The 72,089-nt window shown below is 41.9% G+C and overlaps 2 protein-coding genes across 3 annotated transcripts; both read left to right on the top strand.

Annotated features, from left to right (window-relative positions):
• Positions 1 to 39,422: 39,422 nt before the first annotated feature.
• kctd9a (potassium channel tetramerization domain containing 9a) lies at positions 39,423 to 65,163 on the top strand. 2 transcript variants are annotated; one of them, XM_079827754.1, is made up of 13 exons: positions 39,423 to 39,622; positions 40,281 to 40,402; positions 44,706 to 44,749; positions 44,954 to 45,050; positions 47,659 to 47,717; positions 47,846 to 47,974; positions 48,284 to 48,351; positions 57,048 to 57,143; positions 57,621 to 57,770; positions 57,870 to 57,975; positions 58,076 to 58,209; positions 61,042 to 61,149; positions 63,415 to 65,163. In XM_079827754.1, exons 1-13 carry the CDS (start codon positions 39,575 to 39,577, stop codon positions 63,526 to 63,528), a joined length of 1,275 nt encoding a protein of 424 aa, XP_079683880.1. In that variant the 5' UTR covers positions 39,423 to 39,574; the 3' UTR covers positions 63,529 to 65,163. The 2 variants fall into 2 exon arrangements, with proteins under 2 accessions (XP_079683880.1, XP_079683881.1); XM_079827755.1 differs by lacking the exon at positions 63,415 to 65,163 and having other exon boundaries at positions 61,042 to 62,303.
• A 2,416-nt stretch (positions 65,164 to 67,579) lies between these two features.
• On the top strand, positions 67,580 to 71,702 carry ankrd39 (ankyrin repeat domain 39). The gene is made up of 5 exons (XM_079827758.1): positions 67,580 to 67,713; positions 68,167 to 68,258; positions 68,336 to 68,439; positions 69,215 to 69,418; positions 70,267 to 71,702. The coding sequence occupies exons 1-5, from the start codon at positions 67,607 to 67,609 to the stop codon at positions 70,414 to 70,416; spliced, it is 657 nt and encodes a 218-aa protein (XP_079683884.1). The 5' UTR covers positions 67,580 to 67,606; the 3' UTR covers positions 70,417 to 71,702.
• The last annotated feature ends 387 nt before the right edge of the window (positions 71,703 to 72,089 follow it).

Below are 72,089 nucleotides of genomic sequence, written 5' to 3'. Positions count from 1 at the left end.
GATAATACCGGAAAATTAAGGAACTGAAACAGAGGGCATATACTAACAGGATAACGAACTAAATACAAACACGTGGGATCTAATTAATGAGTAACAAAGGAGACCGGTGACTGATGGGAATAAAGGAACACAGGAAACAGGTAACAACAGACGAGCCTTGTAAAGTCCTTGAAAATGAATCTGAATGTAATTGTGATAGCTAAAGTATAGGCTACTTGTTTTTCACAAGGACCTTGTTGCTTTTTTTTTAACAAAGCAACTTTCGCATAAAATCTATTTACTCAGACTTACTTAAAAAATCATGCAAACCGATTCAAGTAAATTCAAGTAAAGTGAAATAAAAATAGTATGTTGTACTGACAAATGCTTAGTTAGTATAGTTCAATTACACACTAAAAAAAACGTCTCGGTTACGTATGGTAACCCTCGTTCCCTGAAGGAGGGAACGGAGACGTACGTCGGTAATAACCGACGAATTGGGATCACTTCAGAGAGCCCCTATCAGCTTCGAGAACTTAAGAACAGGCCAGTGAACAATTGGCATGCGAGATTTGCATCTCGCGCTCCGCCCCGCGCCGCGGGTATAAACAGGAAGCGAGAGCACCGCACTGACGTTTTTCACTGAGGAGCCGAACCAGTGACTCGGCCAAGCAGTGATGGAAGGAACTGTGGCGACGGGACGTACGTCTCCGTTCCCTCCTTCAGGGAACGAGGGTTACCATACGTAACCGAGACGTTCCCTTTCAGTCGGTCACTACGACGTACGTCGGTAATAACCGACGAATTGGGATCCCTATGGAAAACGCCACAGTTACTACCACTTCCAGTGCCCAGCGAGAGCCCCTCAGACCCCGTTCTGAAGCGGGCGGGAAGATTCACGCCAGAAGAGTCATACTGCTGTTCCGCAAGACCCATTCAGCAGACTTGATTGGATAACGCTGGGAAAGCGTGCCCGAAGGACGCTGCGGTAGCCACATCATGCCCGAAGGGAGTTACCATGTGGAGAACATGTATGGGCTGGCCGTGGGCAGCACAACATACGGAGTCCCAGGGGAGGCCCCGGCCTAATGCAGGCGGGGGACGACACCGTACTGAGACGGCAGAGAACTCTGCCAAGGGAAAGACACGAGCTCGCCGTAGGGAGCTGTACCGTGGAAATACACGTAAGGGACCGCCGTAGGGGTCACGACATACGGAACCCAGCCTGACACAAGTTCCACCAATGCATACGAGTGCCAGACCTGGCGTCGGACGCTCCGCAACATCCGACTGCCGAGGGGTGCGGAGGACTCAACAGGGTTCGCCTATCCTGGGGAACTCGACTGGAGAAAATAAGCGCACGTATCCGTTCCAGGGGAAGGGAATGGCGCAGCAAGCCGACACTAGAACGGGCACTTCAGTGAAGCTGACTATGGGAAGCGAGCACACGAGAAGCCACCGGCTCTACACGCAGGCTATAAAATCTAGCGAACGTGTTGGGTGTCGCCCAGCCCGCAGCTCTACAAATGTCTGTCAGCGAGGCGCCACGAGCCAGCGCCCAGGAAGAAGCAACACCCCTGGTGGAGTGCGCTCTAACCCCGAGCGGGCAGGGCACGTCTTGGGATTCATACGCCAAGACGATGGCATCCACTATCCAGTGGGCCATCCTCTGCTTGGAGACAGCCTTTCCCTTCTGCTGTCCTCCGTAACAGACGAAGAGCTGCTCTGAGGTCCTGAAGCTTTGCGTTCTGTCCACGTAAGTCCGGAGAGCACGGACGGGACAGAGCAAAGCTAGGGCTGGGTCTGCCTCCTCCGAAGGCAGTGCTTGCAGGCTCACCACTTGGTCCCGGAAGGGAGTAGTGGGAACCTTGGGCACATATCCAGGCCGGGGTCTCAGGATCACCTGAGAATCACCCGGCCCGAATTCCAGGCACGATTCGTCGACCGAAAATGCCTGCAGGTCCCCTACCCTCTTAACCGAGGCCAATGCAATCAGGAGTATTGTCTTTAGAGACAAGATCTTAAGCTCTACTGACTGTAAAGGCTCGAAGGGCGCCCTCTGAAGTGCGGTCAGTACCAGAGTCAAGTCCCAAGAGGGTATAGAAGATCCTAATATTCCCCTTAGGAACCTGACGATCAGATCATGCTTGCCTAAGGACTCACCATTAATGAGGTCATGGCTTGCGGCGATGGCGGCAACATATACCTTGAGGGTGGAGGGAGACAGCCTTCTCTCCAACCCGTCTTGAAGAAAAGATAGCACAGATCCGATCGAACACTTCCGGGGGTCTTCTCGGCGAGAAGAGCACCAGTCGACGAACAGGTTCCACTTCAACGCATATAGCAGTCTCGTAGAGGGGGCTCTGGCGGAAGCGATGGTGTCGACTACCGCTTGCGGTAGGTCACCTAGAACCTCCGTGTCCCGTCCAGGGACCAGACATGGAGTTTCCAGAGGTCTGGACGCGGGGGCCATAGGGTGCCCCGTCTCTGAGACAGAAGGTCCTGCCTCAGAGGAATGGGCCAAGGAGGTGCTGTCGCGAGGAGCACTAGTTCCGGGAACCACGTCCTGTTGGGCCAGTACGGAGCTACCAAGAGGAGTTGCTCCTCGTCCTCCCTGACCTTGCACAGAGTCTGTGCAAGAAGGCTCACTGGGGGAAACGCATATTTGCGCAGAGCCCGGGGCCAGCTGTGTGCCAGTGCATCCGTGCCGAGGGTCCCCTCGGACAGGGAATAGAACAACTGGCAGTGGGTCGTGTCGTGGGCGGCAAACAGATCGATCTGTGCGGCCCCAAAGCGACTCCAAATCAGCTGGACCACCTGGGGGTGGAGTCGCCACTCTCCGGGAAGCACTGGCAACCGCGACAGCTCGTCGGCCACACGGTTGAGCAGGCCCGGAATGTGGATAGCACGAAGGGACCTCAGATGCTTCTGACTCCACAGGAGGAGATGACGGGCGAGTTGGGACAAACGGCGGGAGCGTAGACCACCTTGTTTGTTGATGTACGCAACGGCCGTCGTGCTGTCCGTCCGGACCAGAACGTGCTTGTCTTTGAGCGACCCTTTGAGGCGGCTGAGAGCAAGACGAACTGCCAGCAACTCTAGGCAATTGATATGCCATTGCAGTTGGGGCCCCGTCCACAGACCCGATACTGCAAGCCCGTTGTACGTGGCACCCCAACCCGTGGGTGAGGCATCCGTGGAGACAACATGATGCCTGGACACTTGTTTTAGAGGCACTCCTGCCCGTAGAAACGAAGGGTCCGACCACGGGGTGAGGGTTTGGCGGCATCTCGGCGTCACTTGGACACGGAGGGACCCGCTGTGCCACGCCCATCTCGGGACTCGGTCGTGTAGCCAGTGCTGAAGCGGTCTCATATGGAGCAGCCCTAGCGGCGTTACTGCGGCTGCTGCTGCCATATGCCCCAGGAGCCTCTGAAAATGTTTCAGTGGAACCGCTGTACTGCGTTTGAGCGTACTCAAGCAGCTCAGCACCGACTGGACGCGCTCCTCTGTGAGGCGCGCAGTCATGGCGACCGAGTCGATCTCCATCCCGAGAAAAGAGATCCTCTGTACGGGACAGAGTTTGCTCTTTTCCCAGTTGACCCGAAGACCCAACTGGCTGAGGTGCCGGAGCACCATGTCCCTGTGTTCGCACAACTGCTCCCACGACTGGGCAAGAATCAGCCAGTCGTCGAGATAGTTGAGGATGCGAACACCACGCTCTCTCATGGGAGCAATGGCCGCCTCCGCGACTTTCGTGAAGACACGGGGCGACAGGGACAACCCGAAGGGTAGGACTTTGTACTGGTATGCCCGTCCGTCGAAAGCAAAGCGTAGAAACGGTCTGTGTCGAGGGAGAATCGAGACATGAAAGTACGCGTCCTTCAGGTCGATCGCTGCAAACCAATCCTGGGGACGGATGCATCTGAAGATGCGTTTCTGGGTTAACATTCGGAACGGCATCCTGTGGAGGGAGCGGTTCAGGTAACGCAGGTCCAGGATCGGTCGTAACCCGCCACCTTTCTTGGGTACAATGAAGTACGGGCTGTAGAACCCGGACTTCATATCGGCTGGAGGGACCGGCTCTATCGCGTCCTTCGCCAATAGGACAGCGATCTCCGCCTGAAGCACGGGGGCGCCCTCCTTCGGTATAGAAGTGAAGTGGACACCCCTGAACTTCGGGGGACGCCGGGCGAACTGAATCGCATAGCCGAGTCTGATGGTGCGGATGATCCAGCGAGACGGGCTGGGGAGCGCTAGCCAGGCCCCCAGAGACCGAGCAAGCGGGATCATCGGCACCACGGACGTACCCGGAGCGGGGCAGCGCAGCGGAACGCAGGGGCCCCAGGACGACATGGGAGTGGTCCGTGCAGGGGTCTGGGTCTGACACACGACCTGCATCCGCTGAGGGGACGGGCGAGCGTGGGGAGGCACTTTGTGTGCGTCCGCACAACCGACGCCCCCTGTTGGCGAGGAGAGAGGTGTCTGAGGGGTACGAGGCATGGTAGCGTCGCATACCGCCAGACGCGCTCTCTTGGCACCCAGAGATGTTAGAAACTGCTCTTTTATTGAGAATTTGGGTGCCACTGGCACTGGGGCCAGTGGCGGAACAGAAAGAAAAATGGGGTTCCCCCGGCCCTCCACCGGGGGAAGGAGTGGTGCTGCAGCCATCTCCTGAAGAGCAGTTTCCTCCATCTCTGGGCGGCCCGTCTCAGGGTCTCTTCCGACGGCGCTTGCCACCTGGCTTGGCAGCGGCCTGAGCGGGCTGGACGTTCTTCCCGCGACTGGCTCCACGCCCACGGCCGGTGGAAGGCTGCTGCTGGGCTGGGGCGGGAGCGGGGGCGGCCGCAGGAGGACGTCCTCGGCGACGGGCAGGCGGAGGTGCTGCAGCCGGCGGCTGGGTGGAGGCAGCAGCGGGCCGCCAGTGCAGGATGTGTTTGATGGCCTCCGTCTGCTTCTGGGCGGCCGAGAATTGCTGGGCGAAATTCTCGACCGCGTCGCCGAACAACCCGGCCGACGATATGGGGGAGTCCAGGAACCGGTTCTTGTCAGTCTCCCTCATGTCGGCCAGGTTGAGCCAGAGATGCCGTTCCTGGACCACTAAGGTGGACATCGCCTGACCCACGGAACGGGCGGTAACTTTCGTCGCCCGGAGGGCGAGGTCCGTCGCCGTCCTGAGCTCCCGGAGGAGCTCTGGGTCAGACCTACCCTCGTGCATGTCCATGAGTGCCTGGGCTTGGTGCACCTGAAGCAACGCCATGGCATGCAAGGCAGACGCGGCCTGTCCGCAGGACCTGTAGGCCTTCGCAGTTAGACTGGACGAAAACCTACAGGCTTTGGACGGGAGACGAGGATCACCACGCCACTCGGAGGCGGTCGCCGGACGCAGCTGCATCGCGACGGCGCGTTCGACCGGCGGGATCCTCTCGTAACCCTTGGCCTGTCCACCGTCAAGGGTAGTGAGGAGGGAGGAGCCTCCAGGTCTGTTTCTGGCACTGAAGGGTGTCGTCCACGACCTGGAAAGCTCCTCATGCACCTCCGGGAAGAATGGCACTGGGGCGGGACGCTGAGAACCAGCGCGACCCCCCCCCCAGGAACCAATCATCCAACCTAGAAGGTTCGGGACGTGGTGGAGGGTTCCACACAAGCCCGACCTTTTCGGCGGCCCGGGAAAGCATAGCCGTCAACTCAGGGTCCGACTCAGCCGTTGCCACTCTCCCAGAGGGAGGCAGTACAGCTGAATCCTCATCCTCTGAGGACTGGAACTCCCCCTCCGATGCTGCGATCGACATCTGCTCGTCCGCGGGCGCTCCGAAAGAGATGACTGGGCGCCCGTGGGCGGGACCAGCGATCTCTTCCGGTGGCGCCACCGGCAGCGGTGCTTGAGAGGGTTCAGGGACCTGCGTAGGAACACTAGGTGGGTTTGGCCTGAACGTAATCCTCAGATCACCCCGGCCATCCGTCGAAGTAGGTCTATCCTGGTTAGGGATAGCTCTAGATCGAGGTATGGGGAGGGGGACTACGCCTTCCCGGAGGTAGGTGAGTCTCGACCTAAGCACCGCAATAGTCATGTTCCCGCAGTGAGAACACGAGCTATTCACAAACGCTGCCTCAGCGTGCTGTAAGCCCAGGCACGTGATGCAGTGAGTGTGGCCGTCAGCGGGCGAGAGGGAACGACCGCATCCAGAAACGCACGGGTGGAATGACATCTTGAAAAAGACGCAATGTCACACCCGTGTTGCTCTTTTTGTGAGGAAACGTTCTTTTAAGAGAGTGCTGAAGCACCCAGGGAAACCGCGGCAACACACAGGGAATAGTGCAGCCTGTGTTTGCACTCAATTTGGGAAACGCCCACCGAAACCAACAGGTTTGCTGTGATAACAGCAGTTGTTTCACTTGCAGCTGAGTTCGCGGTCCCACTGGAGAATGCCGTCACACCAACACAACGTTCCTCTTCCTCTCTTAGAATTCTCTTGAATCGCTGAATGAATCAGGAAACAGTCTGCTTACTTCAAACGCCGTTCGGCTCCGAAGTGAATGACGTCCGTGCGGTGCTCTCGCTTCCTGTTTATACCCGCGGCGCGGGGCGGAGCGCGAGATGCAAATCTCGCAGGCCAATTGTTCATTGGCCTGTTCTTAAGTTCTCGAAGCTGATAGGGGCTCTCTGAAGTGATCCCAATTCGTCGGTTATTACCGACGTACGTCGTAGTGACCGACTGAAAGGGAACTGTAGAGAGTACTTGATAATGTACTAGTAGAGCTATCATTGTTGTTACCATTGTTGTGTTTTGATGCTGAATGTTGAAGTGTGACTCAAACATGATCAATTACAAAATATTGCCACAAATATAGAGGGAATAAAAGTTTCACAAGGTGTGTATGACATAAGTCTTAGCAATAAAATTGTAAAAGATCATTGTTCAGCATGCAAAATAGACTATTTAATGATTTAGTTAGAAGTTAGGTCACCTTTTAAAAACAACTTATGTATTACTGCCCTTCCCTTAAAAAAACAGATAACTTTTGTTTCGTGTTGCATTGCTGCATCAATAGGAGCACTGATCACCATAATGGTGAGTTCAAAAAAAGTTCCAAAATTGTTCAGTTGTATTGACAATTCAAAATGACTTTGGGGAACGAGTGAATCCAGCTAGAGAAAGATAACTTCAGAAGTGGAGGAAATTAGTGAAAGCCTATTAATGACATTGCTTCAAAACCTTGACAAAATGACACTCCATTAATCTTAACTTGGGTTGTCTGAGTAAACAAGGCATTGTATGTGAATAGATTTTGACTAGAAGTCAAGACATTAAGTAAAGTTAACTAAAAAGTGTTAGTTAGAACAACTGTTGGATTTTACAGTATAGTTACTCTGGATAATCTCAGTTGTCCACCGTGTGCAATGCTGTACCGATGTTTAAGCTCATTGGTATTTATGTTATCTGGCTTCAGTTTTTCTGCTTCTTCTGCCGTACAGTCTCCCGTTGTCTCCCCTTGTAAAGCACGATAATGTGTACGCATGTTTTGTTGTTTTCGCTCTCCACAGAGGTGGCATGCTGTCAATGAGCACAAGGATTCTCTTTGACGTTTAGTGAAACAATGCGGGTCAACATGGCAAAAACCTGCTCCATGCGTAATAAAAATACTGTTTGTTATAGAAATCTTTAATGATAGAGACTTTATTTCTTAATGTGTAAAACATTTTAAGTGAACGCCAAACTACTGAATGCACTTTTAATACGTGTTCGTGACTAGGAAAAGTAATGTAATTTTTGTTTATTCCACATTTCTCTTTGGTTTGCATGGTTTATATGGTCATTTTGTGGAGGGCCATTAGCAATAACAGCTGCTAAAAAAGGCAACATAGAGCAAGTGATTTTATCCACATCCTTTCAGTATGAATAATGCAGCCTCATTCCATCAACGAGCACCTTTGACCACTGCTACTCCTCTGTAGATGTGGACAAATTGTGGAAAACAAGCTCAGACTCATTATGCATCAGCTGGAAACCGATAAACATGAAAATAAGGCATGATAAATGAGGGTGGCTATTAACTTGGAAATGAGCTTCATTTATTATAGGGGTTCTGGGAGGAGGCCAACAGAATGTCCTGATCATTTAGCTTCATTCCGCCTTGATGAATCCGTATCCTGACTGCTTACTCACTGCTGATCCGTGGCCTTATGTGTTGACAGATGGATGAAGTCTTATAAGAAAAGATGACAACTGGCTGATCCTTGAACGAATCCAGCTGCAGCCCATTCCAGCTTAGCATGACATATGTGGACATTACTTTCATTAGCTGCAGATAGACTGTATATTTTGAATTCTTATATTTAAAGACAACATTATGGCATCAAGAAAGCAGTCATCTTTTTTCTTGTGGTGACATTTTCTACTGAAACAGGAGAGGTATCAAAGAGCTTGTCCTTTTATAGCCTCTTGTACATTAGCCATGTAGTCTTTAGTTTCCATCATAGTCATGACCTATTATTTGCTTTCTTGGCCGCGGGAACAGACCTTTATTTCTGCTGACATAACATAATCAAAATAATATGAACTAGTAAAGTTTGTTGGGACAAACTTTGATGTTGGCTTGAAAAAGCCTTATGAAAGTTTTATAAGTTTTACATTTTATGAAGTGGAAAGAGAAAGAAAGATATTGCTAGCATTAACACATTGCTAGCATGATTTAACATTTTTGTTAGCATGTTTTCATAGGTTGTTAGCGTGAATTAGCAACATGTTCTAAAGATTTGACATATTGCTAAAATGATTAAAAACATTGCTAACATGAATTAGCATTATGTTAGCCTGTCCTAGTTGCTTTGCTAGTGATAGATCCATAGTGGATGAAGCTTAAAGGGGGGTAACACACACCGTTTCAGCCAATCTCATGTTAATCTTGAGTACCTATAGTATCCTATTGCATCCTTAATAGCTCAAAAAGTCTTTAGTTTTATTAGATTTATAAAAGAAAGATACGCTGTACCGACTCTTTCCAAAAAAAAGAGAGTACCGGGAGGCGTGCCGTGCGGGGAGCTAAAGAATCACGTGTGCACACACACACACACACACACACACACACACACACACACACACACACACACACACACACACACACACACACACACACACACACACACACACACACACACACACACACACACACACACACACACACACACACACAACACGTCATCGCATCATAGACTCTCTATTCGTTCTGGTTAAATCACAAAATAAAATGTACACAAACGTGTCCCTGCTCTTGATACAGAATCACATGAGAAAAAAAAATACACAATGGTGGATTCAAACCCAGAACCAAACCTCTGACACGCTCACTAGACAAACACTCTACCACTGAACTGCTAATCTATGTGAAGAATCGCGGGACTGACAATATTGTATTATGCTATAGTTAGGAGATGTACATTAAGGATGAAACTATCACGTTAAACATGACTTCTCATGACACTCACCTACTTTTTAAAACAAAGTTATGCCACTGCATCGCATTATCCATGGATAACTTTCGATTACGTACGTGTTGTTTACATTGCATAAACTTACACACCGATTGCCAACAAAAGACAGACATTTGATGTATTTTACTCACCGCCGGCAACAATCTGTAATTCCAACAGGCCTTGCTTATAAAACATTTGTCACCGAAAATGCCAGGAACACACTTGAAAAACAAACTGCATCCACTGTTCCCTTAATGCTGGGTTATTTGGGAAGCTAAACATGATTATATTTCCCTCACAACCAGAAGCATTGTTAAAAAATCCTTCTTGACTTGCGTTACCCAAATGATGGACGTGCTCTCACTCCTACTCGGATGTGCACACACTTTTCTGGGAGAAGTGTCCATACAAGGATTTTCCGCCCTTTATGACATCATACAAGGCCATACTCGAAAAAACCTTTCCAAAACTTGTGAGAAACTGGAATTTTTGCCACAGAAATACTCTGTCATACGTCCAACTCCTTTTTTGAAACTTTGGCCAAGTTTTGCAGGGGATCCAACTCTTTAACAGTGTAAATAAGGCAAATGTATAAAATAGCACCCCCCCCCCATACTCTATTTATTATTGTATTAAAGTTTTGACCCCCTCAATGAAGGCATATGGGAATTTTATGATTTTTAATCTTCATTTTTAGGAAATCCATAAGTCAGATCAGTTTGGAAAAGACATAGTCAGTACAGTCTGGAGGTCTGACCTGAGTTTGGTGATTGTAGCTTGAAAGCCTTAAGGCTTGTACACACCGGGACGAATATCGCATGCGCTTTTCGCCAGCGTTTTTCGTGACGTTTTTCGGCGCGTCTTCAGTGTTCACACCCAAGCGATTTCCACTGGCGATGCGCCGAGTGAACGTGCACATTAAGTAGATGCGCTCCCCGTACACAAGGTGGTGCTGCGGCACTTTGCGCTTCTGACACTCACTTGTCACACAGAAGAAGAAGAGAGATAGTATTTACGTGCTTGCCAAAACCACAGATATATTATGTCTATGGCCAAGACCATTCACACACGTTTTACTAACTGGCAAGCAGCATTAGCAGCTCAACTTCTTCTTGGTCTACTTACTACTTCTTCGTCGTATCAATGTGTGCTCGGCAAGACCGATTTTGTGCTTGAGCACCACCGAGTCGTGTTTTACTGTCACTTCAGCAGCTCCAGCCACGTGAACAAAAGCGCTGATCTCATTGGTCGGCCAGTTTTTAACGCGCCGCGTCAAAATAAAAAAACGAACCGGAGGCATTTTTTTTTAAATGACGCTTTTACGCCTGGCGTTTTGCGCGTCGGTGTGCACACTCACACTGGCGCCCATTGTTTAGTTACGAGGCGTTAAACGTCGGCGATAAACGCGTGTGAAAATCGTCCCGGTGTGAACAGGCCTTTAGGTGGAGATACTGTTAAAATTTTGTCTCAGAATAAAAGGAAGTCAAGCCAACATAATAATATTACTCAAATATTCAGTAATATCCAAATCACAATGGCAATTACAAAACCCCTGCCTAAAGGCCCTTTCACACTGAACGCAGAACGAAAAAACTAATATTTGGCCGTAACCATGTCTTGAACATTGGGGGGACCAATTTGTTTTGTAATTTTTATAAAGCATAAAGAAACAGAACAGTGAACGAAATTCTAGGTCTAATTCTAGATGGAAAATAATCCTTTTGGGACTATTTGCAAACAATATTTGCATTAATTTGCATCAAATATATTATATATTATATTCTTCTTCATTAAAATCAAAGATGTTCATCAATGATTGTATTTTAAGAGCAGGGACACGTTTGTGTATTTTGTTTTGTGATTTAACCGGAAAGAATAGAGTCTCTCTCCGCAACGACATTAAGCGATAGATTGACGTGCTCATCTGTGTGTGAAGACTACTTGACTACCGCCTACTTTGATTTGATTGGCCATCTCAGTAAGTCATTTTGACATTGCCGAACGCTGTTACCACTGAGGCAAACCAGACTAAAATGTAACTTTTAAACCTTTTTGTCATCCTAACAGCAGCATACAGAGCGCTGTATAATGACGTGTAGCAGAGCAGTGCAAGAATTTCAAATATATTCAATTTGGCCATTTTCTGTCGCCGCAAAAGTAAAGAAAAATCGACATTGAAGCAAAAAAAATAAACATTGTTTTTCCGCCGCAGCACGTTCGCGTTTGGTGTGGAAGCACTCATTACACAAACAGCTGATCAAAAAAATAAAACCATCGCACAAATTATTTGCGCATCAAAATCGTGTCCAGTGTGAAAGGACCTTACATTTCATGCTGAAGATCCTATTTCACTCAGAAATATATCACTTGCTAGAGCTGATAGACAAAGTAGAGAAACAACAAAATATGAAATAAATAAATAAATAAATGATGACAAATTTTTCATTTTAGAGGCATCCATTTTTTAAAGGCAGATGCCCTGTCACCATAACTGTTCATGATGAAGTTCAATTGTGGCGAAGTATTTTTCTTTTCAATGGAAATTTAGATTTCATGTCACTTTTATGTATGAGAGCGGCATCATGAATATCAGGATTTGACACACAGAAGCATCATACATCATCTGACAACTGAGCCACTACAAGAAATAAATATGATTTATATGCTTTCTGGGATACATAAGCTTCCAAATTGGTTTTATATCAATCATATAAAACCAGCTTGATTGATAACAACCCAATGTGAAAAGAAAAGAAAAGAAAAGAAAAGAAAAGAAAAGAAAAGAAAAGAAAAGAAAAGAAAAGAAGCATATGAAGCATGTGAAAAGAAGGCTTTTTTTTCAGGCCATGTATAGGTTGAGAAAAATATTTAAATACTTAAAATTGAATCATGAGTTGTCAAAATTGTCACAAAATGGTTAAAATGTTAAATGCAGTTATTACATTTTTGAGGATATTATATAGTCGAATGGTCACAGCCCAGACGGCAACATAGTATCAGCCCAGAACCGGCCCACATCTGGTACAGGTGGAATCTATGTGTACCAGATGTGGGGTGGATCTAAGCAGACACTATGTTGCTGTCTGGGAGTCCTTTTGTACACCGATCAGGCATAACATTATGACCAAATATTGTGTTGGTCTCCCTTTTGCTGCCAAAACAGCCCTGACCCGTCGAGGCATGGACTCCACTAGACCCCTGAAGGTGTCCTGTGGTATCTGGCACCAAGATGTTAGCAGCAGATCATGTAAGTCCTGTAAGTTGCGAGGTGGGGCCTTCATGGATCGGACTTGTTTGTTCAGCACATCCCACGGATGCTCGATTGGATTGAGATCTGAGGAATTTAAAAGCCTCTGGACTTGATCCGTTGTGGAGCAACTATACCCAACAGGAGCTGTTCGGACCAACGAAATTGTCAGGGCGGGCTTAATACGATGATGGACAGATGATCAACAGTAACCTAATCATGCACGTCACCAAAGAGCCCTTGGGTTGAATTTGTTCTAATCCTAAACGGAGAACTTGTTTGTATGCGTTCACCTTCACTATTTCTCTCAGAAATGATGATCGTGTTGGTAAGTACTCTGTGTATCCTTAAATTATTTTTTACAACACCGGCAAAGATCGTTTACACTCAACTTCTTCTTTTACTTCTTCCAGCGTGTGTGCAGACAGGGTTGCCAAGTTTTCACAACAGAACCTGCCCAAATGCTACTCAAAACTATCCCAAAACAAGCCCAATAGCTTTCCGAGGGGGGTTCTCCGGAAAAAATGGCATTTGGGGGGTGAAATTTAGTTTTTTTTGGAAGGTTTGCCTGCTAAAATTCGCATTCCTGGGTCTAAATATCACATAATTGGGGTCGCTTCAACCCGCGGACATAGAAAAACAGCCCGCGGGAATTCCGCGGACTTGGCAACACTGTGTGCAGTTGAGTTCTGTTGACCTTTGACAACTAACGTTATGCGTCGCTCCGTTGCTCTGATTGGTTGTAGGTCTATCTTGGAGGTTTTTCCTGGTTAAGTTGAAACACGCCCCATAATTACAGCCCAGCGGAGCAGTATCAGACTCATATTCTGACTAGAATTGAGTATGAAAACGTCAGGACTAATAATACATTGTTCCCTTTCAAAAGCTACACTCAATGCTGCATAAGCTTATGCAAATGGGAAATGTCTTTGACATAACCAGCTGTGAAAATAGTGTGAAAACACGTCAATGAAATTGACCCGGAGGTATTTATAGCCTCGGACGGTGACGTCATAGGCACACCTGCTGCACGAGGCTATAAATAGATGAGCTTCAGCTGGAGCAAACCAGGTCTTTTTGTTTTCAGACCAACTCTGTGTTATGGTGTGTTACAAAGTCTCTGAAAAAAAAAAAAAAAAAATCTCTCTCTCTCTTTCAAGACTCAACTTGAGATCTTTAGGAGTTAGTTTTCAACATGGCAGTGTGCAGATTTTTCTCTCTCTCTCATCTCTGTTACAAAGAAACATTAGTGGAAAGAGTTCTAGTTAAATCTAATCAGTTGGAAACGAGTCAGCAGAGTAAAACGCTGTATATACACGGGTTTCCTGTTTACAAACATTACAGGGTGCATGCGCATCCTGGAGGCAGAAAGACAGATCGCTGGTCCGCTACTGCAACAACATTGAAGCTTTCCTTATTGTTTGTATATAACTGCTGACTCAATAAAACGTGATTTTAGTTGGATCTGTTTGTCTGTCTTTAATTTTGCAGTGTTGCTGTGATACATGTATGAATGATCATGTTAGGTAATAATTTTTTGGTAAACGCATGCTTCCCCCTAGGTATGTTAAACATCAGGCACCCAACACTGGCTCTGTTGGTACAATTAACCACGCAGCAACTCCTTGGCATTTTGACTTACAGACACGCCGCTACTAACCTACAACACGAGAGGTTTCTTCTTTCTGCCTCTCGGGTGCGTGCGCAAGCAGTGATGACGTCGCCGAGAAATCCATGTATCCATGTTCTCTTTCAAATAGAACTGGATGTGCACGTTTATTGTTGTGTGTGTTTGGGGAAGAGCATGCGGTCGCTGCATTGAGTCAGACGAGTGCGAGCATTGCAAGCCTTTACAGTTAGAATGCTTTATGCTTGTCTGGGCTACTTTCAGTCCGCACCAGTTTTCGGAGCTCTCGAATGGGTTTGTTGACGAGCAAGAGACGGGTCCGTCCCTTTCGCTTGCTCGCTCACCAAATGCATGTTCCCCGCGTGATCCCGAAGCGCGCTCCGGCGTTTCTTCGGCTCGCGCGGGGAATGATGATGAATCTGTGGGTCCGCGGACCTCGAGCAGCCGCCTGCGATCGTTCCTCACATGATGGTGAATCCATACGAGGAATTTATCGAGGTGGTTGTTCGCGCAGTGGCCACGGCAGTTTGTCTGGTACCGTGAATGAGAGATCCCCGAACGCAGTGAGCTTGAGGTTTCTGTCTAGAAAGCATTTACTTCACGTGTTTTTGTACCCTTGACTTCGACATTTTCGACTATCATGGGTGCGAAATCGCGTGGATATGTGAGAATACCCCAGGTGGGAGACGCTCACGAGCTATCTCTCGCCTGGGTCTGCATTTTCATTTAAGAGACATACCTCCCCACAAAGCCATGTAGAAAATAAACGTTGGCTGTCATGGGCAAAGCTTATATATATGAATTATATATTGTATATTATTTTATATGGAATATATATATATATAATATATTCTTTTATATGGAATATATATTGTATATGATTTATATAAGAATAATAAATATAAAGGGACAGGCTGGTGCTGCGCTGCACACTATGGCTGTCTTGCAGGCATATCAGGCTGACCTTCTGAAGGATTTGAGTGGTTCATTTGGTGACTCAGTTAACTCTGTAGTGGCCAGATTTAAAGGAGTGGAAGAAACATGAAGTGTTCACTCAGTTTCTTCCTCAATGCACTCAAGGGGAGGGGCTATCAGCCACACAACCTCTCTTCAGTCCTTCAAGATTTAGGGGGGTAATAAGCAGAGTGTGGCGAGTCGCGCTCTCCCTCGTAAAGACTGGAGACCGGCTCGTCATCCTCAACAACCTCCCAGGGCAGACCTCGGGACTGTCATCAATATAAGAAGTCCGGTGGTCTGGTGCCCAGTCTGCCCCCACGGGACAGGGCGTGTTAAACATTTGCTCGCCCCACCCCGTTATCCTCAAAACTACTCCATCCCCGCCGCCTCTGGTGATTCGGGGGGGCAGTGGTTTCCAGTGAAATGTTAGACGTTCAGTGTTTAAATCCTGCTATCATCCAGGACATAGAACGTCTAACATCCCCTCAACAGGAAGTGTTAAAATTGTCACTCTCAGAGTCTCAGGCAGCGTGTGAACTTCTTCCAGGCGTTTCTGCATGGGTGTTAAGCACGGTAAAAATTAGTAAACTAATTTATTTGTCATCCTCCTTGTTTGAACGGCGTGGTCTCCACTTCCGTGAAGGCGGAGTTGGCATTCGTACTGTCACAAGTGACAGCAGTTACTTCCTGGTCCCCAGTAGGGTGGGGGGGTGTCCAATCTCAGATCTTCGAGTCTTAAACCGTGAAGCAGTTAAAGTACTCAAGGTCAAGATGTTACAGTGAAGGCGGTCGTGTCGCATATTCAACATTGTGATTGGATTCGGCACGATTGATCCGAAGGACGCATGTATTCGCATATAAAGTCTGCCACAACACAGGAAGTTCCTGAGGTTCGCTCTTGGGGGCAAAAGCTTACCAATTTCGGGTCTTCCATTTGGCTAGCCTTGTAACCGCACGTATACAAAATGTATGGATGTATTACCGGCTCCATTGGGATTCCGGGGCATTCAAATTTTGAATTACAAAGGCGATTGCTTAAATTAGCACAATCACATGAGATGGTGCTTCAACACAGTGTGTTGGCTCATCTAGTTTCTCTAGGGTTGAGACTCAATACCAAGAAAAGTGTTCTTTCTCCTGCCCAGAGAACGACTTATCTAGGGTTTGTTCGGTTTTTGGTCACAAGGTGGGCACAATGGTTTCCCGCTTGAATCAAGACCATTCAGTATTCCCTGAGCAAAGTCAGGCTAGACCAAGATCTTACTGATCATCAGCACCAGAGTGTTAGGTCTAATGGCATCAGCATCCACGGGTTTCCCTTTGGGGTTGTTGCACATAAGACCGTTTCAGTTGTGGCTCAAAGCCAGAGGACTTAGGGCCAATCCTCAGGCAAATAAAGTGGCGCGCCATGTGGCTTCGTACACTAACTATGTGGTTCAGACCCCAGTTTTTGCCTTGGGTCCCACTCTAGGCGTACCTTGTCGTCGCAAGTTGCTAACGACGGACGCTTCCCTGACGGGCTGGGGTGCGGCCTTAAGTGGTCGTCCAGCCCAACGGGAATGGGAGGGTCATCAACTCAGTTGGCACATCAACTGCCTCGAGTTGACGGCTGTATTTCTGGCCCTGAAATACTTTCTCCCCCAATTGAGGGGCTGTCATGTCCTAGTGCGGGTGGACAGTACCGCTAAATATCTCGTATATAATCACCAGGGGGGTCTGTGCTCACGCTATCAGAATAGCGAGACAGATTTTTCTCTGGGCTCAGAACAAGTTCCTGTCACTCGAGCAGTGTACATTCAAGGGGCGGTTGAATGTGGGAGCAGATATACTGTCCAGACAGAGTTACAGATGGGGGGGTGGAAACTCCACCCAGAAGTAGTCAAGCAGATCTGGATCAGATTTTACAGAGCTGACCACAGGGAGTGGACCTCTTCGCCTCTTCTCAGACAGCGCAATGTCCCTGCTTCTCTCTGTCACCCAGCCCCGCTGGGTCTGGATGTGATGGTTCATACATGGCCCAAAATGTGTCTGTATGCCCTCCTTCCAGTCGCTCTGCTCCTGGGAGTTCTAGCCGGGGTTCGCCAACAAGGGTCTTGCTTCTTATCGATAGCGCTGCGTTGGTCGAACAGGGTTTGGTTCTCGGAGATAGTGTCTCTCCTCAACGGCTCGCCTTGGGCGATTCCGGCGAGGAGGGACCTTCTGTCTCAGGCAGAGGGCACAATATTCCATTCCAGGCCCGACCTGTGGAACCTTCATGTTTGGCCCCTGAAGGGCACCAACTGAGGGACACGGGGCTTTCGCCTGCAGTTATTGAGACCATCCTAAGTGCTAGAGCTTCCTCCACTCGGAAAGTTTATGCTAATAAATGGGGTGTCTTTGAAAGGTGGTGTACGACACAATGTAGATTCAGTCAACTGCCAGGTAACTTCAGTTCTGGATTTTCTGCAAGAAAAGTTGTCATCAGGCACCTGCCCCTCCACTCTCAGGGTTCATGTGGCCGCTCTTTCGGCTTGCCACGCCTTGGTGGATGGGGTGCCGCTTGGGAGACATCCTCTACTCGCTCGCTTCATTCGTGGGGTAGGCGGTTGAGGCCACCTGTTAGAACCAAGATCCCTTCATGGGACTTAGCTTTAGTCCTCGAGGGTCTGGTTGAGACCACCTTTGAAACATTAGCTTGCCCCTCCACTCTCAGGGTTTATGTGGCCGCTCTTTTGGCTTGCCATGCCCTGGTGGATGGGGTGCCGCTTGGGAGGCATCTTCTGCCTGCTCACTTTGTTGTGCCAGGCAGTTGTGGCCTCCATTAGGAGCCAAGATCCCTTCATGGGACTTAGTTTTAGCCCTCGAGGGTCTGGTTGAGACCCCCTTTGAACCTCTAGAATCAGCGTCTGACGAACTTCTGACTCTAAAGATGGTTTTTCTTATGGCTATAACTTCTCTGAAAAGAATTGGGGACATGCAGGCTCTGTCAATATCGCCATCCTGCTTAGACTTTGCCCCAGGTTTGGTGAAAGTGATTTTGCATCCCCACCCTGTCTACCTGCCTAAGGTTCCTTTGTCGACTGTACATCCTGTCACTCTTGAAACCTTCTGCCCTCTGCCGTTCACAACGCCGGATCAGGAGAAACTTCATAGACTGTGTCCAGTCCATGCTCTTCAGGCCTACGTCCACCGCACTAGCCAGTGGCGTAAGTCAGAGCAACTGTTTGTTTGCCATGGGGGCCGTAACAGAGGTTCTGCCACCATCAAACAATGTCACATTGGGTCAGGGATGCTACTGCTCTTGCCTATGAGGTGCGCGGTCAAGCTTCACCTATAGGATTAAGGGCTCACTCCACCAGGAGAGTCGCCTCTTCTACTGCGTTAGCAAGGGGTGCTCCCTTATAAAGTGTTTGTGATGCGGCAGGTTGGTCCTCTCCACACACTTTCTTAAGACTTTATAGCTTGGATGCTCATGCCACTTTGGGCTCTCATGTCCTTGAGTCGACATCACAGGCTAATGCCTGAGGCTTCTTGCGTTCTTGTGCACACCTACACAACCGTAAGGGGTCCAGGCACCATCAAGCACGGCGGCGTGGGTATTCTTGTTCCCATTTGCATAAGCTTATGCAGCATTGAGTGTAGCTTTTGAAAGGGAACACTTGGGGTTACTTGACTGTAACCCTGTTCCCTGATAAAGCGGAACGAGATGCTGTATTGCTAGGCTATGCTGATGATGCTTCAGGACTGGTCTTCAAACAAAGAAGATCTGGTTTGCTCCAGCTGAAGCTCATCTATTTATAGCCTCGTGCAGCAGGTGCGCCTATGACGTCACCGTCCGAGGCTATAAATACCTCCGGGTCAATTTCATTGACGTGTTTTCACACTATTTTCACAGCTGGTTATGTCAAAGACATTTCCCATTTGCATAAGCTTGTGCAGCATCTCGTTCCGCTTTATCAGGAAAACAGGGTTACAGTCAAGTAACCCCAAGTGTTACATTTGATTTAATTCTGACTTACTCTGAAATGATTGACTTAAGTAGATAACGTTGTATCCATTGCTACCGCAAATCTGTGTCAGGTTAGTAGCGGCCCTATGGATTAAAGTCCAGTTTTGAGTTGAGCATTGGGGCATGCCAACTGAGATTTTTAACGCTTGGCATTAGTTCAAGTGTACTTAGACTGTCAAGGCTAAAAAGGGAATTTCCATTTAGGACAACAATAATGTTGATCAGCCAACCTAAATAGGATGAGCCTTACCTCAGTTTAATGTAAAGTTACTCTAGCTAAGTGCACATGGGAAACCATGGCATGACCATACGAAAACTACAATTAGAGAAGTAGAAGTATTGGTCGGCTTATATCTGAAGTAGTGGTCATGACCTCTGACTAGAGATAATGTTGCTTTATTCAAGTGTACACAGATCTATGGGGACTAAATAAAAAACTTTTAGAGTGAGTGAGCATGGGAGCAACCCTCTAAATAGTATTGTCAATTACCTTTGTCTAAATGACCAAGACTGACAAGATTGTGATCGTGGGCCCACATAATGGCCAGTGTGAGGACCCTGTGCGACCTTGAGAACAGAATGAACGAGTTCAATAAGAGTAAAGAGTTAAATAGAATAATCAGATGTCTAGATAAATGGTCAATAATGAATTGGCATTCTAACCTAAATTCGAGGTCATGATAAAATCTTAGAGTCAGATAAAACTAAATTGGAATTAAATTACTTTGCCCTGCTGAAAAGACAGAACGTGCAAGAGACCTTCACCCACTAATCATAAGCCTTCATTGGGACAATTGGGCGGGCCTTATACGCACCCGGCCATCCACGTGATTTAAAAGAAAACGTGATTTAACAAACCAGGCCACCTTCTTCCATTGCTCTGGTGTCCAGTTCTGATGCTCACGCGCCACTGTTGGCGCTTTCGGCGGTGAACAGGGGTCAGCATGGGTACCCTGACTGGTCTGCGATGTGTATCAAAACCAGCATTAACTTCTTGAGCAATTTGAGCTACAGTAGCTACAGTAGCTCGTCTGTTTGATCGGACCACACGGGCCAGCCTTCGCCCCCACATGCATCAATGATCCTTGGCCGCCCATGACTGTCGCCGGTTGACCACTGTTCCTTCCTTGGACCACTTTTGATAGATACTGACCACTGCAGACCGGGAACACCCCTCAAGAGTTGCCGTTTTGGAGATGCTCAGACCCAGTCGTCTAGCCATCACAATTTGGCCCCTGTCAAACTCGCTCAAATCCTTACGCTTGCCCATTTTTCCTGCTTCTAACACATCAACTTTGAGGACAAAATGTTCACTTGCTGCCTAATATATCCCACCCACTAACAGATGCCGTGAGGAAGAGATAATTAGTGTTATTCATTTCACCGGTCATAAAGTTATGCCTGATCAGTGCATGATGTGATGTAGATGTAAATTTAAGTCCTGTAGTTTATTACAAAAAGGTTTCTTACTCAAAAAATATCTGCTAAATAAAACAAATGTAAGCTTTACAACATTATTTGATGGTAGAATTACAATAAACTTGAAGTGAGCTGATGGGATTTCACAAAGACTCTCTCACACTATCATCTTTTCCTGCATGCCATTCTATTTGACAGAAAGGATGTTTCAAGAGAGCGCTGGACTCTTCACAGCTGTCATGCCACAGAAAACTAGCTGAATGATCGCTCATAAAATATTCATCACAGGCTTTCCCTTCTCACCCTACAAAACACTGCATAGCCTCTCCATGACTGCAGTCAAAACAGCAGGAGGGTTAGGAAATGACACTTCGGGCCACATTTGATCTTTTAGCAAGCAGAATATTATTTGGCTTAAGGTAATAACTTTTCAAATACCAAATTATTTTTCTTACATATAGAAAAATCTGTTTAAATCAGTACATCAGGAATAAACATGAGAATGTAATATTGCATCTGCTAGCCTTCTGAAGATTGTTTCTTGCTCATTTATTCAATAAATGTTTGATTGTGGCCTCAAATATCTTTGACAAGTCAATGATGTATTATCCATTAAAGGCACACTATGTAGTTTTTCGCTGCTAGAGGTCGCCTATTCAAAACAAAGGCATAGCTTGATGATGCTGAGATTGAGCGCGGATTCATGGGAGATGTCGTCTTCCCTTCACAGCTGATGGAAAAGTATCGGAATGGGACTCGGGCAGAAATCATGTTCATGGATGAGATTATTAACCCCTATGAGTCTGAGCTGTTTTGGGGCCCTTTAAAAGTTTTGACATGCTCTAACATTTGTGTATTTTTCAGTTGCTTATAAACACATTAATGGCAAAAGTGTAATTACACTGTATTCAGCACAAACTGGGCTACCATAATATGTGAGCAACATGTATGTACATGTACATGTACAGAGAAAAATGTTTATGCACGGTTTTTGAGAAAACTTTTTTTTTAATTAAGGCCTCAAAACACACAATATATATGTGTCCACAAGACTTTTGACTAATGGATGTATTTGCCTAGAGTTTTTGATTTAAACTGATGTGAGAATCATTGAGCCTACTCATTCAAATAAAACCATACACTGATTTAAAATTTGTAAGACAGTTTTTCTTCACAAAGCTCGTATGCGAGGAGGCGTGATATCTAATGAATAATTATGGGTATCACCTGAGAGGACAAAATAACATAATTGCCCGCATAATGAGCTATACATAATGACCTGCATAGTGAATGAGCTTCAGGTAGGCCTATGTTACAGAGAGCAACAGGACAAAGGACATATATATATTGTACTTATCTAGTAAATGCATCTTGATTTAAGAATGTTTAAATATTTAGACTAGAAACAAGACAAAAATTACTAAGAGCATTTTTCTAATTTTTTTGTACTATTTTTTTGTTTTTGAAAGTAGTCTCATGCTAAAAAATGTAATAATAAATAATTAAAATTAAGATACAATTTATACAAAATGAAATTCACTGTTAAGAAAGCAATTCACTTTTAAGTTCACCCAAAAATGAAAATTAGCTCAAGTCATTCTAGGTGTATATGACATTCTTCTTTCAGACAATTAAAATCAGAGTTATATTTAAAAAGTCCTGGGTCTTCCAAGCTTTATAATGGCAGTGAATTGTTGTTTCGTTTTGAAGTCCATAAATGTGCATCTATCCGTCATATAACTGCTCCACACACCCCCCGGGGGGTTAATAAAGGCCTTCTGAAGCAAGGTGTTTTTTTGTTTTTTTCTGTATATAAGCTGGTCATATTTAAAACTTTATAAAGTAAATTATCTAGCTTCCACTAGATCGCCTTCCGTATTCAACTTTCGGAAAAGTGTAGTGCCTCTCGCAGTTCAAAGTGCTTACGCCACGTCTGACGATATTGCACACCAGTTACGTTTTTTTCCGATCTGATGGAAGCAAGATATTTTACTAGAGATATTTTTTAGTTTTAAATATGGATATTTTTCTTACACAAAACGCATTGCTTCGCTTCAGCTTATTTAACTTAGAGATGTCGGGACGGATTTCCTGGGAAATTGCATACTTTCATTCGTCTGTAGAGGCCAGCTAGTGAGATCTGTGCAGGTAAACCTCACTCCCCTGGTCTCAATAGGTGCGCTAGCGACTGACGCTAGAAACTGCAGTCTTTAGCATCCTTGTTAGCGTGCACGCCTTCCACGCCAGTTCGAGTCCCGCTCTGAGTGGGGTAAGTAGTACTGGAGAGGTTAAATTGGTGCCGTGATTCCCGTTTGTGGTCAATGTGAAGCCGATCTCAGAGGGATCAAGTCATATTCTTCAGATATCGTCTTTTTATAGTAAACTGTAGTTACACCGGTATGCCAGAATTTGCGCGGAAGAGTAACTTGCAGATTTAGGCCTATGCTTTAATCGCTAGGCCCTTTAGCTTTAAAGTAGCTTTAATATGACTGAATTAAGCTACAGTATAAGTACAAAGAGGGTGATGTACATTCATAATGTATAATGAAAAAATGTAATGCAAATTTATAGATTTTATGTATAGACATAGTCAATACAAATCATATCCTCACATTCTGAAGCTCTATTGTGACATATACAAATATATGAAAAATGAAACATATACATCAAACATACAGCAAGCCATAAACAATATAAGGTATAATATACTTTAAACCCCAAAGATACACTTTAAAATGGATAATATGATATCATAAATACAGTAGTTTAAAATATAGCCTATTCTTTACATCTACATTTTAATCTGAACAGTTGTGACAATTGTATGTTGCTCGTTTTTTATATATTCTGCGTGCTAGACCCTCGTTTCATTTTTGAGATGCCTTCTGGAAACCCTCGAGACTTATTCTCAGAGAAGCAGGAGGCTTTCAGAAGTGCTTTCCAAATTAATTCCATCACTGTAAGAAAAACAATTTACCCATGGGCAGCCCAGACAGGAGCAGAGTGAGATGTTACTTCACCATTTCCCTGGACTTTGATCTGATGCGTCATGCTGTGCTCCAGACGTCAAAGATAATAGCTCTACTGGTGCTCTTAGTCTCCTCCAAATGAGACCAAAAGCTATGTAGAAGGTAGAGATGACAGCTTTCCTCCACCTGTGACCCTTGGTAATGACTCCATCTTCTGCAATACCTTGTGCTATTACAGTTTTTACCATGATTTTGGCTCTAATATCAAAAACTCTAGACATAAAACTCACAACCGATGATCAAAAAAAAAAAACATTTCCAAATGCTTGGTTGCAATACATATAATTTCATTAAACTACAAATCACCTATTTCAAATTGAACTCACACTGTCTATTTATTTCCTTACAATTATCTAACTATCAATTGATACAACTGCTCAAAATGATAAATAACTGTTGAATTTCTCTTTATGGAAACTGATGAACAATATTTCATGTTTAGATCCTTGTGGTATTGTTTCGGAGAGGAGGGGGTCCTTGGGGTAAAAAAGGTTGGGAACCACTAGTTTATTACAGAGATGTACAGTATATATGTGTAGAACTGTCTGGAAACCTGCATCACAACCTTCGTTTTCTGACAAATATCACAAATAAATGGTGGACAACATAGTATTGTAACGGTTTTGGGTTTTGTTTGTGTTCATGTCTTTGTATTTATACTCCCTGTCCTGTTCCTGGTTTTGTCACGTGTTCCTGTTTGTCATGTGATTCCCTTGTCTTCATGTGTTATGTTCTCATTGGTTGATTTAGTCATGTGGGTTCTCATTGGTTCATTGTTTGATTGTTCACAGGTGTGTCTGGGTCTAGTATTGTCCATGTGTACCCACTGTGGTGAGTTTATTCATGTCCATGTTCAAGCCAAGCCAGGCCTTGTTTGTTTTAATAATTAACAAAACTGAACTGAGAACCCACATGACACACCTGTGAACAATCAAGACAATAGGCTTGTTCGACTTCATGCAGCGATGCGCAGCCCAATCAGCGGCTGACTTGAAGCAGTGCATGCCGGTTAGAAATGTTGTCCGACATGAGACAGCGGCGACTCCATGTGACTGTGACCTATGTCAACAAAGTGCAGAGAGAGCGATTTGAGAGCAGCCGGCTGGTGCATTTTGCGGAGCTTCTCAGTCCCTCCAGAAAAACGTGATTATGCGATCGCGTGATTTAACGCATAATCAGCCAAAGTCCGCATATTCATGCGGGGGCTGCATTTTTTCAAATACGCCGCACTTTCGCCGCATAAATTGCCTATTTCCGCGTGCAAAATATGCGGGGCTATCATGATTTCATAATCCCCGCATTTTCGTTGCAAAAAAAGTCATATATATTAGCAGAAAGTTGAAAAATTTTCGTTTACTTCACACAAGAGCCACCATTTCCGCCTATTGCCATGGGAACGTTTTGAAGTGACGTGATTACCCGACGCGAACGTCATCGAAAAGCTTCAAACCCCGTGGAGAAACCATAGATACCGGTGAAACCATGATGAAGCACAAACTCCCATTGGCCAACAAAAATAACAGCAAAAGAGCAAAGCAGTTTCCCTGTGTGCTGACTGATTTCAAAACACAGCATCATGAAGCTTTGAAGCGTTATGAATCAATGAGTCGATTCAGCGGTTTGAAGCGTTATGAATCAATGAGTTGATTCAGCGGTTTGAAGCGTTATGAATCAATGAGTCGATTCAGCGGGTTGGATCGGCAAAGTCACGTATTTCAGCAGTTTGACACGCGATCCGAATCATGAATCGACTCGATGATTCATAGCATCATGATGCTGTGTTTTGAAATCAGTCATCACTATATAAGTCGTTATTTAGTTTTTTTTGCACACAATAACTATTATCGTCGCTTCATAAAGTTATTGTAGAACCGCTGTAGTGAGATGGACTTTGTAACGACGTCTTTAGTAGGCTACCTTTTATGGGTCTTGAGAGTGTACATTGTGCCAATGGAGGCCTTTCTGAGCCATCGGAATTCAACTAAAATATCTTAATTTGTGTCCAACAACATAAAGGGAAGTCATTAATGACAGAATTTTCATTTTTAGGTGAACTAACCCTTTAAGAGATTGCACTTTGTGCATTGGAAGCACTCAAATGTCTGTTTTCTATAGCGACATCTGTACAACAGGAAGTTATTTATTAATTTTTTCAGAAGTTGTAGCATATTCCTTTTGTAAAGCTACAGAACTTGATTGACTAAATGTTTTGTAAATTTGAGCCATTATTAAGGTCTTCAATAAAACAAGATGAGAACTTAAATATTCCAGCACTTTCTGTGATGTAGTGCTTTTTTTCTCTTTCTCATCAAACCGCAGTTTTTGCAAGTTCCCGCAATTTTATCGCATAAAATTGCATAAATATCCCGCATTTTTCATCGCATTTTTTAAGAAAACGTGCCGCATAATCAAGGATTTTTGCCCGCAACAATCACAAAAAAAAGACGCATTTTTCTGGAAGGACTGGCTTCTCCAGAGCTACTGCACAAGCTCTGATGACGAAACTGCTGTTCCACGATTGGCCGGATTCACCATGACAACGAACACGTGTGTTTCGTGTTTATTCTAAAACCTTTCGTCCACTAATGCTCACAAATCATTTTTTTATAACGGTAAAACCTCTTTTCATGTAGTCGCGATGTTATTGTCATGTTTATCAAAATAAAACTGATAAAAAATGTAGACCCCACTTCATTGATAGTGTAGGTTTATATGTTGAACTTTATTCTTGTACAAACAGACGCTGTATTAAGCAGTACATAAATGAAAATGTCTCTGAAACATCTGTGTATTTGACAAATATTGCATTTATTTCACTTCAGCTGTGGTTAAGTATGCAAATATACACTCTAAAAAAAAGGTTCTATATATGGCACTAAAAGTGATTCTTGGCTCGTAATCATAGGGGAACCTTTTTAAGTGCTGTATAGCACCAATCTTGATGCTTCAGTGGTTCTTCAGTGGTTTTTCAGCGGTTCTTCAGCGGTTCTTCACCGTTTCTTTGGCTGAGGTGCTATATAGCACCACTGACTAAGGTGCTATATAGCACTGCTACCATATACAGAACATGTTAAGATATGGTGCTATATAGCACCAAAAGTGGTTCCCCTATGATTACGACAAAGAACCACTTTTAGTGCCATATAGAACCTTTTTTTTTAGAGTGTAATAACTGTGAATAACTGTGCTTTCTTTTTGCATCGCTGCATCAATCCTAAGTGAATTCAAATAATATAAATTAAGTGCCCAACTGGCCACTGGCCACAGGCTCCAGAAGGGAGCAGAATCTCATTGATCCCCATGTTAAAATACCCAACTTTACAGCAGAAAAACTCGTTTACAGCCTGGTACAAATTGTGTTTGGCTAATTTTGCCCTTCATGACAACTGTGAGGGGGGTGATTTTTTTTAATAACTCATTCGTTTACATTATATAAAGCCTTAACCACTTAAAGGGGTCATATAATGGTACATGCACTTTTACAAGTTGATTGTACAGAAATGTGTGTTGGCAGTGCCTGTACACAACCATCCTATAATGATTAAAATCCATCCAGGGTTTTTTTTTTATCTCCTTAAATGTTTTCCCCTGGAGCATAATGGCGTCTAAGCGATTGTGGTGTTCTGTTCTTGGGCGTAATAACGAACACAGCAGTCATTTTGATGTTCCTAAATCCAAACCGCTGAAGACGCAGTGGCTGAGTTTTGTTTTCGAAGGGAATATCCCCCCCGATCAACGTCAATGCTTTCCTGTTTGCGCAAATCATTTCTCACCAGACTGCTTTATAAACGAGGGTCAGTATAAAGCAGGTTTTGCTAAGAAGCTGCTCCTGAAAAAAGGATCGGTACCAACTATTCGTGTTCCTGCGGCACCTCCAGAAGAAGTGAGTGTAACGTTTTATTAACCTTTATATTAATCTTTGCAAATCGCTTGCACATTTCACGATGAATGCGGCTAAAGTTTACAGGGCAAGTTACATTACGGCATGCTTTCTATGTATGACGTTCTCAATATAATTCATAATCCCACATTTATAATGAACAACGCGTGGACCCACTTTATATTAGGTGGCCTTAACTACTATGTACTAACATTTTAACTAATCATTTGATACATTGCACTTATTGTGTACATACATGTTTTTACATTGTACTTACATTTTAAAAAATACATGCATGTAATTACACCTGTAATTAATTTCTGTAGTTACATTTGTAATTACACAGTTGACACTTCCCTTACACCTAACCCAACCCTTAAACTTACCCATACCCCCACACCTGTCCCTAACCCTACCCGTATCCCACCTCAATATCAGCAAAAGTGTTTTGCAATATAATTTGAACACAGTAAGTACATTGTACTTATTTTTTGATGTAAGTACATAGTACTTAAGGCCACCTAATATAAAGTGGGGCCCAACGCGTTATGGTTATTACAAACTGTGTATGCTGGTGATAAAGTTAACGTGGTAACACTACAATCTGTCAATTAACTAACGTATACATCAGTAAACACATAGCATTCGTATCTCACTACGCTACCCTGCCAGTACAAAGATAGATCAAAGTGACATTACGTTAACCAACCATTCAGAAACATTATAAACGTCAGAAACCTTAATTGTCGAACTTCGTTGTGGCCGTCACCTTTTTCCGGGTCCAGATGTGTCCTCAGAGACTCCCGTTGCCATTCTTTCTCGAAAATATACCCTCAACTGTTGTCAAGGCAACACTGTGTGTTGTATCAACGCCCCACAGAACAGAGGGGCGGGGTGAGCAAAGCTCATTATCATTTAAAGTCACATGCACTGAAATGGCTTGCTGAAAACAGAGCTGTTTTTGACCAGGTAAAATTTGTGTTTTCTTACAATACTAATGAGAATTTTTAATTAAAGTATATTACAAACTTTTCATTTAAACACTAAAGAATCATATTAACATTATATGACCCCTTTAAACTCTGCGGACCCTGTACAGGGTCCGGAATGACATCATCATGTATATACTTTCAATTTTAAATGTCTGTGGAGGAGCTCTGACCTCAGATGTGATACTATTTGAAAGCTTAGAGTCCCTACTTTCTGGAGAGATGCATCACTTTGGCATTTGTTTTACACAAAGTAACGTATTTACTCTAAATTACTCTGGTACCATTTCCGCCTGGATTTGGCCTACCCAAATTGAAAGCTTCCCATACACACATACAGTGGTCTAAGTTCAAAATGTTGGTGTCATCTTACAGGAAATCCAGACGGAAATCCCCAAAATGGTCCCAGAGCTTAAGAGGTTAAAGTCCTGCATAATTAAGGGCATGGTCACTTTGAGTGACAGGTGGATAGCCATTTATCTGCTGTCTGTTAGTCATTGCGTCAAGATGGCAACGGCCAGCTCGTCCCTACTTTGCGCTTCAAAACTGCTCTTCAGAATCCTATGGGTGACGTCACGGACACTACGTCCATATTTTTTTACAGTCTATGGTTCTAACTGAAAAGTACAGTACATCGGCGATGACGTACAGCCAATGAGAGCGCAAGATACAGGGCAGCGGGAAGTTCGGGGAGGAGTTATAGACTCGAATATCAGTATTTTAATAGATACATTTACAGTTATATCAAACAGAAACAAAGCACAAACATTTGCTTGACCAGTCGCAACGGTAGTACATTGGAAAATTATTTATGTACCTCCAACTCTCTTTGCAGAACACAATCATTGCTCCCTGAGTCTCCCCAACCATTTCCTCCTCCATAATCTTTTTCTCCCTTTTGCTGCAAATCAGCGCACAGACAATTTGGACCGCAAGTTTCTGCACTGCAGTCTATATTTTTAATAACAATTCCAGTCTCGCACTCGTGTGATCTTGCGTTGTTTCCTTCTCACTTCTTGCGTGTGTTTTGTTGTGAAACATAATTTGCGGACGGGACAGAGCTGTCGGCGATTCTTCCTCTTGTACAGTACAATAGCAATTGGTTTGCATTCTTTTTTAAGTAAGTCTAACTAATTCGATTTTACAGTGTAGCAACATATTCCTCAAATATGTATTTTGGTTGTTAGAGATGTTTTATATATCATGCAAAGGTATTATGTAAGGTTAATAAGAAAACATACTTCCTTGTTTAAAACAATGCATAAAAGAATAAAACCAGAAAAGGATTTGGTAACACTTTAGTCTAGGGTCCAATAATTAACTTGCTTATTAGCATCCATATATTGGCTGTTTATTAGTACTTATAAAGCACATATTAATGCCTTATTCTGCATGATCATATTATACATCCCTTAATCCTAATACCTAAACTTAACAACCTTACTAACTATTAATAAGCAGTAATTAGGAGTTTGAGGCAAAAGTCATAGTTAATAGTAAGTTAATATCTCAATATAATAATAATGAGAATTGGGTCCTAATCTAAAGTGTGACCAAGGATTTGTATAATATATAGCCTATATGTGTGTAAATGTATGTTATATTATAAAAATTCAAATATAGTTATGTTATTATTATAAAGCAATTCTGCTGATACAATAAGGAAGCTACTGATAAAAGAAATGATGAGGAAGTAATTAGAGATGTTTGTAAGGTAATTTAGTGTTTGTGATTTCCTTTTCTTTTCCTTCATCTCTCTGTGTTTGTATTCTGCTTTATCTCGTCTACTCTCTGACTGTATGCATTTATTATTTATCCATATGATTTATTTCAAAGAGTTCCTAAAAAACAAATCAGAGCTGCACAGCACCTGATGCTTTATTCATGGCCTGGTGCAGCTTTCAGGCGACCCACTGGCACAAGGGTTGCTCTTACACAACTCTGGTGTTTCGTCAATACTGAAGAAATGTTGCACTGTGACTTTCATCAGCCTCTACAACATCCATGCTCTCAGCAACACACAACTGCCAACCCTCAACTCAAAAGGCATGTTACAATAGAGGGTAAATATAAAAGTCTTCTCCCTTTCAGCAGGGACAGTTGTTGATCATAATTTTCTGTGAGCTTTACAACCCATTAGCCATTTCAGGACCATGTTGAGAGCCACAGTTGCTTAGAAACAATTTACACAAGTCACGCATGAAGACAGAAGCTTAGTACTAACCGCTGTTAACACTTCCCTCTTTATGCAGTACAGTACTTTTTACTCTAACTGCAGGAAGACACTGCTATAGTGGAGGTATGTCACCTAGAAAGTGGACCTACGGTAAACCAGATAATGTTTACCACAGAAATTAAATTCATTTCAAACCCATATGTTGAAATTTTACATTATATATATCATTTACATATACATGAAGCAACGTATATCAGCCGATACCAATATGGTGACCAATATATTATGCATCCATAGTTATAATATATATGATAATCCTGCTCTCCACTGTATATGGAGGTGGTTATGAACTATTGCTGTATGGAAAAGACCATTGTGAAACATTTTATTTTCCACAGTATTTCTTCAACAGAGAAATAAGAATTTTTATTTTGGGGTGAACTATTCTTTTTAAAGCCACCAAAATGGATAATTCTTTTTTTTAATTTTTTAAATGAAATACCGCAGTAGGATTTCTTTATCTCTCTCTCTCTCTCTCTCTCTCTCTCTCTCTCTCTCTCTCTCTCTCTCTCTCTCTCTCTCTCTCTTTCCCTCCCTCTTGCAGCAACATCTCTTCTCTTCTCTGATGACGAGGGTGGGGCAACCTGATACTCACATGAGATCCACCAATAGCAAGCCACAACCATCCAATCAATTCCCAATGGACAAAATCAAGTCCTGCCCTACATTTGTTCTTGTTTGAGAAGCCGTTGCACTCAGATATACGACACAATAGGGAAAAGGAGACTATTGAAACTTCCGTTTCATGCTGACTTTAAGTAATTCATTCCATTCCACAGAAAATTCCCCCCAAAAATAGAAAATGTTGAATATAGAGGAGGCCCACTATTATATCAACTTTAGTTTGAGTACTTGTTCAATTGTTAATTAAATGTATTTCCAACTTTTAACCATATCCTTTTAAAGGAACACTCCACTTTTTTTTGGATATAGGCTCGTTTTCCAACTCCCCTAGAGTTAAACAGTTGAGTTTCACCATTTTCAAATCCATTCAGCCGATCTCCAGATCTGGCGGTAGCACTTTTAGCATAGCTTAGCATACATCATTGAATCTGATTAGACTGTTAGCATCTCGCTCAAAACAATGACCACAGCGGCACAGCGATATTACGCAGCGCCAGAAAATAGTCCCCAGCACGTGCCCTGTGCAAGCAGGTTGTCACGTTGGTTATGTTGACGGAAGTTAGCCTATTTTCAGGCACTGCGTGATATCATTGCGCCGCTGCACCCGTGGTACGGCAGCAAAGTTCTTTGATTATTACGCAGGAATGAGAGTATAGTTCTTAGCCATATCGGCCTAGAAAATCGCAACTTTTCATTTTCCGTCGGTCTTAGTACACGATGTAACTACAGAAGAGTCAAGTTTTAAATAGGAAAAATATCGAAACTCTTTGGTCATTGTTTTGAGCGAGATGCTAACAGTCTTATCAGATTCAATGATCTATGCTAAGCTATGCTAAAAGTGCTACCACCAGATCAGGAGATCGACTGAATGGATTCAAATACGGTCAAACTCAAATGTTTAACTCTAGGGGAGTTGGAAAATTAGCCTATTTGCAAAAAAGTAGAGTGTTCCTTAAAGGTTAAACTGCCTAATTTTGTTTTGGAGTCTCCTACAATATGTTTACATGTATCTAAGATAAAACAAAAAAAACAATTACATTTTCTCAAAAAATAAATTGCAGCATCAGCTCTTTTCTCGCAGTGTCTGAAATAAAGGGTTCGGACCCTCCTTTCTGAGAGCCTGCACTGTTCTGATTGGTCAGATGGTTCAGTCTGTTGTGATTGGCCGACTGCTTACAGCACATGTTGGAAACCAAACGGCCATTACCATATCTAAATTTCAGCTCTGGATCTTCCTTAGCACTTGATACACAGTGATACGAACAGTAACGACGGCGTCAGTTTTACCGTATCAATTCCAGCGCGAGTCCTCATCCTTTGGAAGTGCAATTAAGCGTCTTCTCGACATGTCGACAACATGAACCAAACTGAACCTTGAAACTGAACCTTGAAACATGAACCTTAGCCTGACAAGCCAGACCCACATCAAGATGTTGGGTCTGGGAAGACACCATTGGCAGGGCTGAATCCGAGGGGCGGGATAAACGGTTGTCTTTCAAATTCCCTCTGCACACAATAGGATAGCACTACAACCAACCAGAGCAACGACATTTTTTTTGTTGAAGGTAAAGCGGAGCTAGTTGATGGATTAAACATTTGCCGTATCCGGTCGGCAAAACTCCGAACACATCTTCCTTTTATAAGAATGACTTCAGTGCCGTTCTTTGTTCTTTCCTCACAAAAAAAAAGCTTAACTCCAAGTCGTGGCCAAAGCCGATATGAAAGACCACTGTTCGCCAGCTTCTTTGTTTACAAGTAGCATGCGGAACCGCCGCAACTCTGCCGTCATTATGCTAAGCCCGCCCACTGACTCTTTACACGATGTGACCTGACTAGAGTTTGGTTTTTCCAGCTCGCAAGCCAACGGAGAGTTGCTAGATGCCCTGGCTGCAAATTATATTTGCTACCGCTAGGGTGCGCCTAGATTTCTAGGCTACCAAACTCTTCCAGTCTCAGCTACAATTACAGTAGGTGCGTTTACATGGAGCACTGTAATTGGTTTAAAAGTCCAATCCGAATGAAAATGCTATACAGTACATAAGCACCTCAATCAGAATAAAAATGCCCAAACCAAATTAAATTGTAATCGGTTTAAGAGGGGTGGGATAAACCTTTTCATGAACCGATCAAACAAAAAATTCCACCATGTAAACGACCTAATCCGATTACTCTGAGTGTACGTCTTTCTGTGATGTGATATACAGCACGCACGCCTCCACAACTGAAGAGCACGTGCCGCGCTCACACCAGGCTAATGTTGACAAGCGAGGAAAGGAAAGTAACTTTTTCTGAGGTAATAAACTTTTTATTTCGTAACATGTTATGAACATAATGTTGGAATAATGACACAGACAAAGCCTGGCTACACGATCTTATCTTGACAGCGTTTGTCCTAGGCTTCAACTGCGCCTGACAGAAGAATTTATTTTTCTGAGGTGATTCTTACACTTTACAACAAATAATAAATAGCTTTTATAAAACTGTATAAGTCCTGGTGGCCGTTGAGAGTTGCCATGGCAATGGGGAGCATTAAAGCTGCTGGAGAGGAGGTGTCGACATTTCTCTCTGCTTCTCATAAGTTATATATATAAAAAAAGTTCAACAACTGCTTCAAATTGGTTAAGTAATATTTCCCAGTCTACTTTAATTACTTTTTTGAATATTTATACCTCTGTGATTATGGTATCTTTCCTTAATCATCTGAAATATCTATGCGTTTAGTACTAGTAATGATGCGGAGCACGTCTTGAATGCTTTCATTCATGTTTCACCGTATATCCTATGTTTTTATTAATAATTTGGGTGCATTTTATTGTTAATTTTGGTGTTTTTCAAAATAAATGAATTTATTTCATTTTGAGTCCGCATTCATCAATCACAGCTGTTGTAATAGCCATTGTATAGGACATAAATTAGGTTAAACTACTGCATGTCCGCCCACAGAAAAATAAATAAATATAAAAATTACCAACACAGAACTATTGATCCACAAACGTCGCAGTAAGGCTACTATAACTGGCAACGTCACGAATGCGGCAGACAAACTGTGTGCGCATGTCCGAAAATGATTCCGATTGAAAGTCGGCACATGTAAACACCAGATCGGTTAAATAACGTCTCATGTAAACAGTCCACCGAATCTTTCAATCGGAATGATTTAATCGGAATGAAAAAAAGTGCACATGTAAACCTGGCTAGTGTTTGAGGGCGGGGCAAAGTAGACGTTTACGAGCAGCCAATGAAGACATAGACTGACATTATGCAAATGTGTTACATTGTAACAGAAGTGATTCTTTTAGGAGACAATAATTGTATTTGTCGTACACGTCGATTTTTTATATTTTTTTATATTTTTTATACAAACAACTACACTCAAAAAAATACTTTATGATACTGTTCACTTTATTTAAGCAATTCCTCTTGATTTAACACAATTATATCAGGTTTCTGGTTCAAATGTAATTGATTCATGTTAAACTGACTTAAAACCGTTACTCTATGACATAAACTTGATGTTTTCATTTTGAAACAACATGTTTTTCAAGTAACCCAATCAAACAAGATTTTCACTTCCCATCATGCTTTGCAAAGGGGCTGAATTCGGAGAGTAAATGTTTGATGCATTTTTGACAAGATGAGAAAATGGAGAGACTTTTTAATGCTTAATGTTTTGTTATGTTGGTATTTAAAAGTTTTTGTATTGTTAGTGTTTTTGGAGGTTACCATTGTGGTGAAGTGTAGAGCATGTGCTTGGTGTGAGGACCTGCTAATAACAATTAAAGTTGGCTAGCCAATAAGACCTTGTAAAAGGATTTAATGTATTCCAAGTCTAAACTAATCTATGGCACAGCTGTGCTTTGGTTCCACATTTACTGATTACATGTTTAATCAGTCAAACAATATCAGAATAAAAGTAATCATCTGGGTAATATCCCAATTGATATCATAACTAACAAGTCGTGCAAGGTCAGTTAAGGAGGACAAACCTACAAGCTTGACAGCGATTTTGAATATAAAACAGGTCATAACGTTATCTCTGTAAACCTGTGTAAAGAAAACACACTATATAGTGTGTGCACATACAGCCCCTTATCTCATTTATTTTTCAAGAAGGCAATACCCAACCCAAATAAACTGAACGGGAATTCAAGGGAGAACTGGAAACTTCCCTGTAGCTGAAGGAAATTTTGTCAACAGCAGGAGAAGTGATTATCGGCCCTGTGTTTGCAGAGCATGTGGGCAGTTACAGACACACTGGGACATTCTGCAAGACAGCCTTTTTACAGAAGATAAGATTGGGGCCACCGTGTGAGAATCAGTCAGCTAGCAGGATATTATCACTCGCTGCCTTATTGTTTAACGTAATTTATCAATGCTTCTACATGTGTCCTATTTTATATTTCTAAATGCAGAAGGACAAACACATCTGTTGGCCAAGTAACAATATTAGTTTTAGCTTATGGGGATTTTTTTTTAATACTGCCAGTATTACACTTGGTGAACAGTAAATTTGTAAATATGCAACAGCTGTAACAGTTCGGAGTTTCTCATTGAATTTAATATGTGAAATATTAAAGTAACAATTAGTGTAATAAACAAGTGTGATAATGCAGATATGACTAATTTTCTTGAATTTGATTAGAGACAATTATATAGGGCATCATAATGTCCATGAACATACAGTTTCCCTTGAATGCATGTGGGTGAAACATTTTACAATTAGATGCTTCTTTTAATTAGATTCTTTATAATACTACTTGTTTTGTCAGCAAAAATACATTTTAATGATAATTTAGATTGTGTGTGCATGTGTAGGCTGTCACTATATATATATATATATATATATATATATATATATATATATATATATACAGTGAGGAAAATAAGTATTTGAACACCCTGCTATTTTGCAAGTTCTCCCACTTGGAAATCATGGAGGGGTCTGAAATTGTCATCTTAGGTGCATGTCCACTGTGAGAGACTTAATCTAAAAAAAAAATCCAGAAATCACAATACATGATTTTTTTAACAATTTATTAGTATGATACAGCTGCAAATAAGTATTTGAACACCTGTCTATCAGCTAGAATTCTGACCCTCAAAGACCTGTTAGTCTGCCTTTAAAATGTCCACCTCCACTCCATTTATTATCCTAAATTAGATGCACCTGTTTGAGGTCGTTAGCTGCATAAAGACACCTGTCCACCCCATACAATCAGTAAGAATCCAACTACTAACATGGCCAAGACCAAAGAGCTGTCCAAAGACACTAGAGACAAAATTGTACACCTCCACAAGGCTGGAAAGGGCTACGGGGAAATTGCCAAACAGCTTGGTTAAAAAAGGTCCACTGTTGGAGCAATCGTTAGAAAATGGAAGAAGCTAAACATGACTGGCAATCTCCCTCGGACTGGGGCTCCTTGCAAGATCTCACCTCGCGGGTTCTCAAAATGATCCTAAGAAAGGTGAGAAATCAGCCCAGAACTACACGGGAGGAGCTGGTCAATGACCTGAAAAGAGCTGGGACCACCGTTTCCAAGGTTACTGTTGGTAATACACTAAGACGTCATGGTTTGAAATCATGCATGGCACGGAAGGTTCCCCTGCTTAAACCAGCACATGTCCAGGCCCGTATTAAGTTTGCCAATGACCATTTGGATGATCCAGAGGAGTCATGGGAGAAAGTCATGTGGTCAGATGAGACCAAAATAAAACTTTTTGGTCACAATTCCACTAAACGTGTTTGGAGGAAGAAGAACGATGAGTACCATCCCAAGAACACCATCCCTACTGTGAAGCATGGGGGTGGTAGCATCATGCTTTGGGGGTGTTTTTCTGCACATGGGACAGGGCGACTGCACTGTATTAAGGAGAGGATGACCGGGGCCATGTATTGCAAGATTTTGGGGAACAACCTCCTTCCCTCAGTTAGAGCATTGAAGATGGGTCGAGGCTGGGTCTTCCAACATGACAATGACCCGAAGCACACAGCCAGAATAACCAAGGAGTGGCTCTGTAAGAAGCATATCAAGGTTCTGGCGTGGCCTAGCCAGTCTCCAGACCTAAACCCAATAGAGAATCTTTGGAGGGAGCTCAAACTCCGTGTTTCTCAGTGACAGGCCAGAAACCTGACTGATCTAGAGAAGATCTGTGTGGAGGAGTGGGCCAAAATCCCTCCTGCAGTGTGTGCAAACCTGGTGAAAAACTACAGGAAACGTTTGACCTCTGTAATTGCAAACAAAGGCTACTGTACCAAATATTAACATTGATTTTCTCAGGTGTTCAAATACTTATTTGCAGCTGTATCTTACAAATAAATAGTTAAAAGAATCATACATTGTGATTTCTGGATTTTTTTATTTTAGATTATGTCTCTCACAGTGGACATGCACCTACGATGACAATTTCAGACCCCTCCATGATTTCTAAGTGGGAGAACTTGCAAAATAGCAGGGTGTTCAAATACTTATTTTCCTCACTGTATATAGTCAATAATTAGTCAATATATATATATATATATATATATATATATATATATATATATATATATATATATATATATATATATATATATATATATATATATATATATATATATATATATATATATATATATATATATATATATTTCTTGGACTGTCAGATTGTTATAGGAAAGAAATGAGCGGATTAAAATAAAATAAAATAAAAATAAATAAATTAAATGTAGTTAAATTAAATTAAATAAAATAATATATAATGAAGATGTGTCCTACTCTCCCCCTAGTGTAGAAAAACGGTAAAAATTCAATTATTAGATGTTTTAAAGTAACAATAAGTGTAAAAACAAGTGTGATAATTCAGATATGACACCTTTTCTAGCATTAGATTATAGACAATTATATAGGACATCATAATGTTCATGTTATTAGTCTGTGAACATACAGTTTCCCTTTAATGCATGTTGGTGAAAAATTGTACAATTAGATGCATATTCTTTATAATACTACTTTTACATTTGATCATTTTAATGATAATTAAGATTGTGTGTGCATGTGTATATATATATATATATATATATATATATATATATATATATATATATATATATATATATATATATATATATATATATATATACACACACACATATTATTTTTAGTACTACTTGTTTTGTCAACAAACAAATGTCAACATTTATTGATAATATAGATAGTGTATATATATATATATATATATATATATATATATATATATATATATATATATATATATATATATATATATATATATATATATATATATATATATATATATATATATATATACATATATACATATATATATATATATATATATATATATATATATATATATATATATATATATATATATATATATACATACATATATACATATACATATATACATATACACATATTTATGTATATATATATATATATATATATATATATATATATATATATATATATATATATATATATATATATATATATATATATATATAAAATAAAATAAAAAAGATGTCCTACTCTGCCCCCTAGTGTAGAAAAAGGCAAAAATGCTGCACATACAGTATCAATTGAAGCATAATTATTTTCTTGTTTTTTTATTTGTATTATTAGCATTAGAATAAGATATTTGGGATTATTTTTCTTTTCTTTTTTTAACTTTCCCTCAGCTTGACAGTTTGTTTACAGTCTGTCATAGGGCTGGGACTTCCAGAGTTTAACCCGCAGTCCTGTTTAGCCTACGGCTGTGTAATGAATGAGTATTTTGACTAAAGCGGCCCACAGTCACTGAGGTAATCATTTCCCTTGCGTCAAAATTCCATTCTCACCAGGCAAGTTTTTCATTAAAATGACCAACGCCACAATTGTGTCCGATTGGTCCGAACTGCGGGCCCAGTTTCTGAAACGCGTCCTGTGATTGGCCAATCATCGAGGTCGGCAACAGCATTCGCATTTTGATTGGACAGATTCTTCGTCATCTTGGTACAATGTAGCTAGGTTGGTTCTTCCTACTCTCTTTACGTAGGTATTAGTTTAATACATAGATAAGTTAGCGAGATATTAATTTATTAATATTTGTACAGTTAATACTTTAAATTAGTGCAAACAAAGCATGCGAAGGGTGACGCTTTTTGTCAACGGAACCTCCAAAAATGGCAAGGTGAGTGAACACACGCAGTACACGTTTAGCCTGTCCAACTCCAGTAAGTGTTGTGTGTGGACGCTGATGTCCTGTTAATGGCATGACACATATTAACGTTTTTAGTAAATGTACAGAAAACTATTAGAAAGCTTGCAACTCTTAGCATTTAAGTTATTATTTGACTCCTGACGATATGTGGAAGGCCACATAAGAGCTCGCTCTATTGTTATTTTAACATTATTGTTTATTATTATACCTCGTAAATGCATTTCTGTATTTTATTGACACTACCAACAGCAACTAGTTAGGTTAATACATTTATATTGTTTAAATCATTTTTATTATATATATTTATTTATATAACTATAAATGATGCATATATGCAACTAACCCTAGCGAAGCCCTATTCCTAACCCAATAGTACATGCAGTTAATTATTTATTACTCAGTACCTGTAACCAAATAAAGTGTAACCTTAATAACTATAAATTATGCGTAATTACATGCAGCTAAAATAAACAAAATCCTAACCCTGTAGTAAGTACATGTAGTTAATTAATATCACTCAGTACTTAAATGAACACCTTAAAATAAAGTGCAACTAATTATTGTAATAAACATTCTAACACTGTAATGCAATATTAATACCTTCTTCATGTCTTTGTTTCTTTCGCAGGTCGTAGCCGTTTATGGGACTCTGTCTGATCTTTTGACAGTTGCCAGCAATAAATTGGGAATCAGGGCTTGTAACCTCTATAATGGGAAAGGTGGTCTTATAGATGACATTGCACTCATCAGGTATGGTTGCATTGACACTCTTCAACTATCATTCATTCATTTAGGAAAGACAATGCTGGGAACATTATGGAACAAAACACATTGCTATTTACTATTATTTAGACCTGCATTTGAGTTGAATAAACAAACAAGTACAAGTAAACTTATTCTACTAACCCTAGCCTTGTATTCTACTAAATTTCTATTCTAATACTGAAGTGATTTTACTATGACTTTATTAAAATACATAGATTATATGCATATTTAATTTCATGTTGAAAATATAATTTATTTGTAAAACATCTTTTAGTCGCTGGGGGTAGATGCTGCGTTACTTAGACCCTGTCCACACGAACACAGGTATTTTTAAAAACCATCGCTTTTTTATGCGATTTGGCCGTTCGTCCATACGCAAACAAGTTTTTGAAAACTCCTGCCTGGCTGAAGACTTTTAGAAACTCCAGTTGCAGTGTTGTCGTGTGGACAGTGAAACCGGAGATTTTGGCTTGTTACGGCAATAACCTTTTTTCCAGGCTTCTGATTGGCCAACATGGCTTTACGGTTAGGGTTATATTGCCACCTGTTAGGGATGGGCGATATGCCCTAAAATCCATATTGCGCGATATACATTGCAGCCTCTTGCGATAACGCTATACTGTATATCATGATATATAAATTATAATAGAATCATTTCAGAACAGGTTACATAGACCCTAAGGAAAGCCAAACTGCTAAATGTATTTTTTTTAAAAGAAAGAAGGAAACGTTGTATGTAGTTTTGAGAACATTTATTGTGCAAAACTGTAATTATACAACATAATGTTTCAGATAAATACAATTCAAGTACACTAGCTGCAGAGACTTTAACAAAGAAAAAGCAGACATTTAAAAAAAACGTCCTGCACGCTCACTCCATATAATGGCAGTGAATGGCGACCAGGTTAAAACATTACGAAAATGATACAAAAGTATCACGCAATGATACATGCGCACCATATATGGAAAATGTTCAGGAGGCATACTATAAGGTTTTGCGAGAATGTCTTCATTATTATTCAGTCAAAATACTGAGCTCGGCCGTTACGCTGTGCACACGCGTTCCTGTGAGGGCGTTGGAGCCGTCAGCATTTTAAAAAAAATTCAGCTTGAATGTCCTTGGTTCTTAAATTCCACCCACATGCTGAGAACAGGAAAAACTGGTGTCTTTTTAGTTAAGGAACAGACACTGTACTGACAATACTTTCAGTATTAAGCAAGGAAAATTATTTTGTGTAATGCACAGATACTTTAAATGAAAACATATTTCAAACAAAGTTTCTTACCTGCAGCCTAATGTAACATATTTGGTTTTAAATATTTAGTTCTCTTAATGAAATGAAAACTAGTGCCTTGTTAATAAAGGAACGGATACTGGGAATTAGGGAAATACTTCCAGTATTAGGCAATTATTTGAGGTCGTAGATTAGTCGTGTTACCTCTCTTAGCCGGAACTGTTGCCCCAGACACTCTACACAGTATAATTTGCTGCTGCTCGTCAGACGGCTTAAATTCGAACCAAGTCCAAATAATGGATGTTGCACCAGCCTTTTTCACCAGCTCCTCCATTTGGCTTTCAGCCATGTTTACTCAAGATGACGAATACGATAATGTGTTGCAGCCAGTTGCAGCTCGTGGCTCTAAATTTTGCGGGTAGATTCATCAACATGCATTATCACGATACAATTAAAATCTCTATCGTAGATCAATTTTATATTGTTTATATTGCATATTGTCTCTATCGCCCATTAGTGATGGGCGATACCACTTATTTTGTTTTCGATACGATACTTTCAAGGCCACTATCACCGATATCGATACCGATACGATTCTTCTAAACTTAACTTTTTCATTATTAAATTTATTAAATTATTAAAATTACTAAGAGTAAAATGGGTAAAGATACCCACTTAACATTATATTTGAAAGGTATTTTAATATTCAATACACCTTAATTGCAACTTATTAGCATACCTGTCAAGTATCCCGTTTTGGCCGGGAAAGTCCCGTATTTTACCCTTCTTTCCCGCCGTCCTCCCGTATTAGTATTTTCCTGTAAATCTCCCGTATTTTAACCTGCGTTATTAAAAAACAATAATACCGGGGTAAAAAAACAAAAACATTTCCAATCTGAGCTCTGTAACTAGCCTCGCGATAACTGCCATCTGCAGTAGCCTACAGTATAGGTGTCAGTTGTCGCGAGGTTAGTGTGTGAGGTCAGATGACGAGTGACAACGCGGGAAAAAAACAAAACGGATGATGGACGTAACAATAGAGACGGATTAAGGCACTCCTGCCCCAAAAAAAAAAAAAACCCTTGTGTAAATACCGTGATCAATGGGACAGCGAATTTAATTATAAAATGTAAGTGACTTAATGTTAATTAATTGTTTATGGAACTGGTGTATGAAATCAGTGTCATTTCCAGTCGTGATGGTATTCAGGAAAACAACACTTGTTAGTGTGATGTTGCTTAACTGTATCATATGTTATAAATATAATAACTACACCATTTTAACCATGTATGTTAACTGAGTTTCTTTGTATGAGTGGCGCTCATTTGTTTTCGATTTTCTCCTTGAGAGGCTGCGTGAGCCTCAACAAGACAACCTCGTTAACGTCAGTTCGTTTTTATATTATCCACTATCGATCGCCACTTAACGTTACACTAACAGAATGCAGAATCATTATTGCACTTTGGTGATTCATTAGTTATTTTTTCTTTTGACATTTTACTCAGGATACTTGTCCGTTGGGCAAGTAAAATTATTTTTCACTTGCCCCTTCAAAAAATCCACTTGTCCCGGACAAGCGTTCATGTCGAGCCCTGCCCATAGCAATGCAAGTTCAGAAAGGGTATTTAGCATGGCACGAAAGATTGTTACAGAGAATAGGATGACATTAGACAACAGAACTGTTTGTGCTCTACTCTCATGTAAAATGAACCACTCTGGCCCAGCCCACAAATACACTCCTTCCAAAACAGTCTTAAAGAATGCAAAGTCTGCAACAAATTTGTACAATAACTCACTAAAAGAGTAAAGAAAAGTTATGTGAAATGAAAAGAAAAACTGTAAAAGAAAAGCAATTTGAAATGAAAAGAATGTGTGGAATGAAAATAAAATGTAAAGACAAGCAATGTTAAATGAACAGAAAATATGCAAATAAGCCTTTAAATAAATGCTCATCATATATACCCTTTTGTGTTTTCATTTCGGCTATAACACCTGTCTTAAAATGTAAGGGATACTGTAGCTTGGTTGGGGTGGTGGGACTGCTTGCGGTGGGCGCCGAAAAATTTCCCTTATTTTCAAATCCAAAACTTGACAGGTATGCTTATTAGATCATATTTTTGTTTACACATGGTTAAAATAGGTTTACTTGTAGTGGTAACCATGGAAATTTACAAATACTAGCACCCATAAAATGCAACCTTTTTATTCTGACATGATTTATATGACCATTAGTTACAGAATAGAACATGATCAATATCAACTTTTAACATTAAATTTAAAGAGTGTAATTGCGCTATGTAGGCCTATGCTACAATTTCTATTTGTTTATTGGGAAAAAAACTCAAACATATGTTTTTTTGTCTCCTGATGAGTATTGTTCTGGGCTGCATTTCCAAAAGCATCAATGGTTTCTTATGATAGTTTTGGGAAACGCCGCTCTGTTTTGTATAGCGAGCGCTCTCTCTGTGATTGATTGGTTCTGTCTTGTAGCATTTGCGTGCGTTCAGGTCATGGTTCAGGAAAATAGCCTTATACTACACAACTAGTATTCGGTAATATAGGTTATTCATATTGTATGCATTAAATAATATTTTTAAATAAAGCAAATTACTGGTAAAAAACAACAACTCCTTAGTATCAATATTTTTGTTTGAGTATCGATACATTTCGATGCTCATATCAGTATTGATATATCGATATTTCATATCGATACGCCCATCCCTATCGCCCATTACTACCACCTGTTGGTTTGGCATGCTCTTGAAAGCGCTTCATAACGTATTTTTGCGTTTTCATGTGTTTTTACGGAGTAGGGAAAAACTCAGTTTATAAAAATACTGTGTACGTGTGGACTAGGCCTTATTCTCAATATAATGTCTGATTAAAGGGGAACTTCAGACATTATTTTATCGAAATAAATTATTTTTAGACTTATTTTATCAAAACAAACCGATAACACCAGAGCCTTGTACTTGATTCTTGAGTGGGATAGGCAAATGAGAGGCAATGTGTTGGATATACTGACTGATTATTAATATGTATGTATTCCACAGAGATGACGATGTGCTATATGTGTCAGAAGGAGACGTTTTCATCAGTGAGTCAACATTGTTTTGTTTTCCCTGTAGTTCAGCTGGTAGAATATGCCACTTGGAATGCCAATGTCATGAGTTGAGTTCCCAGGAGGGAACACAAACGAATAGCTTGAATTCGCTTTTCATAAAATGTATTATTATTCAATGAAACTGAAGATGTACATATAGGTCAGTGTGTAAAACCCATGACTGTGTTTGTGTTTCAGATCCTCAGAGTGATGGGAAAACGTCAGATGACATCTCAGGATCACACACTGATTGGCTGACGCTGAATATTGGTGGGCGGCTTTTTACAACCACTAGGTAACCATGCAGCATTATTTGCTGTCTTGTTGGCATACTTATCCATTACTGTAACAAATCTTAATAGATATTTTTATTAATTAATATAAGTGAAAGAAAATAAAGGCCATGATTTGACAATAGTTAAGTTAATCTTAACCAAAGTAAAATCAGTGTAATGATTAGTCTTGAGCTATATTAGGTAAGGAATAATTGACGACGTTCCATGGAATTATTCAAAAATAATGGCCAGTCAAGTTGGTAAATAATTATCATACTCTGGTGTGCATTATTTTTGAGTGATTTATTCTGCTTATACTTTGGTTACAACACCTCAATACATTGTCAGATGTTGTATTTTAGGACATTTGTCAGGTTTTTGTTAGAGTTCCTCGATTATGGCAAAAATCATAATCATGATTATTTTGCTCAATATTGAAATTATGATTATTTAACATGATTATTGGTAGGTGATTTGATAATTTCATGATATGAGTCATTTTAAATGTCAGTGAAATGTCACAATTATCAATACTTTAGCAAACACCAGTACTAGGTTATTAATCCTCAAAACCGTTACAGAAGACAAGTAAACATTCAGCAATACAATAAGAACAAAGTAACTAAATTACAAACAAAACTGACAAAAAATACAACAAAACGAAAATACAAATGAAATAAACAGTGCTTTAGGTTTTTCAGGAAGATGTACTAACAATGGTATTCAGATCAGTAATAGCCTACAACAGAAATGTAATAAAGTAATCAAATGTAAAATGAATGCTTTATACATTAAATATAGACTAATCCTTATTAAAACTAGTTTAATCATTCAAGAGCAGTGAGTGATTTTGTCTTTTGTTGTTTGATTAACAATAATGACTGTAGCAGATTTATTAGGCTACTGTCACTTTAAGAGCTAACGCACAGATCCAATATACTTTTACACCTGCGCTCTTTCTCAGTGTTTACATTCATTTAAGACATAACCCACTGTGTTTACAAGGATAATTACCAAAACGGCATTTCGACATATTTGTGTAGGCTATTTGACTGCTTAGGGCCGTATTTGAAGCCCACAGGATACTTCTGTATATAAGATTTAAACATTCATGGCATAGTAAAATAGTAGGGGCCAGGGCTCCAGACTGCGACCAAATGGTGGCATTTTGCAACCTTTTTTCCTGCTGGTGCGAATAAATTTAGTTAGAGGTCGCACTTTGTGAACTTTTTTTTACTACCCCCACTTTTTTTGGAACAAAAACAAAATGGAACTGCACTACTTGTTTACTACTGTGCTGCACTGACCGTTTATCAGCTCGGAGCAATAATAGACAGCGCAGTGTAAGCTCATACACATGCCTATCTTGTTCATGTGACACCGTTACTAAGTGCAAATGGCGATAGATGCTATTTACGCAAGTGTAAATAACATATTTTGTTAGCGATAAATTATATTTACAGTAAGTGCAAATAGCTGTAGATGCTATTTACTAAGATTAGATTTACTAAAATAAGATTTACTAAAATAGCATACTAAGTGAAAATAGTGATATATTCACTTTACACCATATAAAAGTAGCAGTTCTTTGCAATATGTGTAAATAGTAATTATATGCAATTTATACTTTATTTTGACTATATTTTACTATTTGCACCTCTGTATTGTTGTACATTAACATGATGCAATGATAACATATGGATGCCGCCTTAATGGGACAATAAAAGCCCTCCCTACACCTACCCCTAACCCTACCCAATAAATGCTTTTATTATTATTAAACATTTCGTTAGGCACTTAAGTTCCACTTTTAGAACATTTTCTTAATTTTTTTATTGAAAGTAAATGTCTTTCTGAAAGTAAATGTCTTTTTATGTGATAAGTGATGGGGAAAAGAGATAAGAGCGAGCTCTGCAAAAGGCAGATTCGAACCCGGTTCGATCGTGACAAAACCAAGATCCTTAAGTCTTTCGCTTTTCTGATTGTGCCACTGATTACGTTGAAATACGCAGGTTTTTTTATCTTGTTTGGCACAACCAGGCATTGTTAGGCGGAGCTAGTGCGAATAGCACTTGCCAACAAGGCCTGCTATTTGCACTTGGTGTGAATAGACAAGTTAAAATTTTCCCTATAAAAAGGACGTTTTTGCATATTACTGTTGTTAATAAAAGTTAATTTTATCTGCATATCAATTAAACTCAGTGCTTAACTGTTAAATTTCCAATAGACAAACGTTATATCATTAGTAATTGCACTTATTAACAAAATGCAAAACAATAGTAATTTTATTATTAAATTAACTTTATGATTAATTTTCCTCCAGCGCCATCAAATCAGGTGCTGGCGCCTTCATCTGTAGAGCTTAGTGGCCTGGTGCCACTGCTCTCAAATGTTAGTCTGGAGCCCTGAGGGGTGTCCAAACTCGGTCCTGGATGGCCACTGTCCACTGTTAGCTCCAAGTTCAGGTGTGTTTTTGGGGTTGAAGCTAAACTTTGCAGGACAGTGGTCCTCCAAGAGCAGGATTGGACACACCTTGTATAAATAATACTAAAACAACACAAGTCCACACTGGTCTGTCATTTAGGTGTCATTTTTGAAGTCTGATCTCTGTGTTTGCTCTTGTTTAAGGAGTACTCTTGTGAGTAAGGAGCCTGACAGCATGCTGGCGCACATGTTCCGAGAGAAGGGTAAGTTTAGTTCCTGTACGCTCACGGACTGATTTAAGCATTGTTTGTTTGGCTGGATAATCAAATTGTGGATCAGTTTGTAGCACAGTTAAATCAGAGTTTTTTCCCCCTGCTTTCTTGATCTGCAGATGTATGGGGTAATAAGCAGGATGAACGAGGGGCTTACCTCATTGATCGCAGCCCAGAGTACTTTGAGCCCATCCTGAATTACCTGAGGCATGGCCAGATCATTGTCAATGAAGGAATAAACTTACTCGGTGAGTGAGGCCTGAATGTTATCTAAAGCATGCTCAGATGATAGTTCTCATCTAATTTATTAGGTATACATCTGATAGTACATTAGATATACTGTACATTCTGGCTTGGGGTGTAGATTATTGCAATACGTTTTAATCTTTGCAAATCACTGTATTTCAAAGCCAGTTTTTTTTTTTAAAGTAACAGCAATGGAAAATAAAATAAACTATTGTTAAATAAATAATTATAATTAATAACAATAACATATTCTTGTCATATCCTAAGTCAGTTTTATTCTTTAGTTAGTGGAATGTTTTTATGTTTTATAGGAGTACTGGAAGAAGCTCGGTTCTTTGGGATAGAGCAACTGGCAGAGCAGCTAGAAGTCGCCATTAAGGTATTAGAATGGAAGTTTTCCTTGTTAATATATATACACTACCAGGGCTTGACATTGATACCCGCCAATCACTGTATTTCAGCAGTGTCGTGTAACGCAGTCACTCCTACTAATGTATACATTTTTCAATTGTAGTCTTTTAAAAAGGCATCTAAAATAATAAACTAAGTGCAATGTAGTGTTGTCAAAAATATAGATTTTCTGATGCATATCGATACTGAAATATCTGAAACACCTCCAATACTAATTTCCCACAGAATACACACAAGATATCAGTGTCTCTTTCTCTCTCTCATCTCTCCGACAGCGAGTGACACACAAACCCGCCTCCTCTCACTCACTCGCGTCAATTGCTCCGGATGAATATTGTTGCTGTTACAGGGCTTGAATTTCGGTATGGTATTGTGCGTATTGTGCATAATTTGACTAATTCCAGCAGATTTTCTTCTCACACTCGAAGTGCGTGCACATAAAGCCACCTCTCAGCACTAAATTGAGTTCTTTTTCGCTGTTTATTGTGCTTAAACAGTCAAACACACACAAAGTAATGTCAAAATGCCGGTCTTTGCAAGTATTCACGTAAACACAGTCAGTTCTGTTTGAAGTGAACGTAAACAGTTGAGAAAGAAAACGCATGTGTAACAGTATAATGGATCCGTGCGTCAGGTCTTAAAGTGACAGCAGTCTAATATTCCTACTTCCAAATTATGAGATAATATTAAAAATATCTATATAGCAGTTTTTCCCATGGTATCGATGTCAAAATTCTGACCAGTGAAAATGCTGAGTGGCTAATAACTTGGGAAAACCACTAGCCACAGCGACTGCTGAGCAAAAAAGTTAATGTCAAGCCCTGTACACTACCTTTCAAAAGTTTTCTTCTTCTTCTGCTCACCAAGGCTGCATTTATTGGATCAAAAATACAGTAAAAACAGTAATATTGTGAAATATTATTGCAATTTAAAATAACTGTTCCCATTCAGTCGGTCACGTTCGACGTACGTCGGACGTACCGACGAATTGGGATCACTTCTGGGAGCCCCTATCAGCTTCGAGCTATCTAGAACCGGCCAATGAACAATTGGCGTGCGAGATTTGCATCTCGCGCTCCGCCCCGCGCCGCGGGTATAAACAGGAAGCGAGAGCGAATGCACGCTGTCATTCACTTCGGAGCCACACGGCAGATGAAGAGGACTCTCAACGCAAAACTGCTTGAGTTTATCGCTGCTATCAGCAAGCTTTATTTAGAAAACCGGAGAATCCAGAGGAGACGAGTGTTGGAGGAACGGCACATTTCAGCGGGATCTGCGCTGACTCATCGGCTGCCTCTGCAAACAGAGAAAAACTGCTGTTTTCACAGCAACGGGCAAACTGTTGGTCTGGTTGGGCGTTTTTTCCTGTTTTGAGTACAGGCACGGGCTGCACAACAATCCCGTGCGCTGTCGCGTTTCCCCCTGAGTGCTTCAGCACAGAGCGTTTCCTCACAAAAAGAGTTCACGGGTGACGTGCCGTCCTTTTCAGGATGTCTTACCACCCGTGCGTTTCTGGATGCGGTCGTTCCCTGTCCCCTGCTGACGGTCACAATCGCTGTCTCACGTGTTTGGGCACACAGCACGCTGAGGCGGCGTTTGTGGATAGTTCATGTTCCCACTGCGGGAATTCCCTCTGCTCCGCAGCCGGTAGAGCCTCCGGGAGAACCCGCTGGACCCTCCCACGGGAGACCAGTGGTGACTTTTGGAGCTCCAGCAGATGAACAGATGTCAATCGCTGCATCGGAGGGGGAGTTTCAGTCCTCGGGGGATGAAGGTTCAGTCGTACTGCCTCCCTCTGGGAGAGTGGCAACGGCTGCACCGGACCCTGAGATGGCTGCTATGCTTTCCCGGGCCGCCGAAAGGGTTGGGCTCGAGTGGAACCCTCCACCGTGTCCCGAACCCTCTAGGTTGGACGATTGGTTCCTCGGGGTGGGTTGCGCTGGTTTTCAGCGTCCCGCCCCGACACCTTTCTTCCCGGAGGTGCATGAGGAGCTCACGAGGTCGTGGACGGCACCTTTTTCTGCCAGAAACCGGCCAAGTGACTCCTCCCCCCTCACTACCCTCGACGGCGGGCCAGCCAAGGGTTACGTGGGAATCCCGCCAGTGGAGCGCGCTGTCGCGATGCAACTGTGTCCGGCGCCCGCCTCTAACTGGCGCGGTGACCCGCGTCTCCCGTCCCGGGCCTGTAAGTTCTCTTCCAGTCTGACTGGGAAGGCTTACAAGGCCTGCGGGCAGGCTGCGTCCGCTTTGCATGGCATGGCGTTGCTTCAGGTCCACCAGGCCCAGGCACTCCTTGACATGCACGAGGGTAGGCCTGACCCAGAGCTCCTCCGGGAGCTCCGGACGGCGACGGACCTCGCCCTCCGGGCGACGAAAGTCACCGCCCGTGCCATCGGTCAGGCGATGTCCACGCTTGTGGTCCAGGAGCGTCATCTCTGGCTTAACCTGGCTGACATGAGGGAGACCGATAAATATCGGTTCCTGGACTCCCCCATCTCGTCAGCTGGGTTATTCGGCGACGCGGTCGAGAGCTTCGCCCAACAGTTCTCGGCCGCCCAGAAGCAGACGGAGGCGATCAAGCACATCCTGCCCCGGCGGCCCGCTGCTGCCTCCACCCCGCCGCCGGCGGCAGCGCCTCCGACTACTCGTCGCCGAGGACATCCACCCGCCGCCGCCTCCGCCCCCGCCAAGGCACCGCAGCAGCCTTCCACCAGCTGACGGCGTGGGGCCGGCCGTGGGAAGGATGTCCAGCCCGCTCAGGCCGCTGCCAAGCCAGGTGGCAAGCGCCGTCGCAAGCGACCCTGAGACGGGCCGCCCAGAGATGGAGGAAACTGCTCTGAGGGAGATGGCTGCAGCACCACTCCTTCCCCCGGAGGAGGGCCGGGGGAAAATCTTTTGTTTGTCTGTTCCGCCGCTGGTCCCAGTGCCAGCGGCACCCAAAACATCAATAAAAGAGCAGTTTCCAATATCTCTGGGTGCCAAGAGAGCACGCTTGGCGGTGGTCGACGCTCCCATGCCTCGCCACCCTCAAGTACCTCTCCCTTCGCCAGCAGGGGACGCCGGCTGTCGGGACGCACACAAGCGGCCTCCCCACACTCGCACGTCCCCTCCGCGGATGCAGGTGAGTGTTGCACAGCACACTCAGATCCCGCTTCGGGCCGCTCCCATGCCGTCCGAGCCAGATCCCTGCGTTCCGCCTCGCTGCCCCGCTGCGGGTACGTCTGTGGTGCCGATGGTCCCCCTTGCTCTGAGTCTGGGAGCCTGGCTAGCGCTTCCCAGCCCGTCTCGGTGGCTCATCCGTACCATCAGACTCGGCTATGCGATTCAGTTCGCCCGGCGTCCCCCCAAGTTCAGGGGCGTTCACTTCACGACTGTAGTGGAGGCGAACGCCCCCGTGCTCAGGGCGGAAATCGCTGTCCTACTGGCGAAGGACCCGATAGAGCCGGTCCCTCAAGCCGATATGAGGTCCGGGTTCTACAGCCCGTACTTCATTGTACCCAAGAAAGGCGGCGGGTTACGACCGATCTTGGACCTGCGATTCCTGAACCGGTCCCTTCACAGGCTGCCGTTCACGATGTTAACGCAGAAGCGCATCTTCAGGTGCATCCGTCCCCGAGATTGGTTTGCAGCGATCGACCTGAAGGACGCGTAATTTCATGTCTCGATTCTCCCTCGACACCGGCCCTTTCTGCGCTTCGCGTTCGAGGGACGGGCATATCAGTACCGCGTCTTACCCTTCGGCCTGTCCCTGTCGCCCCGCGTCTTTATGAAGGTTGCGGAGGCGGCCATTGCTCCCATGAGAGAGCATGGCGTTCGCATCCTCAACTACCTCGACGACTGGCTGATTCTTGCCCAGTCGCGAGAGCAGTTGTGCGAACACAGGGACAAGGTGCTCAGTCACCTCAGCCAGTTGGGACTTCGGGTCAACTGGGAGAAGAGCAAACTCTGCCCCACGCAGAGGATCTCTTTTCTCGGTATGGAGATAGACTCGGTCGCCATGACTGCGCGCCTCACCGAGGAGCGCGTCCAGTCGGTGTTGAACTGCCTGAATTCGTTCAGAGGCAGGACAGCGGTTCCACTGAAACATTTTCAGAGGCTCCTGGGGCATATGGCATCCGCAGCCGCAGTAACGCCGCTCGGATTGCTTCATATGAGACCGCTTCAACGCTGGCTACACGATCGAGTCCCGAGATGGGCGTGGCACAGCGGTTCCCTCCGCGTCCAAGTGACTCCTAGGTGCCGCCAAACCTTCGGCCCGTGGTCGGACCCTCTGTTTCTCCGGGCGGGAGTTCCCCTAGAACAAGTGTCCAGGCACTCCGTTGTCTCCACGGATGCCTCATCCACGGGTTGGGGTGCCACGTACAACGGGCTTGCAGTTTCGGGTCTGTGGACGGGGCCTCAACTGCAATGGCATATCAATTGCCTCGAGTTGTTAGCAGTTCGTCTTGCACTCAGCCGCTTCAAAGTGCCGCTCAGAGGCAAGCACGTTCTGGTCCGGACGGACAACACTGCGGCCGTAGCGTACATCAACAAACAGGGTGGTCTACGCTCCCGTCGCATGTCGCAACTCGCCCGCCATCTCCTCTTATGGAGTCAGAAGCATCTGAGGTCGCTTCGTGCCGTTCATATTCCGGGCCTGCTCAATCGTGCGGCCGACGAGCTGTCACGTCAGCAGGTACTTCCGGGAGAATGGCGACTCCATCCCCAGGCGGTCCAGCTAATCTGGAGTCGTTTCGGGGCTGCACAGGTAGACCTGTTTGCCTCCCCAGAGACGACCCACTGTCAGCTGTTTTATTCCTTGACCGAGGGGACCCTCAGGTCGGATGCCCTGGCCCACAGCTGGCCCCGGGAAGAACGCAAGTATGCGTTTCCCCCAGTGAGCCTTCTTGCGCAGACTCTGTGCAAAGTCAGGGAGGACGAGGAGCAGGTCCTGTTGGTCGCTCCGTATTGGCCCAACCGGACTTGGTTCCCGGAACTAGTGCTCCTTGCGACAGCACCTCCCTGGCCCATTCCTCTGAGACAGGACCTCCTGACTCAGAGACGGGGCACCCTATGGCACCCGCGTCCGGACCTCTGGAAACTCCATGTTTGGTCCCTGGACGGGACGCAGAGGTTCTAGGTGACCTACCGCAAGCGGTAGTTGACACGATTACTTCCGCTAGAGCCCCCTCTACGAGGCGCCTCTATGCGTTGAAGTGGAACCTGTTCGTCGACTGGTGCTCTTCTCGCCGAGAAGACCCCCGAAGATGTTCGGTCGCATCTGTGCTTACCTTTCTACAGGATGGGTTGGAGCGAAGGCTGTCTCCCTCCACCCTCAAAGTCTATGTCGCCGCTATCGCCGCTAATCATGAGCTCGTAGATGCAAAATCTCTAGGTAAGCACGATCTGATCGTCAGGTTCCTTAGGGGAGCGAGGAGATTAAATCCACCTCGTCTTCCCTCCATACCCTCTTGGGACTTAACTCTGGTGCTAACTGCGCTACAGAGAGAACCTTTTGAGCCTCTGCAGTCAGCTGAGTTGAAAGTTCTGTCGTTAAAGACAATACTCCTGACTGCGTTGGCCTCCATCAAGAGGGTAGGGGACCTGCAGGCATTTTCGGTCGACGAATCGTGCCTGGAATTCGGGCCCGGTAACTCTCATGTGATCATGAGACCCCGGCCTGGATACGTGCCCAAGGTTCCCACTACTCCCTTCCGGGACCAAGTGGTGAGCCTGCAAGCGCTGCCTTCGGAGGAGGCAGACCCAGCCCTAGCTTTTCTCTGTCCCGTCCGTGCTCTCCGGACTTACGTGGATAGAACGCAAAGCTTCAGGACCTCAGAGCAGCTCTTCGTCTGTTACGGAGGACAGCAGAAGGGAAAGGCTGTCTCCAAGCAGAGGATGGCCCACTGGATAGTGGATGCCATCGTCTTGGCTTATCAGTCCCAAGACGTGCCCTGCCCGCTCGGGTTAAGAGCCCACTCCACTAGGGGTGTTGCCTCTTCCTGGGCGCTGGCTCGTGGCGCCTCGCTGACAGACATTTGTAGAGCTGCGGGCTGGGCGACACCTAACACGTTCGCTAGATTCTATAGCCTCCGTGTAGAGCCGGTGTCTTCCTGTGTGCTCACTTCCCATAGTCAGTAACACCGAAGTACCCGTTCTAGTGTCGGCTTGCTGCGCCATTCCCTCCCCTATGGTACGGATGCGTGCGCTTTTCTGCTCCAGTCGAGTTCCCCGGAACGGCGAACCCTGTTGAGTCCTCCGCAACCCGCGGCAGTCGGACGTGGCGGAGCGTTCGACGCCAGGTCTAACACTCGTATGCATTGGTGGAACTTGTGTTAGGCTGGGTTCCGTATGTAGTGACCCCCACGGCGGTCCCATATGTGTATTCTTCCACGGTACGGCTCCCTACGGCGAGCCTGTGTCTTTCCCTCGGCAGAGCTCCTCTGCCGTCTCAGGTACGTGTTGTCTCCCTCCTAATTGGCCGGGGCCACCCCTGAGACTTCCGTATGTTGTGCTGCCCACGGCCAGCCCATACGTGTATTCTCCACATGTTAACTCCCTCTGGGCATGATGTGGCTTCCGCAGCTGCCTTCTCAGGCACGCTTTCCCAGCGTTATCCAATACAGTCAGCTGAGTGGGTCTTGCGGAACAGCAGCTTTGACTCTCCCTGCGTGAACCTACCCGCCCGCATCAGATCGGGGTCTGTGGGGCTCATCGCTGGGCGCTGGAAGTGGTAGTAACTATGGCGTTTTCCATAGGGGATCCCAATTCGTCGGTACGTCCGACGTACGTCGAACGTGACCGACTGAATGGGAACGTCTCGGTTACGTATGGTAACCCTCGTTCCCTGAAGGAGGGAACGGAGACGTACGTCCCGTCGCCACAGTTGCTGTACCATCACTGCAGGTCGAGCCACTACGTGTGGCTCCTCAGTGAAAAACAGCGTGCATTCGCTCTCGCTTCCTGTTTATACCCGCGGCGCGGGGCGGAGCGCGAGATGCAAATCTCGCACGCCAATTGTTCATTGGCCGGTTCTAGATAGCTCGAAGCTGATAGGGGCTCCCAGAAGTGATCCCAATTCGTCGGTACGTCCGACGTACGTCTCCGTTCCCTCCTTCAGGGAACGAGGGTTACCATACGTAACCGAGACGTTTTCTATTGTAATACATTGGAAAATGTATTTTATTCCTGTGATCAAAGCTGAATTTTCAGCATCATTACCTCAGTCTTCGGTGTCACATGATCCTTCAGAAAACATTCTAAAATGCCAATTTGGTGCTTATTTCTTATTGTTATCAATGTTGTTAACAGTTGTGCTGCTTAATAGGGGTGAAAGCTGTCTCGTGTCATTATTGTAATGACGAGTGTGAGGGTGAAGTTAGGATAGAATATGCCAACACTACGTTAGACATTACGCCTCCACTCTAGTTTGGCTTTTTATAGAAATAAAAACAATTTAATTTGGTTCAACCGTAGTGCACAGCACTTATCACGTGTTGAGAAGACGAGCGCTCGCATTGAACGTGTGTTATGACTGTGTGTTACATGGCGTCGCCCGCGCACTTTCGCTTTAGTGGCCAAGAGCGTAAAGTTGAATGACCGGTGACGAGAACCAATCAGATTGGATAAAATAACACGCATCCAATTCTGATTCGCCAGGGACGCAGCGACCTGTGTCCGGAGGAGGATCTTTAAGAAACCAATTTGAGACCAGCTTCAGGTCACATGCTGCCCGTATGTTTTTGGACTCAGATAGACATCCATTTGTCCAGCGTCCCTCACGCATGAAACCGTATGAAACATATTGAAGAACATATAAAATAGTTAACCCATCAAAACGTGTTTTTATTAAATGCTGAGGCTCTTACTAACAGCCAGCACATCGTATGAGTAAACTATTTTATTTTTATTTCACTTTTATATAATTTTTGTATACATGTATACTTGTACACTTGATCGCGAAATTCAAAGTAAAAGTAAATGCGAGCGCGCATTCAAATGTGATTTCAATACGTTACCGCTGTTTGAAAGTGGCTCCTATATCTCCCAATATATAAGCTTGTTGTAACCATCTCTTAGCTCTGTATCATGCTTGAAGAAAAACTTGGTCTTTATTTGCACTTTCAATATTGAGTACTTTGATTATGGTATTATGGTTATTGTTTGCACTTAATATCTATGATCAGTTTGTGGGAAGGAGTTCAGTTAGGAGGTCAAAAGAAGCTCAGTTCTAAGGTCTGAAGAGACAATCATACAGGAGAGAAGCCAGTTGAGTTTTTGGCAAAACCTTTACTGTGCTTGAGTATTGTTGTATTTTACTGCATATGATAATTCATACTCAGAAAGTAGAACTGACATTCATTACAAGATGATGAGTTAAAACATCTCAAATGCACCTGCAAACAATTTCTCTAGTCCTGCATTTCATCATTGAGGATTTCTTAAAAATGCTATGTAAAAATCTTGTCTCGCCTCGTTCTCGTGAACCTAATCTCGTATCTCATCTCGTCTCGTGAGATAAGTGTCTCTTTACACCCCTATTGCTTAATATTTGTATCAATTTAATGCATTCTTGAATAAAAGTTTTCTTTCAAAAAATAAAACATCACTCTTACTACCCCAAGCTTTTGAGAGGTTGTGTATATGCATATATTTAATTGAATGATTTTTTTCAATGACATGCAGAATTCCCATCCACCCGAAGACCACTCTCCACTCTCACGGAAAGAATTTGTTCGTTTTCTGCTGGCTACACCAACCAAATCAGAGCTACGCTGTCAGGTAGAAGACTTTTTTTTTGTAATTGTTCAGTCAAGTCTAGTCAAATTGTATTCATATAGCACATTTAAAAGCAACAGAGTTACACCAAAGTGCTGTACAATAAGACAAAGTGCATATAAAAGAAAGCATAACAAGAAACAAGGCAGATACACAATAGGCAGATACACAATATAAACACTTTTGACACGATACAATCTAAAATAATAAATAATATAACATCTACCTCTATCGATCTAATCAAAAGCCAGAGAGAACAGATGAGATTTAAGAGCCGATTTAAAGATAGCTAATGAAGGAGCAGACTTCACATCGAAGGGCAGACTGTTCCAGAGTTTAGGTGCTGCAGCAGAGAAGGCCTTATTTTTACAGCGAAAACATGGGACAGTTAAAAGAAGCCGATTACAAGACCTAAGAGTTCTTTGGTCAGGTGTTTTAGTCAGTCTGATGTGGGTATTGAGGTGTCTTTTCCCCTCTCAGGGTCTTAATTTCAGTGGAGCGGACCTTTCTCGGCTGGACTTGCGCTATATTAATTTTAAAATGGCGAATCTGAGTCGCTGCAATCTCACCTATGCAAACCTGTGCTGCTCAAACCTGGAGAGAGCGGACCTTTCCGGAGCCAACCTGGATGTGAGCTGATCATCTCTTGCTTTTGTTTGGTTTTAATCCTCTTGAACTGATATGAAGTCTTGCTTAAACACTTTCTAAAAAAAAAATTATGTGCTCCAGGGTGCTAATCTTCAGGGCGTGAAGATGCTCTGCTCCAACGCAGAGGGAGCGTCCCTTAAAGGATGTAACTTTGAGGATCCCTCTGGGCTCAAGGCCAATCTAGAGGGTAAAACTCCTGCACACAGAATTAGTCATAGAACATCATTGCTAATGAATATTATGCCACATTAATGTTGCATTGTCATGTTACTCTCTTTGCGCTTTAGGGGCTAATCTGAAAGGAGTTGACATGGAGGGCAGTCAGATGACCGGTATTAATCTGCGTGTGGCAACGCTGAAGAATGCTAAGCTGAAGAACTGTAACCTGCGAGGTGCTACATTAGCCGGCACAGATCTTGAGGTGAGACTACAGTAGCTACGTTTACATGGACAACTTTTTTCAATGATTTCATTCCAATTGATGACTCCGAACATAGTGTTTACATGAATGCTAATTAAAGTGATCGGGTTAATGTGTGTGTTTATATGTCACAAGCTTCAAATCGGATTGGTGACATGCACACACTGCACTAATATACAGTTTCTGTATAGGAGTACATCCTCCTTTTTATTATTTTAAAAAGCAGACTTGGGGCCAGATTTACTAAACAGGTCAAACCGTTAATATTAGGACTGCCAAAAACGAAAGATCTTTCTAGTCGACTAGTAGTCGTACATTTAAGCCATTATTCGACTAATCACACGTTTATATAGCCTATTCCTCAGGCACATGCAAGTAATGATTATGAATGTGTCAGCAAAAGTAGCAAGGAGACATTTTAATTATTTATTAATAAACTAGTGTTTTCTGAGTCAGTGATGGCTGCAAAGATGAAGTTGGCACATAGTGGATGTACCTTTAGAGAGAAATGCAAGAGAAAATGTTCATACAGATTACATAATCAGAAAGTATTTGTTTTCGAGTAGAGGCTTTCAGGCTTTCCATAGATATATTTCTCATGTCTGTTAGGCAAGTATGCGCTGAGTTTCAGTTCATTTGTGACGTGCTCAGTTTATGTAGACTGAGAATGCAGAAAGTGCATCCTTTTTGTTTTCTTTATATTACAAAAGCACAACATTATTTTGTTATTGTAAGTTTATACAAAAAAAGTCTTTAGTTTGGAATGATGCATTACACTTATCTGTATGAACTAAAACGACGGAGCATTTTAAGTACTTTCCAGTGTTATCAGTAAAAAAAAAAGCCAGTGATTGTGTAGTACAGCGCTATACTTCATCTTCCACACTCTGCATTAACACTTGAATAAGCGCCAAATAATAGTGCACATTTATCTAGGTTAACATTATAGTTATGTAAAGTTACTACTACTTGCGTGTTTTAGATGATAATAAGCCATGTTTGAGGTCGATGGATGATTGGCGAACCTTTGGATGTTCTGTACTTACCACAAGGACCCAACGTTAACGATCTGTCCTTTACGGACTGCGTGACTTCTCCACTACCTGTGGAGGTGACTAACGGACTAATAAAATGTGTAGGCTGTTTGTATTCATGCAGTGTGCGCATGTCATAAAAATCAATTCCGCTTATTCACCGTATCCCCCAGAGTTAGATAAGTCCATACATACCATTCTCATCTCCGTGCGTGCTATAACTCTGTCTGACGCACCCACTGCTAGCCTAGCTTAGCACAAAGACTGGAGGTCAACGGCTCCATCTAGCCTACTGCTCAATAAGTGACAAAATAACGCCAACATTTTCCAACATGTTGTGATGTGTATAGTTACAACGTGTACTAAGGCCGATGGAAAATGAAAAGCTGTGATTGTGCAGCAGGCGCAATGATATTACACAGCGCCTGAAAATAGGCTAACAACCTGCTTGCACAGAGAGCGTGCTGGGGACTATTTTCAGGTGCTGTGTAATATCTTTGTGCCGCTGCACCCATGATGGTATGGTTCAAAGTTCCTTACTACGCAGGAATGAGAGTATAGTTCCTATCCATATCATCTATAAAATCGCAACTTTTCATTTTCCGTCGGTCTTAGTACACGATGTGACTATACACATCACAACATGTAAATAGGAAAATGTTGGCGTTATTTTGTCACTTATTGAGCAGTAGGCTAGCTGGAGCCATTTACCTCCAGTCTTTGTGCTAAGCTAGGCTAGCAGTGGGTACGTCAGACAGAGTTATGGCACGCACAGAGATGGTATGTATGGATTTATCTAACTCTGGGGGATACGGTGAATAAGCTAAAGTCCCAAAAAGTCGGTGTGTTCCTTTAACATATTTTAGTAATCATCATATTTAAATTAGGTATCATTCGAAAGCTTAGAAACTCAAAATTCATCCTGTGAAAACCATTTTTGTTACCATAGAAACTGTAATTTTTTTAGCGGGCTCCTCCCCTAGTGGCCTGTGTTAGGTTTCATATTACAAAACTACTTTTAATTACTTTATAATCAAAACCTTTTCTAATTTTGACAAAACGCATATTGTCGGAAAAGTCTGAGTCTCAAGGTTTTGGCATATTTGGTTCCATTTCTGATAGAAGTTATATTTGGAAAGAAATGTATTCATTAGTTGCAGGAGAATGCATAAAAAATGTCAATGAAATGTGTGACACCCAGTGGCTAATTTTGGTACAGCACCTAAAAATCTCTGGAAATTTTTGTGATATCAACTTCAAATTTGGAACACAACTTGGTTAGACATATGGCTCTGATTTTATAGTGATGTTAGAGTAAAAAATATGTTGTAAAATATATAGTTTATATAAAATAAAAAATTTTAGTACAGTAAATTTCATTTGATTACAGTAAATTTAAACTTCTATAATTTTTTTTAATAAAATTTTTAATCTGCTGAGTGTCTTCTTTAAAACAAGCATTTTCATGTCTATTCTCAGAAAGGGGGGTGACTGTTAAAGGGGTTAAAGCTTGTGACATAAACGTGCACATCAACCCGATCACTTTATTTAGCATTCATGTAAACACTCGATCGGAATGAATTCATGCCGATTGAAACAAAAGGTGTCCATGTAAACGTAGCTTGTGCTATTAGTCTGATTACAGTCGGATTATTTATGGTCCATGTAAACGCAGATAGTGTTGACTGAAGGTGTAATTTTGGGGCATCTAGTGACTAAACTAAACTGTGTAGCTAAAATAATAACACCCTTATTGCACTAGAAAAAAACTGATATTTCCTGTAATGTGTGTGTGCAGAACTGCGATCTCTCAGGCTGTGATCTACAGGAAGCGAATCTGCGTGGTTCAAATGTGAAAGGAGCCATCTTTGAGGAGATGCTGACTCCACTGCACATGTCCCAAAGTGTGAGATAACCAATTACATTGCTCCGTGCCCGGCAACCTCACCAGCCAGCTATTCATAGCATCCCCTTACCCCGACCCCCTTTTCGGTTCCCGCTCCCGTGGAACCGTATGCAATACTAGCACTTGATTCGCCCACCCCTACTCTTTGAGCTTTACTCTCATGCACTAGTGCACATCCAGGGTCTGTAGACACGGCCAACATAGCGAAAGCTTAATGTAGAGTTTCCAAATATTTAAAAAGGTTGTTTGTCAAACCAAACTTATTGCTTTTGGTTTTGTTTTTATTTATGCTTTGTGTTGAACTATTGTTCAAATTTACCGAATGTATACGTTTCATGTTGTGTTTCGTCTCAAATAATGAATTCAACATTTCAATCAATCAGTACAACCAAATATATCTATGTCAATGAATTGTAGGCGGATTATAGGAGGCTTATTGTTGCACAGCTTACCGCAGGCAAAACAAACTCATAATAGTAGCCTTTTGTATATAGAATATGGAATAGTACACCCTAAACATCTCATATAACTGACAGTTCTGGTGTCAAATATGCAACATAAACATACAGCTCTTACTGTACATATTCTGTTTTCTCATTTACATGTAAATGAAATGAATAATTTTCGATTTGCCATTTGTTGATCTACCTCCCATACAATCCATAGTCATTTTTAGTTTTTGAATCCATGCAAAGACTTCAACCAAATGCAAACCACATTTCGCTGCGTTCTTGCAAAACCTATTTAATTTTTGATAACTGTGTAATAACACTTAGCCATTGGTTAATATGCACAATAATTAACCAGTGGTGCCAATATGCTGGTTTATCATATCACCTTATAATATGTGGAAATGTTATGTTTTCGCTTTCAGAGTTCTTATTTTCCCCCTTTTTTATTTATTTGATTTTTAATTGTTGAAGTGAAATGTTGAAGTGACCAACCCACACCAAAAATGTTTGTGTGATGTTTGTCAGGTCGTTATCAAATCCAGTGCTTCCTTATGTAATGTTTATCATGATACACATTACACACTTTACAATGAGGTTTCATTAGTTAACTGCTTTAGTTAACATTAACTGGGAATGAACTGCACTACAGCATTTATAAATCTTATTTAATGTTAATTTCAACATTTACTATTATTAAACATTATCCATTATTCAAATCAAAAGTTGTATTTGTTAAAGGGTTAGTTCACCCAAAAATAAAAATTCTGTCATTAATTACTTACCCTCATGTCGTTCGACACCCGTAAGACCCGTTCATCTTCGGAACACAAATGAAGATATTTTAGTCGAAATCTGATGGCTCTGAAAGGCCTCCATTGGCACAATGTACTTTACACTCTCAAGACCCATAAAAGATACTAAAGACGTCGTTACAAAGTCCATCTCACTACAGTGGTTCTACAATAACTTTATGAAGCGACGAAAATAGTTTTTGTGTGCAAAAAAAACTAAATAACGACTTATATTGTGATGACTGATTTCAAAACACTGTCGATTCAGCGGTTTGGATCGCCAAAGTCACGTGATTTCAGCAGTTTGGCGGTTTGATACACAATCCGAATCATGATTCGACTCGCCAATTCATAACGCTTCGAAGCTTCATGTTGCAGTGTTTTGAAATCGGTCATCACTATACAAGTCGTTATTTAGGGTTTTTTTGCGCACAAAAACCATTCTCGTCGATTCATAACGTCGACTTTATAACGATGTCTTTAGTACCTTTTATGGGTCTTGAGAGTGTAAAGTACATTGTGCCAATGGAGGCCTTTCTGAGCCATCGGATTTCAACTAAAATATCTTCATTTGAGGTCTTACGGGTGTCGAACGACATGAGGGTAAGTAATTAATGACAGAATTTTTATTTTTGGGTGAACTAACCCTTTAACATTAGTTAATGTGCTTTGAAATAACATGAACAATGACCGTATTTTAAAGGTGGGGTAAGTGCTATTTCAAAACCACTTTATAAAAGTGTCTCGGGCCGAGTTAGCCTGACAAGCCAGACCCACATCAAGATGTTGGGTCTGGGAACTCACCATTGGCAGGGCTCAATCCGAGGGGCGGAATAAACGGTTGTCTTTCAAATTCCCTCTGCACGCAATAGGATAGCGCTACAACCTACCAGAGCAACGAAGAAGGTGAAGCGGAGCTAGTTGACAGAATAAACTTTCGCCGTATCCAGTCGGCAAAAGTCTGAACACATCTTCCTTTTTTAAGAATGACTTCAATGCCGTTCTTTGTTCTTTTCTCACAGAACATCTTCAAGTCTTCCAGAGTCGCGGCCAAAGCCGATTTGAGAGACCGCTGCCAGCTTCTTGGTTTACAACTAGCACGCGGTACCGCGGCAACTCTGCCGTCATTATGTTAAGCCAGCCCACCGACTCAATACACTATGTGATTGGCCTGACCAGAGTTTGGTTTTTCCAGCTCACAAGCCAACGGAGAGTTGCTAGACGACCCTGGCTGCAAATTAGATTTCTAGGCTAGGGCCGAGTACCAAAACAAACTTATAGCCAATCAGCAGTAAGGGGCGTGTCTATTAATGATGGGGAGAAGAGAGCTCAGTGCACGCCATTATTCAAAAGACACGACACAGGACGGACATTAGCACGTCAGAAAGAGAGAGATGGCAGATAAAAATCAAATGTGGAAGATGTCTGTGGAACAAAAGAAGGCTTACGATCAGGCAAGAAGTATCAGCTTTCTAGCGCTGGAGAGAAGTCAAGGAGCGAAGGCAGAGGTTGCTTTATTTCTTCTCGATAGGCGAGTAACATTGGTTTAGTTTGGTTTCACAGAACTAATATATGCTGGCTTTTGCTTGAATATGCTCATGTGTCATGTTCGCTTGCTTGTCCATTTGCGATCGTATCGTCGTTCACGTCAGCGATGATAAAGACCCATTCATTTCCACACCGTATAATCCTGGAGCGTCTAAACCTCCTCACTGTCTGTTTCAAGCGTCAGCTCCCAAAGTGTGTCCGAAAAGTAAGATAATATACTCCTAATATATGTTTGTTTCCTTTGGTTCCTCTTTTCGTGATCGACGTAACCCTCTAATCTTGTCATATTTGTAATATGTTCATTAGTTGGACTGTCGTGCTTGTGCTATCGAGTTGTTCATGAGAACTTCGTTTGTGTTTTTGGGATGTAAGGGATGACTTTTTCACTGAACAATCGACCTGGATTACCATGGTAACACATTGCTTTCACTAATTGATGACGTCATACACTAGGCCGGCTGGCACAGCAGATTCCGCCATAGTCGTTGCCTGGGTTACGTATGTGTGGGGCGGAGCTATTAAAATAGGGGCGTGTTTGTTTTGGTGATTTGAAATCAACATCGGTTACCAGAAAGCACTTACCCCAACTTTAGCAAAGATTAATAATACTGTAACAAATGTATTGCTCATTGTTAGTTCATAATAGTTAAGACATTAACCAATGGTAACAAATGAGACATTACTGTAAAGTGTTACCGATATAACATTTGTTCATCAATAGTGTCCCACTTTTTGTTAACATTTGAGCATTTTGATCATATGAAGCATTAAATTAGAACTTTGTGTCCAAAAATTGTGTAATAAGACTGATAAAGTAGCGCATTTATAAAATGCAGCTTTGGTCTTAGTGCTGCTCAACTATTCCTAGATTATTTGCTGCATGGTTACAAAAATGAAAACCTACCCATCTCGGTCAGAGATGATATTTCAGAGTTTTCTGTTATAAAACATGCTGTTGTTTTTCATTTTCAAATGTTATTGTTGGTACTCTGTCAATCCTGTTAAATGAAGGCAATCAAAATAGACTTTTGCACTTTAAGTGTGATTCTCTATGTATATCAGACCCTTGTGGAAAGGGGGCAAGCTATTTATTTATGTATCAGGCTGTATTTATGTAAGCGGTGGAGGGAAGGATCTACCGTTTCTCTCTTTACCGAACTCTGTTGCACTCTATTACGGAAGTGTGTTTCCATAAATAGACTGTTATAATTAAAGTCATGTTGTCTGTCTTTATTTATGTGTGTGGATATTCATACATATGCATTAACATTCAACGGTTTGGGATGTTTTTTTCTTCTTATGCTCACCACAGCAGCATTTAATTGATCAAAAATACAGCAAAAACAGCTATGTTGTAAAATATTATTAAAATTTATAACAACTGTTTCCAATGGTAATATATTAAATTTATTCCTGTGATCAAAGCTGAATTTTGAGCATCATTACTCCAGTCTTCGGTGTCACATGATCCTTCAGAAATCATTCTAATGTGATGATTTGCTGCTCAAAAAAATTTAAATTTCTTATTGTCAATGTTAAAAACAGATGTGGATATTAATAATTAATAAAATGTTTCTTGAGCAGAAATCAGCATATTAGAATGATTTCTGAAGGATATTAGAAATTATCTAATCTGTATCTCTATACATGGTCAAAATAATGTGGACACTCAAACAGCACACCCAGATGTTCTCACAAAGCTCATACATTTGTTGACTAAAAAATAATAATAATACCAAGACTAGTTCAAAACTAGCCCAACCAAATCGATCCAGTGGTATGTCTCCTGACGCAGGACTTTTATTTTGGTAAGTCAATGGTATGGCCATATGAATATTCAAACGGTCAAAGTTGTCTGAAGCTGTGTCCCAAATGACGCACTATACACTATGCACTTATACACTATGTACTTATGCACTATGTACTCAACCATGTAGTGTGAATTTTCAGTGTGAACACACTAACGTTACTTAAACTATTTATACTTAAAAACGTTATAGAATAGTGCATAAGTATGCAAATTTGGACGCACCTTGTGTGTCTGTTCTGTAGTTATACGCATGCATGAATGTATATCTAAAATAGACTGAAGCAGATGATTTTTATAGTATTTAGATTATCATTAGTGCACTGTGTAAATGTTAGCGGTCATCTAGCGGTGAGGTTGTGAATTGCAACAATCTACCGCTCACCCCCATAGATATCTATGCTCACCCCTCCCTTTCAAAGCACATAGGGAAGCTACGGTGGCCGACACGGGACAAAGTCAAGATGACGATTTCACTGCAAGGCGACCAGCGGTGTATGTAGATACAAATGGCTAATTCTAAGGTAATAAAAACATTTGGTTCATTATGTAAGGTCTTTATACACCATTGAAAACATAATTATATATATTATATTGCATTTCTGTCAATATATCCTCATAAATACTACACTGCACATTAAATGGTAGATAATTCTGCATACTAAAAATATTGGTTAAAGATCTTATAAATATTGATCATCTGAGAACCCAACAGACACGTTGCTCTTAGCTTTTAATGAAAGCAGTAAACTCATTATAAACAAGTTAATTGGAAAGAAATCATAAACCACCAACCAATAGAAAAAAATAAAACAGTAATTAATTAGTAATGTGTTTAATAAACAGCCATATAGCCTATTTATTCAAACCACATTTTAAGTAATCATCATAAACTAGGTAGCCTATTATTTGAAAGCTTAAATTCTCAAAAATTATTCTGTTTTGCAATCAGACATTGCATTACCCTGGTTCTTTGAAACGTGGTCAGTTTACTGTTTCAAAACATTTGAACAAATATACTGCACTATTTTACGATCAAATCCTTCTCTAATTGTGACTAAATAAATAGCCTATTATTGAAAAGATCTAAGATTTATGTGACCAGTGTTTTGCGGTAGAATTGCTATTAATTTGAGACATAAGCATAACAATTAATAATGGAGTATGGGTGTCACCCGGTGGCCAACATTATAATTGCTAAGCTAACACAATAGGCTACATGAAGAACGCATTAGATAACATGACATTAAAAAGTAACCGTAGTTAAAGCTGCAGTCCGTGACTTTTTTGCGCTCTAGCGGTTCCAGAACTGCATGCGTCTTGTGGAAGAACATTGCAGCCGGAGCTACTTCTCTCTTTTTATGTCTATGGTGAGTCACGCAGGGACTGTGCTCCTCCGCAGCGACCGGTCTGAAATAGTCCCAATATAAACTTATAAGTGTACCATAATGATTCAGGGTAAGACAAAAACACGGTTTGGAAAATGGATTCATGTTGTACATTCTCATTATATCATTTTTGTAAATCTTGAACACAAAAAAAGTTATGGACAGCAGCTTTAAAAACCTGAAATATTGAGTTAATACATAGGCTATAAAAACACAAACCAACACATTCTCACCTGTGAAAGGTTATCCGATTTATCCGAGATATATATATATATATATATATATATATATATATATATATATATATATATATATATATATATATATATATATATATATATGTTTTTTTTTTTTTTACTGTGTGAGTGATGACAGCATCTGAGGGTGTTGACCGTTCCAAAATGGCGGGCGCGTCGACGTCCCTGGACTGGAGCGGTCGAATGAGGCATCTAAGTATACATCTCTACTTAGATGCGGTTCCTGCAGATTACTTTTATTTTGAAATTTTACCCGTTTGTTGTAGAAGTTTCACATCTCTTCACCAGCTTATGTTATAGTATTTCCCAACTCGTGTGCAGGTAATGACAGTTTTATACACCTTTTATTGGTGTTCATTGCTGGTTGTTCAGAATTTTAACATGTTTAATTTACTTAATCAAAAGTGTCAATGGTTCATCATATTATAACGTGACATATTTGATCAAGCAGCTAAATCAATGTGAACAAGAGCTGAACTGATAGTCATTAGTGTCCATAACTAATATAAACTATGTGAGGTTTTTTCTTTGATACTGTTTATTTCAGTATCAGTTATCTATTTAATAACCACGTTTATTTCACACACAGTTATTTAAAATTACATTCACAACACACACACACACACACACACACACACACACACACACACACACACACACACACACACACACACACACACACACACACACACACATATATATATATATATATATATATATATATATATAAAATCACAAAACTGTGGTCTATGTGTTGCTTTATATGCTTTTTAGGATGGATTCCCATGGAAGTCAGTGCACCTGTAGTGTCAATCGCTCAACACCAAGCGTTCATCAAACTCTGGAGGAGATGGACTTTGAGAGAGGTGCATCACCTGCTTATGTTCATATATATAATCATATCATTGGTATATCTAAAAACATGTGAATTGCTTGTTTGTAGGTATTTGGTCAGCTGCAATGGATGGAGATGTGGAGAGAGTCAGGGCGCTTATTAAAAAAGGGATTGATCCAAATATGAGGGACCAGGCAAACTACACTGCTTTGGTTTGTTCATGTTGTAATTCACCACTATTGCAAACATCTCATAATGCATAAGAATCAATGACATAATAATTAGATAAATTCATTACATCACATATCATTCTAAAAACCTTTTTAATTAGAATTAATTTAAATAATACATGTTATGTTTTGTTCTCTTAAACCCCCAAAATGTCAGGTGGCGCAACTGTCCGAACAAATGAACAGACTAAGAACACTATTTAAAATGGTGTCTTAATAATAAAAAAAAATATAACTAAATACTATAGCATCACTTTAGGTATGAAACCGTTCGTATACACACATTTTATAAATATCAGTAATATTAAAGCTGTTTTGAACTTTTGTCCAGCAATTTGTATATCCTCAAATGTCAGGGTGGCACAACTGCAAACATGGCTCTTTTATTATGAATTGACATGGTAATAACAGTAAAGATGATCATGCATCATCCAGAGGAGCTCAACTGATCCTTGCAGAGTGAAAAGGTTTGTAAATCTCTCTCAAATACTGGTAAAAACAGCTAATTTCATGTATAGGTAGGTTGGTACACTTTCCATGTCAGGTGGTACAACTACAGTATATACTATACAACTATTTGGTTGTACCACCTGACATATAAACTAATTTAAACACTTTGAAATGTTATTTAACAACTGAAACTTGTTCAAACACATTGTTCATGCAGTACATCAGTTTTGAAAAGATTTGTTATTTGTCAATGACCCATAGCATGATCTAGTCATGATAGTCATGATCTTCTTTGTCTTTGGGGCAGCATTATGCCAGTCGAGCAGGTCAGCTGTCTGTGTGTGAGTCACTCCTGGACTGTGGCGCTTGTGTGAATGCCCAGACTCATGGTGGGGCGACCCCCCTTCATAGGGCGGCTTACTGCGGCCACCACAGTGTGCTCAAGCTACTGTTAGACCGTGGAGCCGATCCATGTCTGACTGATGATGATGGATCAACACCACTTCATAAGGTACTACTGGTCAGCATGGCTATATTGATGAATTGACATCAGTAAATGTAACTTATTTCTTAAAAGAACTTGTGTTGATGGTTCAAAGTAATATAACTAATACAGTTAGACCTTCGTTCATCTTCGGAACACAAATGAAGATATTTTTGATTAAATCTGTGAGATTTCTGTCCCTCCATTGTCAAGCTAAGCAACTATCACTTTGACTTTTCAAAAAGTTCATAAAGAGATTGTGAAACTAATCAATACGAATTGAGCGGTTTAGTCCAAATGTTCTGAAGCGACGTGATTGCTTTATATGATGAACAGATTTAATTTAGGCTTTTATTCACATATAAACATTCATCCACTCACACATCAGTTGTGGTAAACGGAAACTCAAGCAGGAGAACCAATGAGGTTCATTCTCGTGTTACGCAGCACATTTGAGCTTCATCAAGAACTAATGAGGTTCATTTTGATGTTACGCAGCATATTTGAGCTTCTGCAAGAACCAATGAGGTTCATTCTCGTGTTACTCAGCACATCTGAGCTTCATCAAGAACCAATGAGGTTCATTCTGGTCAAAGTGGAAGTTGCATAGCTTGTCATATTTCATTTATTTATGTTTTTGGTGAACTACCCTTTAATGCAGATGAAAACAATGCTGTGAGGGACAGATTTACAGTCTTTACAATGGCAAGCACTGTATAAAGGACAATGAATGTTGTTAAACAACAGTACAATCCATGGACGCACTGTATTTCTATCCCTCACAGCCTCGTTTTCATTCCTGTCAAAAATGAAATATGCAGCTGCCCTGATTAAGGTCTATACATTGTTGGGGTTGTGATTGTATGTGCACACAGGCTGCTGAACAGAGGCATTTCACGGTTTGTGAGCTGTTGGCGAACCGCTTCCCAGCCTTGCGAGTGGTGAAGAATAAAAGATCACGCATACCTTTCGATCTCTGTCCGGAGAAGGACAGAGTTTGGGAGTTCCTGAGACCACCACAGTGACCCGATCTACCTTAAAGTCTGTAATGCCTTCTCTTTAAGGATTATGAAGAACATTTTCAAAACCTGTGCCTTGTAAATCAGTATGTCTTATGGTTGAAAAGAGGCACAGTCGGTAAAGATGGTCTTGATGGTCACACAAGCCTTTCCTCATGTTGTGAGAGCCTACAAGAGTCAAATCACTGCCATTAAAAGTGACCAGTTCAACAAAAAGACTTGAAACCGTGGCACATTTAGCTGCATGTCAACTCTACAAGGTTTGAACAAGGTTTGTCTGCAATGAGCAGTTAGCCGCTGCTGATAGATGTTTTAACTACACCATGGCCTTGCCAAGAGGAAAGTCTTCTCCACAGTGAGCCTGTGCTTTTTTTCCTCCAGTAGATGGGGATAGAGTCCATTTAATGTTCAATGAGTAAGGAAATTCAGAATTGATGCTTCTGAAGAACTTCATAAACGGCTGTTTCCAACACCAGATAAGTAAATCATACATGAAGATGACGAACTGCTTTAAAATGTTTTCTTTGCATACAGTTACAGTACAGATCAGTGCTGAGCAAAAGGGTGATCCAGTGCAAACCATTTTTATGTGGTGCTGTTGCATCCAATAACCGCATGTGTCTAAAAATATGTTTCATTACAGTGTTGTACTTACACTTGACCAGCACATCTGGGAAACTACAGTACTAGGGTTTCTGAAATCAACTGTCTGGACTTCTCTGATCTGGTGTAAATCTGATTCAGAGACGGGTCATTCCTGGCATTCATTTATATTGTCTGCTGTAACATAAAACATGCTTTTTACATATTAAAATAAAACCTGTAGCTGTAGTTTAAGATAAATACCTTAACCAAGTTAATTTTGTTCTTCCTTCATATTTATAATATTTAAAAAATATAAAATATTTTCCTCATATTTTGATGGTTTGATTGAACTTGTAGGGTCCTAAGTTGTCTACATGGATGTCAATGATGTACTGAATTGAGTTATTTTTTTCTTTTGAGTTCTCTCAACATGGGGACAGGAGAGCTGTCAGTCAATAAATGGAAAAATAAAGTAACTCGTGTTACTTATTTGAAAAGGTTTTGTTGTAAATTTGAAAGTTATATGTTACTTTACTAGTTACTTGAAAAAATTAATCAATAATATTATATTTAGTGATGCACCAATGTATCGGTTGCCGATATTTATCGGCCAATTTTTTTTATCAATTTACAACCATCGGCATATTGGCTATAGCATGAAAAAATTTATGAAAAAATTGTTTATTAAAGGTCCGGTTTTTCCAGTTTTTTTAAGCTTTGATTGTGTTTACAGTGTGCAATATAACATGTGTTCATGTTTCGCGTGTAAAAAAACACAGTATTTTTCACACAATTTACTTATCTGTGTAAATCCGCTGATGATTTCCTTGTTCTATGAAGTCCCTCCTTCAGAAATACGTAACGAGTTCTGATTGTGCCAGCGGTTCCCGTGTTGTGATTCGACAGCAGCTTAGCGCACGTTGCCCGGAAAGGTCACGCCTCTTACCATAACGGGGAGATGCATGCTCTCAAAGTACAGCATTCCTGGGAAGGCCAAACAAAGGTGATTTGACTCCGGGATGAAAATAACAGCGTCTCGAAGACATGGCTACAAACACACTCTAAGTCTACAAATGCAACACTTCCTCTTCTCC

The sequence above is a fragment of the Gobio gobio genome, assembly GCF_949357685.1.
Source record: "Gobio gobio genome assembly, chromosome: 10".
NCBI lineage: Eukaryota > Metazoa > Chordata > Actinopteri > Cypriniformes > Gobionidae > Gobio > Gobio gobio.
The sequence above is the reverse complement of the archived record's forward strand: the minus strand, read 5'-3'. Positions and strand labels throughout refer to the sequence as shown.

Coding starts and splice junctions, on each gene's coding strand:
- kctd9a (XM_079827754.1), top strand. CDS start 39,575: ATGCGAAGGGTGACGCTTTTTGTCAACGGAACCTCCAAAAATGGCAAG. Junction 44,750..44,953: donor AGAAGGAGACGTTTTCATCA/GTGAGTCAACAT, acceptor TTTGTGTTTCAG/ATCCTCAGAGTGATGGGAAA. Junction 47,718..47,845: donor GCACATGTTCCGAGAGAAGG/GTAAGTTTAGTT, acceptor CTTGATCTGCAG/ATGTATGGGGTAATAAGCAG.
- ankrd39 (XM_079827758.1), top strand. CDS start 67,607: ATGCGGTTCCTGCAGATTACTTTTATTTTGAAATTTTACCCGTTTGTT. Junction 67,714..68,166: donor ATTTCCCAACTCGTGTGCAG/GTAATGACAGTT, acceptor TATGCTTTTTAG/GATGGATTCCCATGGAAGTC. Junction 68,259..68,335: donor GGAGATGGACTTTGAGAGAG/GTGCATCACCTG, acceptor GCTTGTTTGTAG/GTATTTGGTCAGCTGCAATG.